This window comes from Aplidium turbinatum, chromosome 8 (genome assembly GCF_918807975.1).
Source record: "Aplidium turbinatum chromosome 8, kaAplTurb1.1, whole genome shotgun sequence".
Taxonomy (NCBI): domain Eukaryota; kingdom Metazoa; phylum Chordata; class Ascidiacea; order Aplousobranchia; family Polyclinidae; genus Aplidium; species Aplidium turbinatum.
In genome coordinates, this window is record NC_137479.1 from 19496408 (window position 1) to 19551646 (window position 55239).

General features: G+C 37.0%; 3 protein-coding genes across 4 annotated transcripts in view; 2 read left to right on the forward strand and 1 right to left on the reverse strand.

Moving 5' to 3' along the window:
* Positions 1-205: 205 nt before the first annotated feature.
* Positions 206-14694, reverse strand: LOC145775293 (bifunctional arginine demethylase and lysyl-hydroxylase JMJD6-A-like). Its single transcript, XM_082586557.1, has 7 exons — positions 14392-14694; positions 9894-10193; positions 9588-9759; positions 4720-4846; positions 4380-4536; positions 2958-3155; positions 206-764 (listed from the first exon to the last, which is right to left on the reverse strand). The coding sequence occupies exons 1-7, from the start codon at positions 14577-14579 to the stop codon at positions 710-712; spliced, it is 1197 nt and encodes a 398-aa protein (XP_082442683.1). The 5' UTR covers positions 14580-14694; the 3' UTR covers positions 206-709.
* A 4648-nt stretch (positions 14695-19342) lies between these two features.
* Positions 19343-27419, forward strand: LOC145775993 (uncharacterized). Of its 2 annotated transcripts, none has more exons than XM_082587402.1 (4): positions 19343-19655; positions 23136-23287; positions 25467-25627; positions 27246-27419. In XM_082587402.1, exons 1-4 carry the CDS (start codon positions 19405-19407, stop codon positions 27396-27398), a joined length of 717 nt encoding a protein of 238 aa, XP_082443528.1. In that variant the 5' UTR covers positions 19343-19404; the 3' UTR covers positions 27399-27419. The 2 variants fall into 2 exon arrangements, with proteins under 2 accessions (XP_082443528.1, XP_082443529.1); XM_082587403.1 differs by having other exon boundaries at positions 23136-23266.
* A 15549-nt stretch (positions 27420-42968) lies between these two features.
* The window catches only part of LOC145775159 (cAMP-dependent protein kinase type I-alpha regulatory subunit-like), a 14726-nt gene continuing 2455 nt past the window's right edge, over positions 42969-55239 (forward strand). Inside the window, exons 1-7 of the mRNA XM_082586392.1 lie at positions 42969-43108; positions 46275-46340; positions 46619-46801; positions 52435-52635; positions 53360-53579; positions 54245-54366; positions 54670-54751. Of these exons, the coding sequence (XP_082442518.1) occupies positions 43016-43108; positions 46275-46340; positions 46619-46801; positions 52435-52635; positions 53360-53579; positions 54245-54366; positions 54670-54751 (967 nt within the window). The 5' untranslated portion in view covers positions 42969-43015. The remainder of the gene's footprint in view (positions 43109-46274; positions 46341-46618; positions 46802-52434; positions 52636-53359; positions 53580-54244; positions 54367-54669; positions 54752-55239) is intronic.

The window sequence follows — 55239 nt, forward strand, 5'->3', positions numbered from 1 at the left end:
CCCCCTCGAAGGCGTTACGTAATATTTGAACGTTCCCTAACTGGTTTGATATCACAAGATAGGCTAATGATCACAATCTTAATTGAAAATCTACATCTCTTCTTAAAAATTCCTTACATTTTCAAAATGACGCTTTTGCCTGACCGATTCTTCTTTTTACATCATTGGTGCATTTTCCATCTCTTCCAGCATCTTTGACAGAGTTTTACTATAGGTTTGGGCTATTATTATTATTGATTGAAGTACGTTCAGAATGCGCAATTCAAGGTATTTTTTTTCAAAATTTTTGAGGGGAGGATTCCAATGCTTCGCCAACGAACTCACCAAAATGTGCAATAAAACTCATTTGCCCTCTCACGAAATTTTGTGCTGGCTACGCCCCTGTTTGTAACATACGCACTCACGGGAAAAACTATTACGGCCCCTAAGGTTTCAAAATTTCGAAGTGATATAGCCTGATGAGCCTCATAAGAAGTTCTTTTATTTTTGCATCTTCTTCTTATGTTGTATCAGGCTACATCACTGATCACTTCACTCAGGCATTACAATGTCAGCGATTTTAATACAGTAACGTAGCATGATGCTACACTTACGTTGTGATGTCAATCAAATTAAACATTGCTATCATGATGACAAACCCGGCAGAATGTACATTGTACAAGAAAGCAGTGTACAGTATAAAGAACAACAGTCCGGCAAATAAACGAAGTCAGCGGCATACGGTGTCCGTGGAATCTCCATTGCTCAATCTCGGACGCTTTTCGCTAAAAAAATAACATGGTGAAACACGGTAGGCTATGGCATATCAGATTAAGGTATTTCATATTTTCAAAAAACGTGGAGTCTCAGGTGGTGGGGTTTTGTTAACACCTAAAATTATAAAGACGTGAGACACGGTCCTTCACGTTCCGAGTCAGGGTTGGAAAAAATCATGATTTTTTTTAAAAAAATCAAAAAAATCGGATTTTTTTATATAAAAAAGCGTCGAGTCTACTTGGGGGAAGAAATCATTTTAGTAAGATAGCAGAATTATTTTTAACCTCTTGATTGATTGAAAGGCTTTGCTTTGCAAGTGTTTAATCATTTTTATTATCATATTGTAGGCTAGCCTGTCTACTGCACATATTTTTAAGTAGGTATGATATGTTGCTTTATACTAAATCATAATGTGCATATCAAGATTGAGGTACGTCTCAGACTGTCATCTCACTACACTAAGATCTTTCCTATTACGTTTGAGCACACATCACTTTGCTTTTTTGCTCAACTGATGCATAGCCTACAACCAGACTTTTTGCAAAGAAAGTTCAATTGTGTAATATAATTATGTTACCGACGTACCATACCAAAACAATAAAAGTTCAGATGACACAAAATTGCAGTTTATTTTGCATTGAGAAGTTTGTACATAAATACAAGCTCGCCAGCTTTTGCAGTGCCCAATCGATTTCGAACTTCTGATTGAACCAGACCAAAAGTGGAAAAAACTCGCTCAAAAACTATGTTTAGTGAACAACACTGTTTGTGAACTGCCAAGTAAACTAAGTTGCCTTTCAAAACATGCATAGCCTATAGCATTAAGTATTTAAATATAACTTTTGTATTACAGAGAAGCAGTGAAACGTTTGTTGATGTATTTATTTTTATTTTAGCAAATAAAAAATTGTTTGATTTTTTTAATTGATTTTTTTGATTTTTATTGGTTGATTTAAATCATGATTTAAATCAACCAACCCTGTTCCGAGTATCCTAATTTCTTACCGTAGACCTAAGTAACAAAACTGGTGCCAAGATGCGCAAAGAAAATGGCTTTCTATGACCGCTTACAAGAGTTGAAAACTTAGCCTACCTGTAGCGGAAAAAAGTTTAATTGAAAAAACAATATGATTGGATTATTATTATTTGGGATTTTTGACCAGGATATTGTTTTTCAGCAACTTGGAAAGACGGGATTACATGCACTTATTTTTCTACTTTTTTTGTTATTCGATCGATTCAACTCATTCAAATTTAATTTGTAATCATCTACAAAACACACAAAAAACTAGCGTACAAATATTAACAATTGCTTAAAAAAACCTTAATTACTATATCAACATACAGATCAACAATCACCATCAACAAAAAATACACGCAAACGAATATGACAGTTATTCAGGTGGGTGGGACTTTCGCTAATTTTCTTTTTTACAAGACCTTATAATTTTTCTTTTAGTGGAGCGATTGTTGTCTTCAATCCATTTCCACAGTGCAAGTGAAAATACGACATCTAAGTAGGATGGAAATACTCATCATCATCCAAATTCAATTTTGTCCCCACTTGTGGGGGTGGCCGATTCTTTACAGCGATTGCCTTCACTCCTATTCTCCAACTCATAAGTCAATTTTCGGAACTTCAGGGGCGGTGCCACATATCTTTATGACGCCATAACCAGCTAAAATTGTGGGTGACGAGCTTTTACTCAAAACCCAACCAAATGTGACCCACGCTTTTTGAAAATCAATAATGGTGAAGAAATAAAACAGCCTCCTAAGCACAGCAGAGGCAAAATAATTTGTTAAGCTACCAGGTCCAAAAATCACCAGAAACTAGTACGAATCTTTCACAAACCAAGTAAAATCAAAAGGAGACTGTTCTGGGCAATATGACTAGTTCTATCCAAAGTACCAGCCAGGTCATTGAACTTATATAGACCTTCAATTTAATAGGTTTATCATTAACGATTAATGATGAGTTGCTGACATTTTCGGGACGTAAGGATAATTTTCGGTTTAAAGCTTGTGCTTAACAGAAGTCCAACACCCTGGCTTCAGAGATTATTACATCAATGTGACAAAAATATATTTGATCACAGCAGAAACTGATCACCCTCGGCCCTCGGGTACATTTGGATCAGCTATTTCTTAGTAATTTATATCAATTTATGAACAAAGAGTATTTGCCATCAGTGACTTACCTCATATCATTGTAGTTTGTGGAACAGCGCTTTCGATTATTTTCAGAAACATAATCACCCTCATCCTCGGAAGAACTGGAAGAAGAGGAGTCGCTGGAAGAAGAACTGGAGTCACTGGAGGAGTCGGATGTGATCATGTCAGTAGTAGTCACGTTATCTGCTATGGCGGCCACCGATGGACGTTCTTTGCGTAAGATTCTGTAAAACATAAAATTATATTGCAATCAAATATATATAAGGGTCATTCCATGTCAACGGATCCTAAAAAAACACGTTTTGTCACCCAATCTTTTAGATTTTTCTCAAATTTAATGCACATAAACATTAAACAACTTATATTACTGATTCCAGAAAACTACTTTTTTTTTAAAATTGGTCAAGGTTTCATGAAGTTATGAACCATACAAAATGGGCTTTTTGCAGTCAACAAAGCAGAACCATTGCTATAAAAATTATCACCCAAACTCAATAGCAAATCATTTCTATAGTATAAGAGCAAAATGGTTAGAACGTCTGGTTAATCTAATAAAAAAAAAGAGATTTTCTTTAGTACTTCGTTAGTACTAAAGAAGATTAACTAAGGAGATTCATTTCTATAGTACTTCATTAAATATTATCAAATTTTGACAACACATTGCTTCATGTATCTATTTTTCACATATTCAAAACAAAAATCTAAGTGGTTACCCTGATTTTGGGCCAAGCAAAAACAATGGTCATCAAAATCGGCCATGCGTGACCAGAATTTAAAACGCGAATAGCCTGATGTGTATAGGTGATATTGACATAAGTGATACATCATCTGAAAGGCCTTGTAGAAGAGATTTGTGTCACAAAATATCTTCATGTTTTTTTGGGTTTGTTTTAATTCCAAGTTTGGATAATTTCAAAATGTAGTGGTATCCATCTTGAACTCTGAGCGTCGCGCGAAAAAAAAAGTCGAAACGGTGTGCACTGTCTGCAGTTTTGGACGCTCTTGGATTACACCCATTGAGCACTTTACTTGAGGCACCTTGCTATGCATTGCGCAAAGCTCACTGCTTGCAGTTTGAGCACTTTGGCAAGGTTGGCAGACGGCAGTAGTACCATTTTTTGGTGTTTATGTACCACAAATGGGAAAATGTCACATGGAGGATTGGAGGTATATACCTCCATGGCCATTCCAGTGCACTGAGGAGACCGGTATGTCGAAACGGTGTGCACTGTCTGGCACAGTTATACTGTATAGATATATATATATATAAAATTGTTAGAATTTAAATCTAAAATTGATGGATCAAAGAATTAATCCAAAGAAGCCTTTTCCATCTAAAGATAAATATTCCCACCCACAGCCAACTTGCTCAAATCTCATTTCTTAATATTTCCTCCAAAACTAATGAAACATTGCAGAAGTTTTGGAATTTTTGTAATATCACTTACCTGAGCCACTTATGGGAAAGTCGCGGGCGTCCTTTGACTGTTTTGACCCACACGTTTGGAAAGTTGGTGACTGAAGCAAAGTTCTGAGTGACAGCGATGGCGGTGTCAAGGTTGAGTACAAGATGCCACCAACCTCCCGGCACAAATACTGTCTCTCCTTTAGTGCATTGAAGTACAAAAAACATTAAAAACTAGTCGTTTTCTAATAACAACATGGTACATATTGTTATATGACAAAAATGAAACATTGCTGCAAAGAATAGCATACTGAATGATGGCAATAAAACCTCGCTGCAAGTTATTCTTTTTTGGTAGCTTTTGCAATAGGACTTCACTATACCTGGCCTTTGAAGAATTTCCAATGGCTTAAATTGCTGTGGCCACTCTGGCGTTTGTGTTCTTGGATAAATCGTGTTAAACCAAGTGATTGCTTCATCTTGCTGCAGGTTATCCTCGCCTTTTTTAACCTAAAGTTTAAAATTTCTGTGTAGATATAACCTACAAATAAGATAATACTTTTGATAACTTATATATAATAGGCATACGAAGCCGAACAACATTATCAAGTTTAACATATTCAAGTTTATTACATTTACAGAAACACAAAATTACGCAACAAATTAAATAGCGAACGTTTTCGACATCACAAGATGTCCTCTTCAGAAATAACATATACAAATTACAATTTAACTACAGAGTCATTCCATTATAATTCAACAAATTTTGAAGAAATTTTACACCACTATCTCTTAGATTTTCTTCATTTTTACATATTTGGTACATATTTTAGAATAATATTCATAACTGTTGGAATTTTTTTGATACCTTGTGTCGTTATCAAGTTATCGCAATTTACAATTTTACATTTTAGCCACTAGTGGCGCCATTGTGCATGGGAACATTTTGGGAAAATGCTCTAAAGTCACCATTTCTTGTCCAATTATGATGAACAAAGCGTCTATTCCCATGTTCTCATGGGTGAGGAATTCAATTATGCTATTAACATATCAAAAAAACAATTGCTTGATATGAAAATCCTCATGTTATTATTTTAAATTTCCTCAAACTTTAAGGCCCCCCCACTCCCCCATGATTGCATAAATTTTTTTCTGATTGGCTCCATTTTGTAAAGCGATTGTTTATTTACCAAGAAATGAAAAATCTTTCACTGAACTTTTCTCTAAGTGCTTTTATCACATTAACTGTTAGCATACCCAATTACCCATTGCAAGCTAATAATTATATTTAAGCTATTGTGAAGTTGGGGATAACAATTATGACTTCAGAGCCATTATGACTTCACAAAGACATAAAAATGATGTGGGTAACTTCAATTTAAAATAAACAATATCACACCAAATCAGAAAAATCAATTTATTTAAATTATGCGCATATTTCAAAATTGTGTGACAGGGGAAGAAAAAATAAAATTGTAACGCAGTTAAGTCTGAGTAGGTTCAAATGTTAGGGTAATGTCTCTACAGCAAATATTTAATCTTACTTTGTTTTTATCATTACAGACAAACTTTTTCTTAATTTCTGAAATCTCCACTTGCTTACAAGCAAATTTTCATTAAAAATTCACTTAGAATGGTACAGGGTGTAAATGACTTTCGTTTTATTCTATTCTTCTAATTTCAATGTATCTGAAGAGGTCATATATATATGAAACATTATAAAAAAAATTAGCTCTGTGTTTGATACATAGTTTAGAAATTCGGTATGCAAGTTTGGTAAGCCACACATGTCTGTCCGTTACCAAAAAATCTCAAAAAAGTTTTTTTTACAAACAACTATATGTTTTTTTAACTTCTAACATATATTGACTATCTCACATTTGGCAGCACATATCAACCATATACAATTATCTTTCCTCCAATTTAAATCACTAGACTTATGGAAGTTTGATATTGTGTCTGTCCGTTACCATATTTTTGATGAATTTGTGTAGATTGTAAATAGGGCTTTACACCAAGACTGTCAAAGATGACTGGGTATGTAGTCAGAAAGGGAAGGTTGGAACTACCCCTAGCGCATTAGACCCCCCTTATATAGACTGAAAAAACATTTTTGAAGTAAAAAAAAAATTATATGTAAATATTTTTTATTAAAAAAAATTCCCATTATAATTGTGATTCGTTATTGAAGATCATGTTTTGAGTCAGGGAAATATCAAAGATGTTTGTTCTAACAATTGTTGATTACTCGCTGCAAATGTCATTGCCAAGTTTTGATTGCAAGTGAAGAGAGAGTAACTGTCAAATGTTATTCCAAAGCCAACATATCAGGATCAATATGGATATGGCCAAAGGATGAGGACTTCCATGATTACCGTACCCTATAAGTGATGTTGTGCAGGCTATAGCCACTCCACACCTTATTCCTGCAGGAGAGAGAAATGTTTCCTTTTACATACCAGAACTTCATCACATTTGGGGATACTATGACTCAAATTGTGTGAACTAACTTGAAAAAGTCGTAAATTTCCATGAATTAAAGATAATTTCAAGAATTTATATCCAATAAATAAACTGCCTTTATCTTCCACTAGTGAAAAGTGACCGCTATGATGATGCAAATATTGATAAGAATATAAAAATACAGTAAGGAATGAAAGAACAAGGGTAGAAAAACACTTCAGCAGGCTGGAAAAAGCAGGGTAGCACCACTATTTCGAAATGCATGACAACAAATTCGGAAATGTATGCAATTTATGTATATAATTGTAACGGCAGCCTATGAATATTAAAACAATTTTTTTGTAAAAAAAACAAACTTTTTTTCAACCAAAATTTTCCGAAATTGCAAACCATAATTTTTCCTATTAGGAAATAAACACTTTTTCCATCACCTTGGTTCAGTCATGGCCATCTGGAGATGCGGCCTGATTTGTCACATTTTACAGATTTTGATTACAGCTACTGTTGGTGCTTGACTGACATTTTTTGAGATGTTCTTACTTTTTGTGGTTTCCTAATGACATAAAACTTTTTTGTTGCCTTGGGGAAGCAGTAGCAAATGAGAAAAAGTAAGTTGAAAAACGCAAAATCAGACTGTTATTGAAAATTAACAGTCTGACTAAAATCTTCAAAATCAAATTTTCTTTATTTTTCAACATGTTAAGATGTTAAAACCTATTGTGTTATCTGAGGAAAAGAATAAAGAAAGCGTAAAAATCTAATTTTTAGAAAAATTTATTTAAACGTTTGCCCAAAGTTAGAAAAACCTGAAAATTTATGCAAAATGTGACAAATCAGGCCGTATCTTTAGGTGGCCATGGTTCAGTGTAGCAAAAAACTTCAGAAATGAGATAGTGTCTGTCCGTTACTTTTTGTAATGTCTGTCCGTTACTTTATATCAAGGTTTTAAACTAATTGTTGCGCAAACACTACATTAGGGATTAGCAAAAAAAACTACTTTTAAGATGGGGGGTAGATCTCAAATTAAAAAAAACATTGATCTATTGGGTTTGGGAGCTAAATTTAGATAGAAAGTGCATGTGAAGGCTGACTAGTGGTTTTTCCCAATTCTATCTGTCTGTCCGTTACTTTATTTCAATAGTCCGTAAAATTGGTAATACTGAACCCAGACCCAATTTTTTTTCCTACACAAACCATCATACTTAGTAGTTTTAACACGCTGAATAATGCGGAGCTGGGGCTCTTGTGGTCTTCAAATTTAAAGATTTTCGCATCAACGTCTGTCCGTTACCAAATTTTATTTTTGAAATATCACCATATAGAGCTTTTGCCACACAAGTGTGGCTTCTTCAGTATAATCTTATTCGAATAGGAAGTATTGAAAATATTCAAATATAATTCTATTTGAATAAGATTGAAACGATTGAAAATATTCAAATATAATTCTATTTGAATAAGATTATACTGAAGAAGCCACACTTGTGTGGCAAAAGCTCTATATTTTAATAAATTGATTTTTCTGATTTGGTGTGATATTGCTTATTTTGAATTGAGGTTACCCACATCATTTTTATGTCTTTGTGAAGTCATAATGGCTCTGAAGTCATAATTGTTATCCCCAACTTCACAATTAGCTTAAATATAATTATTAGCTTGCAATGGGTATGCTAACAGTTAATGTGATAAAAGCACTTAGAGAAAAGTTCAGTGAAAGATTTTTCATTTCTTGGTAAATAAACAATCGCTTTACAAAATGGAGCCAATCAGAAAAAAATTTATGCAATCATGGGGGAGTGGGGGGGGGCCTTAAAGTTTGAGGAAATTTAAAATAATAACATGAGGATTTTCATATCAAGCAATTGTTTTTTTGATGTTTTAATAGCATAATTGAATTCCTCACCCATGAGAACATGGAAATAGACACTTTGTTCATCATAATTGGACAAGAAATGGTGACTTTAGAGCATTTTCCCAAAATATTCCCACACACAATGGCGCCACTAGTGGCAAAAATGTAAAATTTTAAATTGCGATAACTTGATAACGACACAAGGTATCAAAAAAATTCCAACAGTTATGAATATTATTCTAAAATATGTATTATACCAAATATGTAAAAATGAAGAAAATCTAATAGATGGCTGGTGTTCACCATTTGTTGAATTATAATGGAATGACTCTACAGTACGGTACATCTGAATATAATACAATGGTTCATTAAACCTATAAACAGGAAAAAACAAACTAAGGCATTTGGTGAAGGGCTGAAGGCAAAGGGAGAATACGTTGAAAAATAAGAGTACATTTTGTATATTTATACTTTTCTTTGTATTTTTCTTTATATGTGTAAATTTTTTCCTGTTTGGATGTAAATACTGTTATTTCAATAAATATTTATCTACACTTGGTTTGATCACTCTGTACATTGTACAACCACCACTCCACCAGATATGGTTAGTTTGCTCAAGAAAAGGAAAAAGCACATCAAATACATGACTATCCTTATCTGCACTACTCTTTTGCATCACCAGCAATCACACAAAACCTGATTGAATGTTACAATATCCACACTTGATACAGGATTCAAACTGCCTATACTGTTGCATCGGAACTTTTGACTGCAATGAAGATGAGAGGCTTGAGGCAGATTGCACAAGCAAAGGCTGGTGCCACTGTGGTGGAACTAACACAGATGGTAAATCACTGAGGGGTGCAACTGTTTAAAATGGAAAGTGTACGGTAGCTTTAAACTATATACAGCATGCTTGCAAAAAAAATAAAACCATACCTTTATGAGGTCTTTTGGCGTATTATTAGGAAAAAGACACCATCTTTTGTGACCCTTTACAAGAGCGTTCCATGCACTGGTGCCAAGTGGATCAATATGAATACCGGTCCCAGACATTGCTGGTCCCATGACAAACCATCTGTATGGTGGTCTTTTCTTTTCTCCGGCGTATCTGGTATAAAACAAATTATTAATAATGCCACAATTTATTCTTTACACTTGCAATTTAAAAATGGGCCTTCAAGTACAGAAATTAATTCAGTATGTTTCAAAATTATGTAATTAGCTAACCAAGTAACTACATGCCTGAACAGATCATCTTGAAAATATTTTGGTATTTCAAAATCTTCAAGAAGCTTTTTGCGCTTGTGATGTTCACCGTAATTGCTGTCGAAGATGTACAACGGGCTATCGTCTTTGTTGGTATTCATGTATTCAATGTAATACTTCATCTTCATTTTGACGGAGTATCCATCATTATCTTCTCCACATTTAAATTTCTGATTTCTGTATTTCTTTTTTAACCGCTCAGCTGTCCATTTATAATTTGCCATCCATTTGAGCTGAGAGTTGGCAATGACAACAGGCTTGGATGGTTTTTCATACCTGGATACAATTTGCACATAATGTTCAATATTTATAAATCTGTCAAGACGCTTACAATTTAGGAACTCAATCTGTAACCACGTTCAATAGCTTCAAACTATGCAAAAGTATTATCAATTCTTAGTATCCTGGAATTATACTGACTACTACATACCAATTCAATGCAGAAATGTTCTGTGGAAAAACAAGCACAATATCCAAATTGTTAAGATAGTGGCTGATGATTGCTGTAGAATTTTAATACAAATAGCATGGCATACAATATACTCTGTAAAAATGGTAGTGACAAAAATGGTTTCATTGAAATTGTGCATTCAACTTGTCAGGGTTTTAATGTGCATATAAATTTTTACTTAAAAGTGTTTGCATCACCTAGTGCTTAAAATAAAAAAGGCTTGGTTTACTAGGTAAAAGATGTAAACTAAAATAAAAAATAAATTTTACACTAACAGGAAAAAACATAACATTCTATGATGTACATAACTACATAGTTGATAAAAATGATTGCCTATTAAATGACAAACTTTTTGGGGAAAACAATTGCTTTTCTTGAAAAACTGTGACAAAAAGTTCAGACTAGCACATAAATCCATGTTTAAACTTTAAATTTATTGTCAGTTATTTCTTGATTAAACTCAAAGTTTTAAAATAAATCATAGCTTTACCTTAAAGCATTTGCCTTAAATCTGAAACCTAGCATTGTTGACTTAAATTTAAAAAAAACATTGCAAAATTATACAGTCCATGCTGCATTTTCTAACCTTGGTATTTTCTAACGAATGCAACCTAGTTTGTACCCTCAGTTCGTACCCTGAAAAGATCGAGAGAAAAAATTTAAAAAAAAGCCGAAGTTGCTGATCGCAGTTTAATAGCACAAAGCCAAAGTCACTGATCGGAGTTTCCGCGAACAACTTGAGGGTTAGGATTAGCGAAAACTGCGGAAAAATATTTGCGGAAACTGCGATCAGCGAGGGTTAGGGAGCATAGATTACTCGATGGTTGGAGTTAGGGTAAGCGGAAACTGCGGAAAAATGTTTGCGAAAACTGCGATCAGCGAGGGTTAGGGCATAGATTACTCTATGGTTAGAGTTAGGGTAAAGGTTAGTGGAAACTGCGAAAAAATGTTTGCGGAAACTGCGATCAGCGAGGGTTAGAGCATAGATTACTCTAAAAGGTAAGGGTTAGCGGAAACTACGGAAAAATGTTTGCGAAAACTGCGATCAGCGAGGGTTAGAGCATAGATTAGTTTATGGTTAGTGAAAAGTGCAGAAAAATGTTTGCGGAAACTGCGATCAGCGAGGGTTAGCGTTTTGTGCTATCTTTCTCTCAATCTTTTCAGGGGGAAAATTTGAAAATGTTTGCGAAAACTGCGATCAGCGAGGGTTAGAGCATAGATTACTCTAAAACAGTGGTTCTCAACCGGGGGTCCGCGGACCCCAAGGGGTCCGTGAAGCGATTTCCGGGGGTCCGCGAAAGTTTCCGAGTTTTCAACATGGCGGATAAATTAAGAAATTTAAAAATTGTTTGTGCTTTGTTTATGTATTAGCCTACAGTGATTCTTAAACTGTAAGTCGCAACGCACTGGTGCGTCGTTTAAAATTGCAAAGGACATTGCACAAAGGTTTGGTTTCTTAACTAAAATATCATATAAATTATCTAAAACCTTTTAATAAGGCTATGTTGGCTATATTCAACTAAATTCTTTTAAGAAAACAGATTGTTGATCAATGATTAATTTAGAAATACAAACGTTAGTCAGCAGTTTATCACCACTCACGGTTTTGCAATGACTGTGATTATAACGAATTAATATTGATTTCAAATGAAAAAAGGAAGAAATTCTTTGTAACAGTCGCAAGTATTCTATTAACTTTTGATAAAAGTTATAGAAAAACATCAAATGAGCATATAGCTTACCGATGTTTGATCCTGTGTGCCAACATATAACTCATAAGTCATACCATAATTTCGTCAATCTCATCAATCGTTAAGTGCGTTGCGAATTCAGCAAATTCTTTTAAGTGTGTTGCTTTGAAACTTATGTAACATATGATTCCATAAGGAAACGCGATATACCAAAATTTCAAATTGAAATTTTTAGGGGTCCGCGACCGCTTCGAAGACACCAAAAGGGGTCCACCAAGACAAAAAGGTTGAGAACCACTGCTCTAAAAGGTAAAGGTTAGCGGAAACTACGGAAAAATGTTTGCGAAAACTGCGATCAGCGAGGGTTAGAGCATAGATTAGTCTATGGTTAGTGAAAAGTGCAGAAAAATGTTTGCGGAAACTGCGATCAGCGAGGGTTAGCGTTTTGTGCTATCTTTCTCTCAATCTTTTCAGGGGGAAAATTTGAAAATGTTTGCGGAAACTGCGATCAGCGACTTCCGCTTTTTTTAATTTCTTCTCTCGATCTTTTCAGGGTACGAACTAAAGGTACGAACTGTTCAGGGTACGAACTAGGTTGCATCTCCCTTTTCTAACCATTCTTACCTACCATGCTTGCTTAACAAATGCTAACAATTTTCAAAATCAAATTTTTTTAGCTTATTTATTAGGGCATAACGAGGTAATTCCAGACAGAATTTCCGTTTTCGGATTACCATTGCTCACGTGTTACTTTTAAATCGACCCCAATGCAAATTTAAGACATTCACGCATATGTTAATAGTAGGCAGTGGCTATTTGACCGGCTCCGGTCTTTGAATCTGAAACACTATTTGACCGGTCATGACGTCACTGCATAAGCACTTTTTTCTTTTTCTCTTTCAAAGCAAAAGACGAGAAGCGCCAAGATAAGTTCTAAATTCAACACGTATTCTTCAACTCAGTCCGTGGCACGTAGGGTTCGTCTCCGGCTGCCAATCTAGAGGGGATGAGTTCGATACTATCCGGAAGCATTTTTTTTTTATCTAAATTTTGACCCGAAGCGCATTTATGTGGTCAATTTTTAATTTGAGTAGCCTACAGTCCAAGTTAGTTAATAGTTCTCAAGTATAGTTCTCAAGTTAGTTATATACAATACTTCTTTTAAAAGAAATGATAATGGTAAAACCATTTTTTAAAGAAGTATTGTATATAACTAACTTGAGAGAAAAATGTAGGGTCGTTCGGCAACACACGTTCACTTATGACGATCGGAAAATTACCGAGAGAAATTCTCAAATTCCAGCAAATTAAAAACACTCTAACATTATTACTCACATTTGAAAAAACATAAAAAATGGGCTGTAGGCTACTCAAATTAAAAATTGACCACAAAAATGCGCTTCGGGTCAAAATTTAGATAAAAAAAAATGAAAAAAAAGAATGCTTCCGGATAGTATCGAACTCATCCCCTCTAGATTGGCAGCCGGAGACGTATCGCACGCGCCACGGACTGAGTTGAAGAATACGTGTTGAAGTTAGAACTTATATTGGCGCTTCTCGTCTGTTGCTTTGAAAGAGAAAAAGAAAAAAGCGCTTATGTAGTGACGTCATGACCGGTCAAATAGTGTTTCAGATTCAAAGACCGGAGCCGGTCAAATAGCCACTGCCTTAATAGTATGCTACAGCAATTTTCTAAAATTATTTTAAGATGGCCACAAGATGAGGCCTACATTTCCAGTGCCTAACTGTCCGGAATTACCCCGTCTGTGGGGTAATTCCGGACATGCACACTTTTAATGCAAAAAAACAGAATTTCCTCGTAGCCTTACCGTTACAGGTAATTCCGGACAGCACAGGAAACTTTATTTTTTTCAGTATTTCACCACATTTGGCATTCGAAAGCTAAAATATATGCATATAAAAAAGGAACATTTTGCTCACTCTGAAAAAGATTGTGTTTGAATGTTTTTTTATGCTTGGACTGGGGAAGTCACTTTATGAACGCATTAATGTATTTTGTTTGCGTTGTGTTGTTTACTTACTTTGTTATTTTGTATTTACGAGTGCATTTATTCTTTATACTTCTGTTTTGAAATAAAATAAACTGATAATACGATTAGAACAGGAATTAGCCTACCCCAGGCTGTCCAGAATTACCTCATGTCCGGAATTACCCCATTATACCCTACTACGATTACCTGAATAAGTTTCACATGCTAAAGTTGTAGCCTAGTAACTAGCAACACCTATCATTATCAAATTAGACCAGTACCGTAGGTTTACTTTTTTAAGATAGGGTAGGTATTGTAAGATGCAACATCACACCACTTACTTTGAGATAAAGTCATCAACAGAAAGTGTTAAATAATCCACTCGTTCAACATTGTCTTTTACTGAACTGTGTGAAGTATCAAACCAATCTTGATACCTGTGTCTACACCAGCCCTCTTCCCCCTTCAGTTCAGGCCTGGCAGCCTTTTTTGCAAGTCTAATCCGCTTTCTAGATTTATGAGTTGACATATTTATTTGAGCTAAAAAACGGCCCTTATTTTACATAAATATACTCAGTCACGTGGCATTAATCGTTGACTATATTCTAAAGTTATATGCAGTCTATTCAGGGCGGCTTTACCGTCTCTTTATCTCGAAAGCTAACACACAGAGTCAAACACAACGAATCACAGGGTTGCCAGACTGAAATTTGAAAAAAAGGCCAAACTCAACAAGAAAAAAGGCCAAATTGAGGCCAAATAGGTAGAAAAAAGGCCAAAAATAAGCCAAACTTAAACAAGATAAAATAAGCACTGTAATCGGGGTTGTCAGACTGTGAAAAGGTCTTAATGTCAAAATAATACAAGAAAAATCCGGTGGAAAATTTTCTTAGGAGGTGTAGGCCTAGCGCCTGCGGTCTTTTTTCATGTTGTTGTGAAATTTGTGCTTGATAGGAATTTGAAACGCTGGCTGAAAATTAAGGCGTTTTCTAGGAATTTTTACCACTTATCAGGGTTTGATTTTACATACGTAGTTTTAGCCTACGTTGTTGTAGGTGTTGTGCATTTGACACATGCTGCCAGGCCCGCAGCCAGCCGGGGGCCAGGGGGGCCTCACCCCACTAAAAAAAATTTTGCTCCCTCTGGCAAAATCCCAACATTTTCGACCAACAGCCACAATTATAATGATTTTGCCCATTTAAATTTTTTCGGCAACAACGTTCCGACGTGGAAGTTCATTCATTTCTTTGTAATAGACTCCTACTCGCAAAAGAAGCAAGGTATTGTTCTCAAGATCATCCCCACTACACGCTAGTACCCGGGATGTTGCTTTAGCAGCTACAGCTAGGTATGGGCGGATGTTCAGACCACTCGACGTCCGCTACAAAGGCAATACCTTAGCAATAGCAAGGTATGAAAGGAATGGTCCAACAGGAAAGAGTCTTACTGTAGTGTCGAACAGACCTGAACACTTTTCATAAGAAGGTCAAATATGAAGGCAATCAATATTAAAATGTCGTCAGTGAATAAAGCTAAATTCATATCGTCATAATTGAATAATTTACGTTCATGTCGTCTAAATTCCTCAATCGTCGTAGGCTACTGCGTGATGTGCAGTCTGACCATGGGAAGAGCTCAACACTTTGCTCTCCTGGGCCGCATCGAAACAGGCTTTTGCCTAAGGATGGGTTTCTTTTATGTCCGGTTTTTTTTCTCCATCCTATTTTCATTATGATGACTGCTCATCCACATCAATATTGGTACTGGCAAATGCGAACCACAACACTTTTCATTAGGCTATTGTTCCCGACAATTTTCACCAAATCAAACGTCATATAAAAACCGTTCAAGTCTACTGAATATTACGTCATGGAAATTCCTAAAGCATGTGCCAAAATTGCACCATCGTTCATAAGACCTGTTTGGACCTGTTTGGGCCTGTTTAAACAGGAAATATTACATCAGCTTAAACACCTGTTGGAATGACTTCATAATTGTCTTTCATTTATTGCGTCACAGTTACTTTCTACGTGAATTTGAGATATTGATATCTATTCTGGTCATTCGTAAAATGATTGTTTGAAAGTTGGCCGCACATTTAACTGTTGGCTTAGTGCTTGCTAGCTGGACAAAAGTTCCGTCTTTTATCCAAGTAACCTGTTCTGTAGTGACAGTTTTCAGTGGTGTACGCGTTGCACCCCCTCGTTTTCGGTAGCCGTGGGCTAATTTTTACAGAAATACACTTTTTGAAAAAAAGTTCAAGTGTGTGTTTCTTCGGTCATTATATGCAGACGAAAGGATCCGGGAACTTTAAGTTACAATTTTCCCACGAAGAAATTATGGTTTACCGCTGTGACCAGCTATCATTTATTGCTGCATGTGTGCTTCTGTTTGTTTTTTGGGTTTTGTGGCCGTGCTAACTAGGCTATAGACATAGCCTACAGGCTACTATATGATTTACTATTCAGGTACGTTTTAAACCTTTCAAGGTTTTGCCACCATTTCCCGTTTATTAACGTCCTGGTAGACCTATATCGACTATTGTAGTTACTATACTTAGTTAGTATCTTTTTTGTCCCTGACACGTTAATGACTACAAATAAATGAATGAATGATATTGTATGTATCATGAACATTACTACAGTAATTATTAAAAAAAGTTTCTTTTGTAACAAGTCTATGATCAATAATATATTTGCTCATCACAAATTTATTTATAACAAGTAGGCTACACATTACAAGTACTGTATTTAACAAGTATATATAGAACATGTATTAAACAGTGGTGAATACGGTTTTCAACTGGTAAAGTTACGATATATGAGAAATATTGATTATTATGCATTTTGAAGATTAAATTTAAAAAAGGCCAAATTTAAGGCCAAATCTAGAAAAAGGCCAAACGTCCAATTTCTAAGGCCAAACGGCTTTAAAAAAAGCCAAATTCGAGAAATTTGGCCTTAAAAAGGCCAATCTGGTAACCCTGACGAATCACAAACGTGACGCATTTACAATTCCCAAAAATCAAAGAATTAATTCGGTGTTGCCAGATGCCGCAAGATGTATTTACCTACGGTCAACGAGTATAAGTTCCCCAAACACAATTTGATTCACCTGCACTTTTCCACGAATAATCAAATATTGAATAAAAATTAAAATATTCTCTAACTGAGCGTCGCGACGCCCTGGTGTATCGTTTGAAATTGTAAAAGGCGTCGCACAAGTGTTAGGCTTCTTGTTCTACCATCCCTAGCTTCTTGACTAAAAATTTTCATATAAGAGAGAATCTTTTTATAAAGCTATATAATATGTGCAACTTAATTCTCTTGGAACAGCAGATTACTGATCAATGCTTATTTCAAAAACATTCTATTAACACTCACAGTTTTGCCACATGGCTGAGACTAAAGACCAGAATATTAATTAGGCTAAAATGGGGAAAGGGCAGAAATTCTTTTGTTGTCTGAAGGTTGCAAATATTCTAGTAATTTAAAAAAAAAACTAATTGAAAAACATTAGCCAGTCTGCCCAGTAGCGTTGACAGGGGGATCCAGGGGTTAATTTGGACCCAGGCCCGGAATAATTTTAGGGGTCTGGGAGTTTGAACAAACTACCGCGTATTCTTTGGATGTTGTGCGTTTTTCTTAGAAGTGTTTTGATTTGAGGCCAGATGATCTCATCGGAACTGGGTCCGAAATATTCTCTCAACGGCCTTGTGTCTGCCAATATGCAGCTCATAACACAACTTCGTCAATGTCATTAATTGTCATAAGTGGGTGGCAACTCGCAACTTCAACAGATTTTTCCAAATGTGTTGCTTCGAAATTTCAAAAACATTTCTTGCCGTTTGGAGACGCTATAATAGGCTACTAAAGGTTTTCCAAATTGTTTTCCTTAGACCACTAGTGGTCCGTGTGTGACGACTATGGGCTACAAGTGGTCAAGAACGATGTGATAAAAAAAATAAAAAAATAATTTCAAATATATGCAGGTATTGTAGCCTACAGCATGCTAGCGACGTGCACTGTTAAAGATGATTAGCCTACTAGGCTACAGTGATTCAGTATAAGCTGTTGCAATCGTAGGTTAATTGTTTAAACTTTAAGATAAGGAGGCTATTTTTTTTTCATTCCACGTCCAATTCTAATAACAGCATTCGTATTCATTCATTCATTTGTCGGCTGCATTGTCGAGTGGTAAAAGCCCTGGAACGACGTTCGAAAGGGCGCCGGTTTGACACCGCGCAAGAGCATGCGGCTGTGTCTTTGATAAGACACTTAAAGACATGCCTGAAGGTGGTTACGAAGATTGGCTTTCTTGCCTTCCCGTCCACTTAATCTAAATCTTCATTCCCCGGGCGTAAGCCTGGATACGACAAACAAAATTAAACAGCATTTGTAAAGAAACTCCAGACATGAAAAACCAGAATAGGTTAATTATGTAGGCCTACCTATTTGACATGTTTAGGCTACATTTCAGCTCATAAGCCTATTGCTATTAAAACTAGTAGGCTAATAGGTTAATTAATGCCTCTCCTTCTGGTTACGCTACTGTTTTTTTCCACGGCCAACATGTGTGAGTCAGCGTTTTTGTAGCCTATTAGCCAAGGTGAAGACAAAATACGCTTTCAGACTTAACGTAGATTCTGACTTTGCCTACCACAAATAGCTCTGAGAATGGATACATTGTGTGATAAGAACATTATCCGTCCAACTGAAGACGCAGCCTAACCGTTTCAGTTTTGTTGATAAATGTTTTTTGTTTTTTTCTTTGAAAACCGAAGGTGAAACTCATATTCGAATGCTCCCTTCAGTGTTATTTTTCGTTTTGAACTGTGATCCTTCCACGCTATAGTTGGGGGTGGAAAGAATATCGCGACAAATGAATGGGTTCCACAAAAGAAGATTCACCATCATATAGGCCTATGGATGGTGGTCAGTGGCCCAAAACATTTTGGGAAACCCTCTGATTTATGCCACATTGTCGTTGGAACGCGTATTGCAACCGGACCAAAGTTTAAACTTAAGTTATTATTCTATTTCGGTCTTCAACACGTGATAACCTCAGCGTTTTATCTCTTCTATTTAATGTGCCTCTGCTGTGTTTGACATGTGTAGTTTTTCGCTGTGATGTTAAAAAAAAACGACTGAATTGAACTTAATTGTAGCCAATGCAACCACCTTAAAATGAAACTTTAAAAACTGTTTATTAGTTAAACATGCGTCACAATAAATAAATAAAATTGAATTATATTGGCTTAACTATTTTTTTTATAGGCCTGCGGTTGTAAAAATACACCAGCCATAAGAAATAAAAAACGCTGCCCCTGAAATTCAGGTGATAGGCATAGCACAATGCCAAGATATTGCAGATTAAAATCAACAATGTTTCCAACAAGCAATTTTGCTTTTGAAATTTACGAAAGTGGATGTGATTTGATCATTCCTTGGTTGGGAATCGATGCTGGGTCGGACGATAACAATGCTTGGCTTACCTTACTGCTGGACAGTGTAAAAGTGCTTTTTCATCCCAATTCTTACTGGTTTCAAATTGCAATTTTATTTATGACAACAGGAATAGCATTTTTGCTGGGAGTTTATGTAAGGTAAGAATATAAAACAAAGTAGATAGGGCCTAATAGACTATGGTAATAAAACACTTCGTCTAGGGACTAACTTTGTTACATAAAACATAAATGTTCTCACTCAAAACCTATGTAGCCTATAATAGGGTTACCATATTTGAAAAAGCAAAATTCCGGACAGTGCATGACTATTTACATGAGACCATATATATGCGCTACCGAAATGCTAAAGCTGCAAACGTTGTACGATACACATGCTAAAGCGCCAGCTACCGAAATGAAAAGTATTGTCTTCTGTCACGAGCAGAATCTCACACCAGGCAGGGTAAGCACTCTCTAAATATAGCTACGGACCGTCACTGAAAAAATCTCAACTTCAGAGTGAAAAATAATAATGAGAATTAGGTTGTGCCGAAAAAGTAAGAACAGCAATTACATGCTTAAAACAGATTAAAGACACGCTTGTAAGTCAAGTCACTACAAATTTACTCTTTTGACCATGCATATTTTTCTGAAGATCTAATTCTCTTCAATAGGGCCTTGTGTGATTTCAAAAATGAGAAAAATTCACTACAGCACATATGTTTGAAATTATTTTGAAGAGTCAATATGCCTTTCATAGTCGCAACGCTCAACTTGTTTCTTTCTTTAGTCCACTGACTTTGCATCAGTGAAAAGAGTCTCTCTACATTGGCATTGTGGGATGTAAAAGCAAAGAAAAACTGAACAATCCTTAAAATTTCTGAGTGGCATGTGATGTTCGTAGACTGATCGAAATATTTGCACCATTTCTTATGCGTTGGCAATTTAATAAATTCTTCGTCCTGTAGGTAACTTTCCACAAACTGCTTCAAGTTACAGATTTGGTCAAAGCACTTGCATCGTCCACATCAACCCCATTACCAATGAGATATTCCAGGCAAGGCTCTACATCCTTCCAACTTGGTATCTCGTTTAAGGTCATCTATTTGAAACAAGCAAACACTTCCATTGGTTTCATCCATTTGCACAGGTACTCCAAGCATCTCTCATAGAGGTTTGCAACTTCGGAAAGAAAATTGTTACATTCATCTTGTGATTCATCTTCATATCCCTCTTCTCTTTTTTCAACTAAAAGCCTTTTAACTTTCAAGGACATAAAGTTTTCACTCTTCCTTCCACAAGCACCTTATGAACCAGCTCCAAATTTTCTAGCACTTCTGCAACGGAATTGTTTTCTCTCTCAACTACTTGAATACGTCCATGAAACACGGACATTAGTGAGTGCATATGCCAAAGGTATAACTCGCTCATTTCATTCTCAAAGAACCGTTTAATAACTATTGGCGGATGTTTTTGAGACAAAAAGTAGGACTTCAGGGGTGAAAACGTTTCTAACAATCTTGAAATTCCAGGAAACAAGGAGAGCCAGCGAGTCTTGCTATGAGAGAGAAGTCTCTTGTATTCACAATTTACAAATTCACAGTATTCTTTCAGTTGTTGAGTTCTAATTTGTGTAAATAGAAAAATATTGATATTTTCAATATCGATGTTTATTCTTTCAGCCCCATGATGGATACAATTGTTCAAAACGTGTGCTGAACAGCCGACCCCAATCAATGAGGGGTTTAACATTTTCTTCAACTTTGCAAACACATTGTTTCCTTGCTCATTACGCCTAAGTCCTCCAAACATAGTATTGCAGTTGTCTTCTGTAAATGCCACACATTTTTTCAAAAGCATCCTTTTTTCTAAGGTGTCTATTACATAAGTGGCTATTGTGTCGGCAGTCTCGTTTGCCTTGTTTGTAAACTCAATCAATTTTGATTGCAATTCACCTTTCCTCCAGTCAAAATATTGAATAACTATGATATAGCAGAAATAGACTAAAAAATTTGTTCGAGTGAAATAATCACTGCAACGAACCGAATACCTGACGTAAAGTATGTTAAAAAAAAACAAATTATAAACCAAAAAATAAAAATAAATTTAAAAAAATAATAAACCAAAGCGAAAAAAATAAACCAAACGGCTGCAAAAAACAGATTTGGTTTTAAAAAGACTAAAATGGTAACACTGACTTCTAAGTGGTAAACATCATTGATAAGGAAAACGCTTTGTTACATCATAATTCCGTACAACCTTGTAGTTAAAAAAATGCACACGGTACGAAATAACAATGTTCTGGATTGGCAGTAGGGTTGCCAGATTGGGCGCTTTTACGCCCAATTGGGCTACTTTTGATTTCTCCAGGCGCCAAAAATTCGCGTTGGGCGCGCTTTTTTGGTTGGCGCCCAATTGGGCTACTTTTTTTACAAATATAATATAACTTTTTATGTAAAAATTGTATTATGTTTAGGATTTTTACCTAATTCATAGTTATTTCATTGAGGAGTAGCGTTTTTGGAGGCCTCGGTCAGGCAGGGTTACCAATTTGGTAAGTATAAAGATGCTAATTTTTAAAAATGTGCATGTTTAAGCTTTAATATCTGGCAATCCTGGCAACTTAAAGTGATCCAGATTTTCATGAAAATGCAGTGGACATCAGTTCAGCTTGTTTTTATTTCTGACGATCACAACGAAAAACAATATATTTCAAACATAGCAAGGTCTAGAAAAAGGTAGAAGCAACAAAACACGGACGCTATAACGTGCATGACGCCAAAGCAAGACAATCAGTTATGGCATGGTCGCAACACCTTAATAAAGTTTTTACAAATGTAGAAAGATGAGAAAAGAAAGGCTAGTGAATTTTTTTTAACAATTTATATGAGTAAAAAAAAAGATAGTTTCTATGGTAATCGACCAAGGTGGGTTATCAGAACTGTTGATGGTCTTGAGGGGAACACTCTTGATGCGTTAGCTCATCACAAAAAGCAATTAAACCATTTTTTGTGTTGCTTGGTGTGGAAGTTGGAACCGGTACTTGTTTGTAGCTATTTTAACAAACAAGTTGAGTGAATGCATGGTTGCCAATCTGTCTGAAAGATGTGAAGAACTGGAAAAACACTTATAATTTGGGACTGATGATCAAGCGTTCTTGAAGAATTTTGTATAATAGCCTGTTTTTTTGCTTGGGCTCCAATTTGGGCTCTATTTTAGAACCCCAAAAAAAAATTGGGCTACTTTTGGGCTACTTTTTGCATAAGCTTGGGCTCTTTTTTATATTAACCTCTGGCAACCCTAATTGGCAGTGTGCACAGTACGATTGCAGATGCAGTAAAATGAGCTGGCTGAGAAATTTTTCTAGGACACCCCTAATTTACAGGATTATTCCCGCAATTGTAATTCCCCCAAAACGCCCATCATAAAATTCCGGACATTTGAGCATTTTTTTAAACTCCTCCCGGACGCAAAATTTAACCCTAAATTCCGGACATGTCCGGAATTTTCCGGACGGTATGGCAACCCTAGCCTATAAGCTCCAAAACTTATGTACCCCACAAATATAGGCCACAGACATTGACTACCTTTAGCCTATACATTCTATTTAAAACTTATTCATCTATTTTCAACTTGAAGACGGCGTACAATCATTGGGATGCTACGACAAAAAGAAGAATGGATTGATAAAGAAAAAATGCTTCTCAACCAACTTTGGGAAGTTTTGGAAGACAAATTAGAAAACAAAACAAAGCTTCATAAATCTACAGGTTATTTGAGTCAACTAAAAAGTATTGTGACAAACCTAGCCTATTAGAAGTAGAACCCAAGTTAACTCGATTGGCCGACCTACTTCAAGGTCAGACCGGTGATTAAAATGCACCAGTCATCGTTGGTGATTCTTGGACTCTTGGCTGTGTTCAATTTGGTATCTGCAAACCATACAGTCATCAAAATAAGACCATAGCTTTAAGCTGCTGACCAAGCAAGCACATTAGACCTTTGTTTACGGTGTTGTATCAACGCAAAAAAGTGTGACGCAGTTTTCTAGGTTGTAAATACCTCCATTTCAATGTGATCCCCATAAGGATCCTTTCTTTAATGCGATGGCTAGAAGTCACATAACTGCAAATTTGATAGATTTTTTTGCATCAAGTTCACACTAAGTATTCGCAAGTTTAATGTCAACTTTTTTGCAAGTTTAAGTTCGATAATTTTGCATTGATGCCAAATTTGTGTGTAACTAAACATAAATTGTTCACGTCAATGCATGACGACTGACATTTTTCGAGTTTAAAGTTTAATTTTTTAGTTCGACAAAAAAACATCTCTTCAATTGACTGATTGAATTTTTATCCTCGGACTGGGAAAGCTTCTTGCAGAGCTTAATCCTGGCAGGTTTGCATACTTGCAGAGGCTTTGAATCACTGACGCAGGCCCGATCACCGAGATTGACAGAGTGAAGTTTACGATTATTGAAGTCTTGTTGCCGGAGAATTATTCCATTCATTAGATGCCGCTGAAAGGAGAGCAGTCCTTAACGGGCGTAGCTCAAGCGCACACACCGAAAGTCGAACCAGCGCCTCTTGATCTTGAAGCTTCTTCGTTCCAGTAACCCTAACCAACTGAGCTATCGGGGCGAATTTGAACACAAAAAGTAAAGAAAATTAGCCAGACTAGGATTTTTGTATAATTTATAAACAAGGCGTTTTATCGGCCTATTTGGAAATCGGAAGCAACTGAATACATAAAAATTAATTTAACGCTGAAATCAACTAAGAGCACTGTGGAAATCGTTTGAAATAAGAAATTTTATCAAGTTTTCCCATTTGCGTGTGCTTAATTTTTTAAATCTGAATAATTCGCCTATGCAGTGGAGAAACCATTATTAATAAATTATGACTACAGGCTTCTGAATCTGTCTGATTTTATTTATGGTTATGTTTACTCGTGCGGTTGCATCGGAAATAAAGAAGCAACGGCCATGGGTCAACTACTAGTACTAAGTGTGGTAGCTTACGTATTACACAAAAAAACATTAGCTGCTGCCAGATTTGTGGAGAGGATAACTTGGGCTCAGTAGGCTACCAATAAGATTTAAAAAAACATCAGTTGCTTCCAAGGCAGTTAAGAGGAAAATTTGAGCCCGGTAGGTTGCCAATAAGATTCTTAGACTCAAATCAAGACACTTCTAAGTAAAACGCACTGCATCTTAAGAATATGCGGTGGTTTCTTCAGATTACAAGGCCTCTTGAAAAGGTTATGGGCCCCTAAAATATTCCTGGGCCTGGATCCAAAAGTAGGCTACGTCCTGAACAGCCGTTTTAACGCTTATGGCTTCTGCTGGGCCACAAAAGGTAGTCTAGCCAGACTGATAAAAAGGATGCAAAAAACAACGTATAATTAATATTTATTTGCATCAGACAAAGCTGTCCATATCCAAAACAAAGAAATAATACACAAACTGCAAACATCAAACAACAACAACGAAAAACAATAAATAAAACACAAACTGCAAATGCACAAAATCTCACTAAATATGCTATTAACTGTTACAAGTTTACAGACAATGGTACGGTAGTGTTTCAAGTTAGAAGAACTGAAAGTATTCAGAACGATAAAAACAATCAGATGACATGGCAGCCATCAAAACTAAATAATAGCATAGGCGTACATAGAATTATTAAAATTTTATAAAAAATAAAATTTTATCAAAATTTTTGGGAGCAAGCTCCCCAGACCCCCGTAAACATAGCCTATTTGAGTTTTCAGACCCCAATTTCAGATTTTTCATATTTTTTACCATTTTTTGTTGGAACTATTTCACCTTTTCCACATAAGTTAGTATTTTTCTAGATCTGGTCATCGACACAAACAAAATGTTCAAATCAAAGCAGCTTTAAAAAATAAATAAATTTATGTAGATAAAAGATTAATTGTTACACGAATTCATTTTAAATATTATGACAGCTGAATGTGATCAAGAAAAATCAGAACAAGAAACCATGCAGTCACGACTACTGGGATTAGAACGTAACATTCAACTTCTTCAATCAGAACGGGATATGTTAGAAGAAAAACTGAAAGATTGCATTAGCACTTTTGCAACTTTACGAAAATCTTTATGCAAGGCAAGCAGAGGAAGATTAACCTCTTATATTATAGACTACAAGCATTTTTTTTAGCTAACTTATAATAGCTCTAAGTGGTAAATTAAGTTTTAATAAATCTAGCTTAACTGTAGGCCTACCCAGGCTAATTGTAGGGTAGGCTACAGTGTATGTTAGCTAAAGTTCAGATCCCTGGGCGTGTGCTTGAGCAACGCATTTCAGGACTGTTCTCTATTCAGGGACAATTAGTAGATGGAATAGTTCTCCGGGAACAACATTTCAATAACAGGAAATTTCACTCTGCCAATCCCGGCCCTAGGTTAAAATCATCTATAAGTAGGCTAATCTATGCAAAACTACTAGAAATAACCTATCAAGGCTTTGTAAGTGCGAGGATAAAGATTCACAAACCAACCAAATCAACCATTAACGTTTCCCCACAACTAAATTTTCATTCATTAACACTGAACTTTTCATAACTAAACATTTTGTCATTTATTGGTCGTGTAAGATTGTGACAACTAGCAGAATATAATTTAAAATGGTTACAGTTTGTTATCAAGAACATTAACAGACAGTTGCCGGTGGGGTTAATAGCCTACTGCGCTGTACTCTATGAAAAAGTGTGTGTATTTTCAATGAGGCACCAAAAATAATGGTACGTAATAAAAATTAATTTGAAGCTCACTTGCGCTCATATAGGCCCAACATTCAATGTTATTTTTCATTTCTGATGGCGCTAACACGTAGATACTGATAAATACACACAAATTTGGCACCAACAATGTAGGCTAAGTGAGTAAGCTAAGTGTAAGTCACTTGAAACCGACTAAACAAAGTAGCCCAGACAGCCACTTTATCTGGTCCAAATCTTTACCACATGGGGTAGTGGGGTACGGATCTGACCAGATCTTGGCCAGATAAAGTGGCTGTTTGGGAGACTCTTTCGTCCTACCGATAAAATATTCCCATATCCAAGCAAGACCAGTGGGTGTGTAGCGAGAAAGTGCAAAATGTTGAAAGGAAAAAAAACAAACAAACCAAACGTTTATTTCAATAAAAAAACAATGCCATGATTGGATCGAAGCATGAGCGTAATCCTGGAGACCATATTTAAGTTAGGAAAATCAAAAAGTTAGCCCAGCGAGAAACACAGCTTAGGCCTGTAAGGTATCTTGGTTCTGAGTGTAGGGTGCCTTATGCAAAAATTTGCTCATGGAACTAAAACTTTAAAATACAAAGAAAATACATCAGCTGAATAGGCTAATTTTTTTAAACAGACGGATATTTAGTTTGTGAAAAGTTTTAGAAGCATCAATAAGAAAAGCAGAATAAACTGGAGTATGATAATAAACATGATTCTATTTGAATAAGAGTAGCCTACTGATGAAGCCGCCTTTACGGCGGCGAAAGCTCTACCAATAAATTTTTGTAGTTACCAAACCTGGTTGAATTTTTATTGATTATTAAACTGGAGTAGCCTAGAATTATTTAGCCTACATATGACGCCACAAACTTGTTAAAAAAAAACTCCTGTCTGTAGACCACGTGATTAACTTTAAACCCAAACTGATTATTATCGATGGTAAGATACCGTATGTAGCCTATTTGCCGTTATTGCCTGGTTACTTTGTTTTAGAATGGAGGCAAAGGAGAGAGTGTGGAAGTCACAACGTGTATGGAAAAAATTAAAAGTTTACAAAGTCTTATGAAGAAATTGATTGAATCACATCAGCAAGACCACAGCGTCTTTGCAGCAATGTTAGATAAGCAATCATGTCAATGTGAATGATAATCATCATGAATACACAAGTCGGTGACAAATGTCTGATGTATTTGATCTGCTCCACGCTTAAATAGACGATGGTCATGCAATTTGCCAAACTGTAGCAGCTGGCCGGAACAGCTTTTGTTCATCCGTAGCCTAAAGTGACTCATTTTTGTTTATTATTTTAGGCAGCACCTCGACTAGAAAACCGCAAGGTTATTCCTTGCTGCCAGCCCTTTCTCATTATAAATGTGTTCTATTCAGGGATAGCTAAAGAAGGGGATACGAAGCAGGGGCGCCGGAACGATTTTTGACTGGGGGGCAAGATTACGAAAAAAAGGCACTTTTTTTACTAAAAGGCAAATTTTTTGTCAAGTTTTAAGATATAGCGATAATGCTAATCTATCAGCTCACTATGTATTGAGTAATGATAGCATACAAGTGTCCAGTATACAAAGAAGGGCATCATGCTATGTTATAATGATGTAACCTACTGTCAAGCCTTAAAGCAGCCTGCGGCCATGGCCGCTAAGTAGTGCTTAAATGACCGCCGGTGCTACCTCTTCAATCGGCCAAGTTTGGCTGCCGGTCTCTTCTAACCAATTATTTAATTTTGCAATAGAATGGTCGTGGATTAACTGTCGAAAATATGTAGTATCAAAGAATGACGCAAAACTAGGTCAGCGAGTCAGGGCCTCTGAGAGAAATCATGACTGGTCGGGAAACAATATGAAAAGTGGGCCCCAAAGAAATATTTTTCAGCAAAACTACAGGTAACGAATTTGTATCATGCGCGTTGCATCATGTGTCTACAGTGTCTTAAGCCGAACTTGGCTACTTTCCTCATCGTGAAATTGAATTCTTTTAAAGTTTCGATTTTAAACAACATATATATCTAAGTTATATGAAAAAACTTCTTTCAATATAAAAATCAACAAAAATCACTCGACTACACTTGCAGCAAAATTGCCATTGTTGCTCAAAATTTTTTCTTGAAAAAATTGCAGTGAAGTTTTATGATGTGCACATGCACATCTCATACATGATGCCTTTGGCCACGGCCGAAGCAATTCAAAGCAATTCTCTGGCCCCAAATAAAGACACTTCCAAGAAAAATGCACCATATCCAAAGAATGCTTGTGCAAACTCTCTGGTGTTTGGGCAGTGTGGGCGTGTTTGCTGATGAGTTCTTGTCTGTTTATTGTGTGGAATCCTGGAAGAGCCACTTTTGGGTCGGTGATAGTCTGCATCACTGCGTCTGCGTTGGTTCCAGTCATGTTGTGGATCGAAATTGTTATAAATGCTAATTTTAGTATAACCTGTCCTACAGTAGATAGAAGAAAAGTTGTAAACACACAATGCGGGCAATGAAAATAGCTTAACAAAGCATTCAATCCATTCCGAACCTTTTGCAATGCAAAGTTACGGATCACAGCATCAAATAATAAAGATTTTGCAAGGTCTAATTTGATGCACAAAATGCATAAACTGTTCACTCGATTTTGAGTCGTGATGGAGCGTAAACAATTCTTACAAATTTCAATGTGCTAAAACCACGTTTTCAACTCGCAACCGTTGGAGGTACTGGTTTACCTAACAAATTTTCAAAGCAACAAAAATATTTGGAAAAGTGTTTCGAAAGTTGCAATGAATGATTTCCTTGAGTAGATCCAACTCTAGCGCATTTACGCAATGACATCCATAAGCAGAAAATAGGCAAGAAGGTTTTACTTCCTTCAATCTTGCTTGGACACTTTTCTAGATATGTTGGATCCATTATCATATGCCAGGCAAACGCAGTTTTTCATGTCAAGGTACAGTTGGTCAAGCAAACATAATACACGCTTAGCCAAAGCAGCACTAGTTTTCAAGTTAGAACAAGATAAAACGTTCAGTGATATAGAGATCAGCAGGCTTAACAGCAACAGATTTCACGCGTTGAAGCAGTTTAACATAGCCGGACTCAATACAAGAATGATTTGTTCTTGATAAGAAACATCTAAAGTAGCATCTACAATGATCGAAAAATACTTGTAACTACGCATTTCATTCAAATATTTTTAAGTTGATAAATTTTGATTTTAGTAGTAAAAATGGGCCCCCCTCAAAAGTGACAAAACGAAAAACTCCTCGTTTTTCCTTTACAATGTTATGCTAGGGGGGAAAGTAGCCCGACTTCCCCCCCTCTCGGAGCCCCTGCAGCGAGTCATAATCGCCACTGTTGCATTGTGCGGGGATATTTGTTATTGATGGAATATATCCAGCTGCAATCACCAGCGCTGTAAGTCTTGTTTGTGATTCTCGACGTTTATCTTAACAAAGTCTTAATCCGAAGTGCTAATTTACATCGGCTGGCAATATTGTCGTTTTTATGTCGATTCGATGTTGTCGGACATTGAATCGTTGTTAAAAAGGAGAACTAGGTTAGTTGACATCCAAGGGGAAAACATTTTTTGATCATATTTTGCAAAAATTATGCTTCTTTTAGTAATGTCCTTCACATCATTGAAATACTTATTTTATTACCTTGCCGTCATCGTCAACACAATCATGTCGAGCGTTGTTTTTCGTTGCTAAAAAGAATTCTAGGGGAATGGCGAACTTCTTTAAAATCAGCCACATTGGAGACACTCGTGCGAGTGTCGTTAGATGGTCCCGCAGTACTGGATTACAATCCCGATAAAGCAGTTATTGCGCGGTGCGACGATTCTATTGTAGGACGTCGCCCAGGCCCAGACTTCAACAACGCTAAGTGATCATTTTAATATTGTTGCAAGTTTAATTCTATTTACTTGTGCTATCGTTATTTTTATTTTTTATTTTGGCCTCCAAGCACACAGATTTGGCCGCCGAGAAGGAGCTTCCGAAAAAAAACGAGTTTTAAGGCCTGTACTGTGTTGCAAAATTTTCTGCCGTAAATATTATTTTGAGGCAAAAATGAAAGATTATTATTAGGCTAAAAGCGAATAGCAGAACTTGTTATATTGCAAAATGTGCAGTTGCTTACATGACTTTAAAAGGGCACCATTGCCCCCCCCTGCCCCTCCATCTGCAGAAAATTTGAGGGCAGGGGGGCATCCGCCCCCCCTGCCCCCCCGCTTCCGGCGCCCCTGATACGAAGGCTCGCAGCGATTGCCTTATTTTCGCGACACTACCAGGGCGGTAGTTAATTGTAGGCCTAGCGCGCTAACATGCGGTTCTTTTTAAAATTGCATAAAATTTTGTTGTGCAGCTGGTACAGTTAGCTACAGAATTCAGTTAGCAGATGTTAGACTACGTAGGGCATATAAAGAACACTTGTTTGGAAAGACAGTTGAAAAGTTACGGTACCAGTAAGGTATTTTCTTAACAAAGCCTTAATGCAGTAGGCTAGATGTAAAGTTCAGTTCAGTTTGTTCTTATATCTGACCATCACAACGAAAAAGAAACGATACATGACAGACATAGCAGAGGTTCAGAAAAAGATAGAAGCGACAAAACGCGGACGTTATAACTTGCATGATACCAAAGCAGTAGCCTACAATCAGTTTAAAATATGGCACGGTCGCAATACCTTAAGCAAGTATCCTACGGAAAATTGAAATAACAAGCAACTATGAACATATAATGAACATCCAGGTTTGATGCTAATCGCGCAATGCAAGTTATGATAACAAGATTTATTAAACTACTATCGGTGCCAATTGTCATTTTACGACACCGGTAAACAAAAATTGCTTACGATAAACAGAAGCCCCTTTATTGTCAGACGTAATAAAAGCCTTCGTATCCCCCTTTTTAAATAACCCTAGTTTTATCATAGATATCTTATGTATAGATATGCAACTCAGTGGTGCGTAACGATGTTTGAAGGCTAACAGCGTAGCTATGGCTGTATGCATTGACTTCAAACTTGGCACAGCAAAACAACTTTATTTTTAATATATTTTTTTGGTTTTTGTTTAAATAAAACTTTCTTCGTTTTCAAGTTGACGTATGGATTGCTTGTGATGACGTCACATTCTCGTTCCGCATGGACTGCTTTATGGAGATTCTGGCGATTGAAAACAAATCACAGAGGGTACCTCGATTATAAAATACCCATTGTCTGGCATTGTAGGCTTTGTCGGGCATTGTCAGGCATTGTCGGCTTTTTGGGGGGTCGTGGAGCATTTTCAGGGGTTGTCGAACATTTTCAGGGGTTTCAGGTATTGTACAGTAGACTAACTACTTTCAGGCATTGTTGGGAATTTCTAAGCATTGTGTAGGATTTACAGGCATTGTCGATCATTATCAGTGGTTGACAGGCTTGTGAGGCATTGTCGAACATTTTCAGGCATTATCGAACATATTCAGGGATTGTCGAGCATTTTCAGGAGTTGTCAGGCATTGTAGAGTAGCTACTTTTAGGCATTGTTGGGAATTTCCAGGCATTGTCTAGGATTTCCAGGCATTGTCGATCAATATCAGTGTTTGACAGGTTTGGCAGTCATTATGGAACATTTTCAGGCATTGCCGAACATTTTCAGGGATTGTCGAGCATTTTCAGGGGTTGTCAGGCATTGTAGAGTAGCTACTTTCAGACATTTGTTGGGAATTTCCAGGCATTGTCTAGGATTTCCAGGTATTGTCGATCAATATCAGTGTTTGACAGGTTTGGTAGTCATTATGGAACATTTTCAGGGATTGTCGAGCATTTTCAGGGGTTGTCAGGCATTGTAGAGTAGCTACTTTCAGGCATTGTTGGGAATTTCCAGGCATTGTCTAGGATTTCCAGGCATTGTTGATCATTATTAGTGGTTGATGGGTTTGTCAGGCATTGTCGAACATTTTCAGGGGTTGTCTAGCATTTTCAGGGGTAGTCAGGCATTCTAGATTAAGCTACTTTCAGGCATTGTTGGGCATTTCCTAGCATGTCTAGGATTTCCAGGCATTGTCGATCATTATTGGTTTTTGACACGTTTGTAAGCAGGGGCGTATCTTCAATGGAAGCAAGGGAAGCATTGCTTCCCCTGTCAAAATTGAAAAAAGAAAAGCTGATATTTTTCAGTAAAACGATTTCGTAATTTCTTTACCTAAATGCGATTTAGAACGGTTTTTAACACATGCCCCCCCGTATGATTTTGAACTCGGTTTTAATTTTAAAAAAGTTGGAAGCCAACGGAAGCAAAGATTCGTATTGCATCCGTTGCTCTCGTTTTTGCAATAAGAAGAAACAAGTTTGAAAGAAAGGAAAAAAGCAGCGCAAAGTTTTCACAATTTACGTTTCTTTCAACTAATCGCTGGAAGCGATTTAAAAATTGCTTCCAGTCGCGGGGTTGCCAGATTAGCCAAATTCCGCGAATTAGTTTTTTTTTAAATAACTTTTCAAAATGCATAATAATCAATATTTCTCTAATATTGTAACCTTACCAGATGAAACCATATTCAACATTATTCAATACATGTTCTATACTTGTTTAATACTCGTAATGTGGCGGATCAAAACTCATCCGCTACTTTTATAGGCTAACTTGCTATTTTTTGGGCTACTTTCAGAATTATTTTTGCTGCAATTTAATAAAATCCACTACAAGTTATAAAATATATATGCAAATTTTATTATTTTTGATAGAAACAGGTAAATATATCCATTTGGCCTTTTTTGTCTAATATTTTCCTTGTTTTGGCCTTTTCTTTGTATTATTTTGGCTTTAAGACTTTTTCATAGTCTGGCAACTCTGCTCTGTTGGATGTTGTGCCAGTGAGCTATGTAATGAGAAAATCTAGGGCACTGTTATGGTTATAATATCGGCCTTGTAAGCAAAAGTTTGAGCCAAATGTTGGCTTTACACTGTTATCCTGGCTGGATAGACTTTGGAATAAGACAGGATATGTGAGGTCTAAGCTAGACTTGACTTTGTAGCTGAGTTTTTGGTGTTCTCTAAATATAGTCGCATTTTTGCCCTTTGCCCGTTCGTGTGTAAGAGCTACCTTTAATAAGTTAATAGCTGTTTATCTGCTAATAAATTTCATATAAAAATTACCCTAAAAGTGTTTCCATAAAGCAGTATAATTCATTATTTGAGTGTAATTTTGCAAAATTTTTCCGGGGGAGCATGCCCCCGGTCCCCCTAGAAAACACGTGCCTTCGGCACGCTCTATTCCCCCACGAGTTTTATTGCTTCCCTTGCTCAACCAATCAGGATACGCCACTGTTTGTAAGGCATTGTCGAACATTTTCATGCATTTTTATTCCCAGCTCTGCATGCGCAGCAGAATGATCCCTTTCTATTTTGCGTAGGTTGTAAACGTATTTACGATATACACAAACACAGCAGCGTTTAAATGACCTGGCTATCATTAGTATCGACAATGCCTGACAAACCTGTCAAAACCTGGTAATGATCGACAACCCAAGAAAACGTTCGACAATGCCTAACAAACCTATCTACCACTGAATATGTTCGACAATGCCTGGAAATCCTAGACAATGCCTGAAGATGTCCGACAATCAGTGGCGTAGCTAGGGGGGGAAGGAGGGGCGGACCGCCCCGGGCGGCACGTCTGGGGGCGGCACTTTCAGACTACGATATTTGATTTTGATTATAATTTGATAAAAAACGCCGGATTTAACTGATGGGGGGCCCGGGGCACTTTTAGATCAGGGGCCCCCGTGAAAAAAAATTCGCCAATGGCGCAAAACACTCCCTCGACGTCTACAGTAGCATCAATCCAGCACTGCACAGCATTTTGCAGAAACCACCAAAACTAAAAGACAAAAATAACACAAAATTACATTTTTTTCCCTTTAAAAGTCGGGGGTCCGGGGTACCTGCACCCTCTGCCCCCCCCTAAATCCTAGACAATGCCTTGAAATTACCGACAATGCCTGAAAGTAGCTACTCTACAATGCCTGACAACCTCTGAAAATGCCTGACAACTCCTGAAAATGTTCGACAATCCCTGAAAATGTTCGACAATGCCTGAAAATGTTCCATAATGACTACCAAACCTGTCAACCACTGATATTGATCAACAATGCCTGGAAATCCTTGACAATGCCTGGAAATTCCCAACAATGCTTGAAAGTAGCTACTCTACAATGCCTGACAACTCCTGAAAATCCTCGACAACCCCTGAAAATGTTCGGTAATGCCTGAAAATGTTCTATAATGCCTAACAAACCCGTCAACCACTGATAATGATCGACAATGCCTGGAAATCCTAGACAATGCCTAAAAGTAGCTATTCTACAATGCCTGACAACCCCTGAAAATGCTTGAAAATTTCCGACAATGCCTAACAACAAGCCTGTCAACCATTGATAAGTAGGTAAAGACCTTTTTTGGAGCTGTAGTTCCAGGACAAGCTGAAGTTTTATTCAATTAATCTACTGAGTGTTACCAAAATGAAAGTTACTGCTGGCTACCGAAAGCTGTGCTATAGCATTTGGTTGCCTAGTTATGGTGTGTACCAAACATTAAAATTGTCTTGGTTTGGCGGTTGGATCCGTGATGCTAATGAAGCTGTCTCAGCAGGGGGGAGGATGCCCCCTACCCTCAAATTTTCTCTGGATGGGGGGCAATGGTGCCCTTTTAAGGTCATGTAAGCTACGGTACTGCACATTTTGCAATATAGGCTAACAACTTCTGCTATTCGCTTTTAGCTAAATTATAGGGCCTATAGCCTACAGTAGGCCCACACAAATTATCCCGTGGACACATTTTATACTTTGCAGCAGATTGTGATGCTATGAATGTGAAATTTACCTTTCGTTTCTTGTTCAAGTTATTGCAATTATTCATCTGTCTCACATTTCGACTTTCATGGCTAATAGCGGGAAAACGAACGAGTTGCCCAGCATTATCGCTACCGTATATCTCACCCTAAAATCGTTCCGGCGCCCCTCTATCTCAGGTTTGTAAACTGCCTACAACAAGCTTTAATGAGTCACTGGAAATAAGCTTAAATGATAGTTCCACCGATCATGAAACAGAAGTTGCATAACCTACGTGAAGAAAGATTATTGTCTTGATTTTTCATAGTAGGCTATTCTGTGAAAACTTGAAATATACGCCAAACAAAATATTCCAAAGGAGCTCAAAAGCCGCCACTCGCCAAGCCCAAACCGTACAATAATAGCCTACCATAGATACGCTAGCCAAGCTGGCAACCTTGATTGTTGATTGTGTCCATAAAGTCAGTCGAGCGTGACGATAATTCCACGATTGCTGAGTTGCATATCTATATGTAAGATATCTATGGTTTTATTGTGTAATTAATTACTCGATTTGTTTCGTGCTGGAAAGGCAAACAAAACACCTCCTTCTCTCTCTATAAAGTCCAAATATTGTTGTCATAAACCTCTTTCCAACAATTGTCAGGGCAAGAAAAGTTTAAAAAAATCACACCTTCTAATAGGCTGTAAAACTACGTTTCGCTGAGGTCCAAAGTTAAAACTTAAATCCAGTCTCATTGTCTCACAACAATCACTCAAGTTTCAAATCATCATCTCAACCAACGCTTCAAGACAACTTTCTACTTTCACTTTACTACGCTGAAGAGATCGGAAGATCGAAACACTGGCCTTTGTCCGTAGTTACTTTTCGTAATGTCTTTTTAGACATTCTTTTTGAGTCAATAATACTTTTAAAGAAATAAAAAAGAGTCAAAAGGCATGTAAATTTCACTCTGTGTGGAGCTACATGTACTTGAGAGGTTAACTGTTATTTTTTTTTTTTTTTTTTTTTTTATTCACTTGTTGATTTATTCATATCAGTTTGTATCCTCTGGGGATCCTTCTCTTGTATCATGGGGCAATCCTATAGATGTTTGCTGGTACACCCCTTCATTTTCTAAGAAAAGTTTACCTGTAATCTTACAATAACTAGAAATTGTTGACGTTGTTCCATTAATTAAAGTCACTTCTAATCTAACCTCGAGTAATATGGACCCTTTTGAGTCTGATACAAACTACAAACAAATAAATATAGGATAACTTGAATTTTAAAAATGTGTTTATATCAGTTTGTTACATAGGAATGTAAGAATGTGGCCTACCTCTAGATACACAGTTAAGCTATTGTAGTGTTAACTTTACAAAAGGTTAAAACAATTTCTTTTTTGTTGTCAAATGAATTCTTTGCTGTACTTTCGCCTTAGTTGTGTGATGTTCTAGGCGTTACCGTGAAGGCTAGGCCATCCAAACAGCGCTTCCACTTTGGTGGTAATTACCACAATTGTGGAATTTTCATCATGTTTGTGGTAAAAATGTGGTAATGAAAAATTTATGGAAATTTTATGTGGAAATGTTGCCAAAATGTAGAAAATATAAATTTTGAAAATTTAACATAACATACTAGGCCTATCAATAAATAAGAACATTTAAACTGTTGTCTTCAGAAATCGAACAAATATGCAAAAAACTACTTATAATAGCATGTTCCGCTGTTTTCGGTTTGATTTTGGAATGCGTCCTCACTTTGCACGTAGGGTGACCATGCGATCATATTCATAGTCAAGACGTCTTTCAGATTCTAGCTGCAGTGTCAAGTACCGTACTTTGCTTACTTATTTCGGACGTTTTGATAACTGTTAATAACCGGTAGTGTTAATCAACTGAGTAGTTGTTTTAGACTTATTTTACACTATATACAGTAGTGTAAATATAGCCAAATAATAGCGTTGCCAGATAGCCTAAGGAATTTTGTCCTAACTTGAGAAAAGGGAGCTGGTATACAAGTCCCCCCCACCCCCCTTGGTACCGTAACTCATGAGTCATGACAAAGAAGAATTGACCAAAACATGTGGATTGAAGTGTGTGACTTCAGTAAAGCAAAGGTAAAGTAGTTTCAACCTATATGTTTGGTAGAACCCTGTCTTTGTCATGAGTTACCAAGAAGGGGAGGAGAGGGACTTGTATACCAGCTCCGAGAAAAGTTTAAAGCTGTTGAAAACAAAAACTTGCATTTTGGAATGTTTTTTTAGTTCTGGGTAAAGATCATAACCCTAACCTTATTCTTAAGTCTAACCCTTCTTAACTTTAATCCTAACAACACCTGATTGTAATCATGGCAACAAGTGGGTAAAAATAGCTTCTTTGTTATTGTAAAAGTAAGTCGAAATACGGTTAAAATCGGGAAGAAAATCACAGTAAAAAATGTGGTAATCTGATGACAAATGTGGTAATATAAGTGGTACTGTAATCTAGCTTTGAAAAACTGGAAGCACTGCATCCAAATCAAATACGGTGGTACTACAAAATAATGCTATGAAAGCATCACTCTTCAACTTTTTGTTATTGCGGAACTTTTGATTTACTTTCGTGTTTGTCAGGCAACCCCCAGTCCCCACTCACAAAAATTTAAATTAAAACAATGTCCTTCACGTTTAACTATTGACCTGCCAACTACGGTCTCCGCAAAATACGCTTATGCGAACGACCTGGCAATTCTCCACTCCACAATGTCGTGGGAAAATCTAGAAGACACCTTGAGCCAGGACATGAAAACTCTCTCAGCCTATCTCCAGAACTGGCGACTGAAACTCAGCGAAACCAAAACTGTGGTAGCAGCTTTCCACCTCCACAATCCGAAAGCTGATTGTGAGCTACACGTCCAGAACAACGAAAAATCTCTGTCCTTCTGCCCCGAACCAAAATATCTTGGGGTAACACTGGACAGATCGCTCATATACCGCCACCATTTGGTGTCACTGCGCAAGAAACTCACATCCCGCGCTGCGCTACTCAAGCGCCTGGCAGGCTCTAGCTGGGGGGCGAGGGCTGACACTTTGCGTATAGCAGCCTTAGCCCTTGTCTACTCTTCAGCAGAGTACTGTGCACCTGTTTGGTGCCACAGTGCTCTCTGCCATAAACAGCGCCCTGCGCACAGTGACCGGATGCCTGCGTCCCACACCATTGGACAATCTCCCCATTCTCGCTGGCATCCAACCTACTGAACTTCGTCGCGAAGGGCACTGGAGCCTAACCATCTTCTCCACCACAAGATCTCTGCTCTCCCAAACGAGTTCCTTTGTCGACTGAAATCAAGACACTCATTCGTGCCAGCTGCTCAACTTCTTATCAACGAAGCTGATGTACAAGACATCTCTGCGGCTAATTGGGCGGACCATAAATGGAGTTCTGAAATCTGAATGGAAGTCAAACGCCACCAGACTCCATTCGTTCATCCCCGATGCCGACACACGCCCCATTGGCCTAACACTACCTAGACAGGCATGGGTGCGCCTCAACCGTCTTCGTACGGGCGTCAGGCTTTTCCGCTCAACCATGCACCAATGGGGAATGGCCTCTTCCTCCTCCTGTAAATGTGGTGCCGAGGAACCGACCGCAGACCACATTATCAATGACTGTTCCATCTTGAAGTCACCTAACGGAGTGGAAGGTTTGCGTGTCATGGATGATGAAACCAAAGACTGGCTGCTCTCTAGTAGCCTTCCAGTGTAGTCCTGGAACATCGTGGATCTGGGGTGGTAAAAGGATAGACCCTTGGCCCCAGAGGCTCACACGACGACGAACTATTAACGTTCTTATTAATATCTGAATAACAATGAACAGGTGACATAACTAATATATATTATTATTTCTATTTGAATAAAGACCTTTTGATGATTCTCCTTTAGGTGAAACAGGATGTCAAGGGTTTAGATAGTAATAACTATAATTTTATATAATTGTGTGATGACTGTTAAAAATTTGAATTCTATAGACTTTAAGTCTGATTAATTCTAATAATTATTATTATTTATTTGCATCAAACAAAACTGCCCATATCCAAAACAAAACCATGAAAAAATACACAAACTGCAAATGCACAAAGGTCACAGCGAGCCACTTTGGATGTCATCAGTTTAAAATCTCACTAAATAGGCTATCTACCGTTACAAGTTTACATACAATGGTAGTGTTACAAGTTAGAAGAATTGAAAGTATTCAGAACGATAAAAACAATCAGGTGACGTCAGGTCTGATATAAAACGATTTGAGGAGTGAATGCAACGGATGATAAACAAAAACATGTTTTTCCTAAATTTGTTTTTATTTATTTGCCCATATTCGAATTACAAAAGAACTATCAACGTTTCTTTTTCGGTTATTGACTACACTCAACCTCTTCGTGTTTGGATGCATTTTGGAATTAAAACAGCAATCACAAAATGTACTAATTATAATTTTAATACGCTATACACACAATACCACCAAGTTATTACACGCTTAAGAATATAAAAATATCTTTTCAATAAAGAAGAGAGTGTACAGTAATTGTTTAAGTTAACAAATATGACTTTTAGAGGTCTTTGAAAAAAAATGGTCTCAAATTCATAGGCTACATAGACTACAGTACCTAATTATTATAACTTTTTGAGAGAAGTAGTTTTAGGATAGGCTATTACAGACACATAATTGACAACAACTTAATTGGGTTGAATGACATTATTCAATAACAATACAATAAACTAACCAAGCAACATACAGATTGACCGCAAATGCTTTAAAAAAACTCTTCCTCATCAGGAAATATAGAACATATATAAATAGGCTAGCCTGTATAGTAGGGTGGCTCTTAAAATTGAGTTTTTGAATTTTGCTTGGAACACCCTTTCAAATGGTGAGGTTGTCAGAAAAAATAACTCCTGCAAATTGTTTTTTAATTTGAAGTTGATTTAGGGGAGGCCCTCCCCCCCTGAAGTTCTGTGCCCTCCCTCGAAATACCAAATCTGTGTATCTCGAAAACCACTTGAGCTGTAGATACGGTTTTTGTGTTAAAAGATGCAGAAAACATGGTTTTCTATATGCTTTCTGAACATTGAATGCATCTATCTCGAGTAGAAAAGCAGTTATTTAGAAAAAACGCATTTGCTTAATTCTTGATTTTACAACCTTTTTTGTGACCACAAAACCGTCTACAAAATTTCGTTTTTTTTTCTTAATTTTTGCACCTTAGAGGAAACACTGATAACGATATTCATTTCAAAATGTGATTCTGGTCAGTAGCCTACTGCAAGAAGCGATATTATCGATAATATTTTACATATTGCCTTGCGTATCGTGACAGGATGTCTGCGACCTACACCATCGGACAATTTACCTGTCCTTGCAGGCAACCAACCAGCTGAGTTTTATCGCGAAAAAGCCACCCTGTCTCTTTCTCACCGCACTACGAACCCCAACCACTTGCTCCACTCAAGTCTCTATGAGTTTGTGAGCAAGCAATCGAGCATCCTCGGCAACTGAAATCGAGACACCCATTTGTATGTGACGCACAACTCCTGATGAAAACCGCTGAAGACCAATCCATCAGCGCGGCTACATGGGACGACCACAAATGGAGCTCAGAGTGGAAGAAGAACTCCTCAAGACTCTAAAGTTTTATCTCCAACACCAGCCCCCATCCAACCGGAATGCTTAATTTTCCAAGGAAGGCCTGGGTGCGGCTCAACCGCCTGCGTACTGAGCCACTAGAGTCAGACTATTCCGCTCCAACATGCACAAATGGGGATGGCTCCATCCGCAATCTGTGAGTGTGGCAAAGAGGAACAGACCACACCATCTTTAACTGCACCAAAGGGTGTGCGACTGTGCGTGGTCTGCTTGAACTGATGACGAATCAATGCAATTGCTGCTCGACACCTGCTCAAGCATCTAAACTGCATCGCCACTGCCCAAGGGTGGTAAAAGGCAAAGCCCCTCGACCCCTGGAGTGACAAAGAAGGTTTAAACGAAGAAGAAGAATCTACAATATTGTTCTTGTTGGAATTTGGAAACATTTCCTGTGGTCAGTAACAACTTGCAAAAGAAACTGAAGTTGGTACTCATCTTCAGTTTTGTTAAAATCCTGGATTAGACTTAGAGCAACTCCTCGCTCTGCTCTGTCATTAACTGCTGAAAGTCCCTTCACTATGTGTAAAGCTTGAATAAATGCACCATCTTCAGTCCAATGAGCAGGATCCTTTGAAAGTATAATTATTGCTTCATCTTCACCCAACAGCTGAAGAAACCATTTTGAATTAGAGGTGCAATATTGTTCTAGACTCTTATTGCTAAGAAACACATCTACTTTGATGCTTGGTCTCCTTGGTGGACGTTCTGCTGTTTCATCTAACATGGTTGCCACCATTAGCTTTTTACTTTCCATAGACAATCAAGAGTCAAACAAGGCTAGTCCAACCATTTCTTCGGACAGATACCACAAATGCAGACCAAGCTTTTTGCATAAATCGCTTGCGCCATCCAACAAGTGCGATGCATATAGCATAGCACCTGAAGCTTGAAAGCGGATTCCACGTTCAGGAGTTTCTCCAAGGAATATGACAAAAAAACGAGCATTTTAGCTATGTATGAATGCATAAAAGTTTAGGAATACTTATTTCGTTTATTGCTTTACCAGTTTTACAGGTTAGTTTATGAACTTTGTTTATTGAATAGCTTCGGCCACAATACTTGTTTAGCACTGTTTTGTGCTAAAATACCAAAAACAGTTTTTTTCTAAATAACTGCCTATCTACTCAAGATAGACGCAATCACTGTTCAGAAAGCAGATAGGAAATCATGCTTTCTGCATCTTTTGACACAAAAACCGTATCTCTAGCTCAAGCAGTGTTTGAGATATGCAGATTTGGTATTTTGGAGGAGGGCGCAAAACTTTAGGGGGAGAGGGCCACCTCTAAATCAAATTCAAAATTTTTTTACAGGAGTTATTTTTTCTGACAACCTCATCTTTTAACTGGTGAATTTTTTTGCAGGAGTTATTTTTTCTGATAACCTCACCTTTTCTGACAACCTCACCTAACAAAATTCAATATTTTTTCATTTTTTGCCAAGTAAGAGCCACCCTACTGTATAGTGTATGTATATTATAATATATAATCTACTTAATACGTCTAAGCATGTGACTGTGTCTGTAAATAATATATATTGATTAACTAGGCTATGAGTTCTCTTCTCACACCTCAATATATTTAATGTTAAATTATTTATTCAACATTTAAAAGTTTATTAATTTAATCTTAAACTTACAATTATTTAGTATTATTCACAGTTTGAGCAAGAAACAATTTAAGTTTGAGACCTAATCCTAGACCCCCCTTGTAGGCTGCTGTATGGCTTGTATAGTATAGTTTTATATGTTTGTGGCAAAATGCAGGAACTGGATTCATTGCTCATTAAATAACTCTTAAATTACCGTATGTAGCAAAAATGTGCTTTTAGTTTTCTTTCAATGTCTTCTTTATGATTAAGTACCGCCACGGAATATATATCTTTACCATCCACCATACTTTTTAACTTTTTTGTTTAGAAACTGAAGTCCTCTTGTTGATATCAGATTTAAACAAAGTTTTAGCATTGCGTATGTTTGGTTGCAGGCTATAGTAGCCTATAATCAGTGAAGCTTGAACGAAAGTGTATAATTTAGCCAAAACACATTTACAGTTCATTATAAAAACGTCATGATAGGGTGGATTTAATACTGAACTGAAGTAGTTATTTTTGCTGAAATTGTGGGATGTACCATAGTCATTAGTCAAGGCACTTATTACAGTGTTAATCATTTATATATAATGCTTTCATTTTGTGCATGCTCATCATTAGTTTTTACGTTTGGTTTTAGGTTGCGCTTATTTCACCTTTCAATAATTAATTCCAAAAATAATCACTGAGAATGTCTGTTGAAGAAGAGCAAGGTATAAAGGAATGTGAAGCATATGTGCAAAAGCACAAAATTCAACAAACACTAAAAGAATGCATTGTGCAGGTATACTCTGTTATAGTAATATATACAGGCCTCGAAACAACTTTTTTTTTCCGGCGGCCAAACGTGTCCGACCGAAGCATGCTGTTCGGCGGCCAATCACAAGCACATGGCGGCCATCAGAACTTCGACACGCATCAACATACAGTCTTTGAAATTAGCACATTTTTATTTCGGCAGAAATGTTGCCGAGGCCAAACGACAAAAGTTGAAATTGCTGTGAACGTATTATGAAACAATTCTACCAAAACATGTAAAACGAGAAGCGAAAAATATACTAGAGTAGTCTATCACGACCGCACTGTTTGATTTATTGTGATGTAATAATACCAAAAGTAGTGATAAAGCGAGCAACAAGATGCGCACGTCGCACGCTGTTACAGTAATTCACGTTAAATAACTCACGGGGGGAAAAGTAAGTTAATTTTGGGTTGATGCAACATTCGAGTCAGCACAAATCGATTTAATTTTCCCGGCCGGTTATATTGCGTAACAACAATCCCCAATAAGAAATTTATGTTTGTTTTACATCAATTCGACATCTAGCAACGTTGAATTATCATAAAATAACGTTAATTGTTCAACCAGGCACTGGTAACAAATTAATAGCTCCCTGCGAGAAGATTGCCTCGATTTACGTATACACTATACACTAACATAATTTTACTGCGAACAACACAAAGTCTGTTTGATATAGAACTAGCTGTCAGAATCGGAATCATCAGATGCTGTATCGGAGGATGAGGTTGCCGCGTCATCACTGGAATCAGACACATCAAGAGGCTCATCGCTTGGCTGTAAATCTACACCGTCTTCGCCGTTCGCAATAACGCGTCGACGTTTTGCGGCTTTCGGGCTTTGATACCTATCAACACGCCTCTTTCTTTTTCGTAGAGCTCCATCAGGGTGTTGACTGAGGAACAAATCCATGGCTGTGCCATAACGACTGGGAGGAATGTCTAACCCTAACCTTACAAGCGCTCGTGTGGCCTCAGCATTATTATTGCCGACGCTAATGCGCCATTCATGCATCTGCGTTGGCAATTGCCGACGCTAATTTCGAAGACTGAATATATCGCATCAATAAAATGTATTGTGATGTCACTTGCATCCTGCTTATGTCAGATATCAGCTGCTTGGTCAATCAATAATGTTAACAATTCAAGCATAGACAGGGTGTATTGTGATTTATCGGGTGCTTTGACTGCTTTCTAATCCTTTGTGATTATAAGTGGCAAAGTACTTTATTCACAAGGCCGCTTGCGTAAAATTTTCTCGGAACTTTATGGCGGACAAATACGGCCGACGGAAGGGCGAGACCCGGCGGACAAAATGTCGGTTTTTGTAGATTAATTGCGGCCACGGCCGCGATGGCCGCCTTCAGTTTCGAGGCCTGATATATATAATATATACAAGCCTCTAAGCTCCTTTATTTTTTTGGCGACCAAGGTGGATGTAGAGCTAGTCTTTGAGGTTTTACAGGTTGAATACTTTTGCTTAAACTTTTTGGGAAACCTTTGTCAGCAATATTTCTCGTCTGCGTGTGAGAGGTTTTCCCTGTTTGTGAAAACTGGTTGCAAGTACGAGTTAAGAGAAAAAGTTTCACGTCCAAATGCAAGTGGAGAAAAAAGTTTACAATACGAACGCGAGTGGAGAAAATCAATCAACTAAAAATTAAATGAGGTTGTTCAGGCATTTAGTTAACTAACATGATACCTTCTACTGGTGCAAACCCTAGTGCAAACTAAGCTGAGCTATCGCTAGGTGATATTATCATCTTACAGATGTGATAGTTCAGCTTAGTTTGCACCAGTGGTTGGACTTAGTTTGCACCAAGAAATGTTGGCTTGTGAAAGCCAGCGACCAAAGATGGCCTACTGACATGGTAATTTCGGAGGCCATGGCCACCGGGAGCTTAGAGGCCTGTATATATAATTTATTTACTTGCAATATTAAACAATATAATGACTTTAATAAAACAATGACAATTCTGTTGCTAGATTGCTGGCTTGATTTGTATAACTTATTTATTTAAGTGCATTTTTTTAACAACAAAGACTAGTGAAAGCATTATAATATATAGTAAGAATTTTCATTGCAAATACTGATTACCAGGGCAACCAATTTTTTGACCTAAAAACTTGAAATTTTGACTTTAAAATTTACAAATTTTGACCAATAACTTTCTGCGTTTGCAACTCAAATGCGAAATACAAAGCACAATAGAAATCAAAACGTTAGGTAAGGATATCTTCTTTTTCTAATGAAATAAAAGAAAAATGTGGAAGACTCAGCGACACCACAGCTAACAAACAGGTAATAAAAGTCACTCGAAAAACTGCAAAAGATAAATATGAAGTGTCTTTAAATATCCCGAAATTACTGAGAGGGTTCTGCAGTATTATACTTCAACATCAAATAATGTTTCACATTATCACCTTTGAAGTTCTTGTCTTCTGTCATTCACCTTTAGGTGTTGAGGTAAACTCAGAAGCGTAATCAAGCAGTGTACTACGAACTTTAGAAGAACTTGATTGTTCAACCTTAGGCATAATTATAGGGGTTATAGGCAAATTGTTTGTACACAGTTGTTCGTAAAACAATTGTTCGTTAACGGTTGTTGGTGAAATGAAATCCGTAAAACAATTCTTTGTAAAGCATTTCTTCGTATACATCAATTCTCAATTGCATGCACGAAGAAATGCGTTGGAAAGAATTGTTTTACAAAGAATTAATTTTACGAAAAATTATTTACGAAGAACTGTTTACGAACAATTGTTTTACGAAGAACTGTTTACGAAGAAAACGTCGGACACCCCTACTTACAGTAATATTCAATCGTCAGGAGTGGGCGAGACAAGATTATTACCTCAGAAATTGCAACAAATGGGTTATTACATCAGAATAGCAACAGAAATTGCAACAAAAAATCAGCATCTGTGTAGCTTTAATAAAATATCAAAATAGAGAAGAAAAACTACGTTAAAAGAAAATTTTGACCTAACCATGAAATTTGACTTTTTTTTACTTAATAACTTTGAAACCTCTCTTCGTGTCAGCCTGAAATTTAGTTTATGGACGTTTTATAAACTTTGAACAAGGCAGAAAATCTTTGACTTTATTGACATTTGGTTGCCCTACTGATTACTTTTATTGCCTTTTTACGCAGCTGTGTATACACAAGCCTGACAAACCAATGAAATATCTTCGAGAACATTTTGAAACTTTGGAAAAGGTATGAAACACAACTTACTTAGGCTTTGTGTCTTTACTAGATTTTTAAACTTCCATTTTGTGGCATGATATGACTTCAAATTAATAAAAGTATTTTCCACCTTGGCAGTGAATGTCTTAAAGAGTAATTTTTTCACTGTAGTGGCAATGGTCAGAATAATTTCAAAACCATAAACATCACGGAACTGCAATGAAATGGCATTGTACGTATTGGCCAATAGATTATGGGGTTTATTTTTTTGCGTGTGATTGTGTATGGTTTGTTTTTACTTTTTTTAGGATGAAGCAGCTGCTGAAGCTCTTGCCCTCTCATTTCAAACTCCAGAAAAATCTACCAAAGAAGAAACTGAAGAAGATGAACCTTCCATTACTCCTCCAACTAACAGACAAGTGACAAGAAGACGAGGAGCTGTCAGTGCAGAAGTCTATACTGATGATGATGTAAAGAATTATGTCAAAAAGGTGATACTGTTCTCTGGATCTGGAGTCATTAGTTACGGAAAAACATTTTCTATTTATGTTTACATAAACACAAACACTTTTACCTTTAATGAAAGTAAAACAAAGAACTGCTAATGTTTGCTGGTGTATTATATTTACCTATTGGTCACAGCGGTAAACCATAATCTCTTCGTGGGAAAATTGTAACGTAAGATTCCCAAATCCGTTCGTCTGCATGCAATGACCCAAAAATAAACACACTTTCGAAACGTCTATTCAAACAGTGTATTCCAGTAAAATTAGCCCGAGGCTATCGAAAATAGGTGTAACGCCTACACCTCTAAAAAAAACTGTCACTACAATACAGATTAATTGGATAAAAGACGGAACCTTTGTCCAGCTAGCAAGCACTAAGCCAACAGTTAAAAGTGCGGCCAACTTTCAAACAATCATTTTACGAATGACCAGAATAGATATCAATATCTCAAATTCACGTAGAAAGTAACTGTGACGCAATAAATGAAAGACAATTATGAAGTCATTCCAACAGGTGTTCAAGCTGATGTAATATTTCCTGTTTAAACAGGCCCAAACAGGTCTTATGAACGATGGTGCAATTTTGGCACATGCTTTAGGAATTTCCATGACGTAATATTCAGTAGACTTGAACGGTTTTATATGACGTTTGATTTGTACAGAGATTGGCCGTAACACCTATATAATGATTGCTAATGGTAAGGTGATCACTGATCAGATAAAATTGAATGATAAACAAAACGCAACATATATACTCGAAACCGAGGCATTCATACATCCCTGAATAGTAATACAACTGACCCTGACCCCCAAAGCCAAAGTTTCTGCTAACCCCTGGTTGCAAATGACGCATCTAAATTATCGTTTTGGTATATTATCTATGGTGTACATACAGCCAGTCATAAAAGTGCAAGCAATTTACTCAATATCTTTAACCGACAAATGCCATATATATGCTGTGAAGAAACATGACTATCAAGAATGCATTACACTACTGACACACCCGTGTATTCACCTGTCGCCAGGACCTCCAAGAGGGTCTGCTACTATTCAGTGAGTCCGATTCGGTGAGTTCCTAACCTCTAACCCCTAACCGTAAAACGGCAACGATAATTAGGCTACGGTACCCGATAATTTAAACAAAAAATTGAAAAAATCCCCCGTTAAGGGATCAGACTCACCGAATCGGACTCACCGAAACGGGCCATTCTGCCTCCAAGAGCCCTGCCGGGCCCCGGTGCAGATGTTGCTGGTGGGCCCCCCAGTGCGACATGTCACGTGATATCTCACAAATCACAAGCAAAATTTGCGGTGTCGCGCGTTAATCCACAAGGCCAATGCATACATGGTGTTCCGCACAGTGTTTTTATTTTAAAACCAGACCTATTTAAAAATAATACAAGAATACATTAGGTTAAAGTATTAACTCTCCACTATTTCACAAAGAATGCAGTATTGTAGTGGTGTTTATGACTTTAAATTCACAGATACACACTAGTTATATGATACACAAAGATAAAAGGCTGTGGCTATAGTTACACTATGTAGTGTAAATATAGCCTCAATGGCGTTGCCAGATAAGGAATTCTGCTTTAATTTGAGGAAAAGTTTATAGCTGTTGAAAACAAAAACTTGTATTTTGGAAAAAAAATTTAGTCATGGGCAAAGATCAAAACCCTAACCTTATTCCTAACTCTAACCCTTACCTTACCCAGGCTTCCTAACTTTCATCCTAACTCTGGCAACACCTGATTGTAACCATGGCAAAAAGTGGGTAAAAATAGCCACTTTGAAGATAAAAATGGCAACACTATCCGGCATGGCTGACATACAAGTAGCTTTGCATATGTGTGCATACAGCTTTACATTAACATACCGTGCAATATCATTTCTGACCTTAAAATCAGCAGAGACTAGGAGACCAAACTTGAATGAATGCATTGCTATTGTTCATGACATTAAGAAATACCAACTTTATTTCAGGATCAATAGACAGCTTCTTATTTTTACTCCTTTAGTTTTCTTTGCTTGTTTGAGTGAAACTGCATTCACGCATGATTGAGGGTCACATTCTCTTCATTTCTACAGCAAGTGGTCAGGAGAAACCAAAGTTGAATATATTTCTATTTTTCAACGAGACTTATTTTTTCACTCGAGACCTTTACAAATACCCTGCATAACGACAGAATGGCTGTTTTGAGTCAATATTGACATTGTTCCTGAAATTCAAGAGTAAGATTGGATTGGCCTGGCTGGAGAAGACTGCTAAAAATAAATAGTGAAAACAAACGAAAAGGAAAACTTCAACGAAACAAATATTTGTAAACAAAACTTCAACGAAACAAATATATACTAAGCATATTTTTGAAAATCAACACCTTTCTGCAGTGCTGGAAAAAGTAAGTTGCATTGCAATTAGGACACTTCTGATTCTGTCTATAGTTGAAAGAAACTGTACTTCAACAGCAGTAAAGATCTATGATTTTTACTCAAAAAATCACACTTCCACTAATCTTTTAACTTTTTTTCGAATTTTGTTGGACTGTTATGACATTTGGCTCTGCTACAAGGACAAAATTATTTTCCAGCACTGCCTCCACGAAACTTGCTTGCATTCCAATATAGCAAAATCATTCAACAAGTCCTAAAAACTCAAAAATACCGTAACTGTCTCAGGCTATATTAGAGAAGTTCCATGATTTCAGTACATGTAATTAGTATCATATTCAAAACAAAAAACACTTGAGCATTTTTGTACTGAAAAAGTGACAGTAACGACTTCTTGCTAAGCAATTTTAACAATATTTCAATACTTTTTACTATTTTCTGAACTCTTAAAATATCACACTAAACAAGATTATACCTATACAACTAAAATTGTACCAGTTCAACATGATTACACATAATTGTCACTGCTTGCTTGTGTCATAAATTGACAAGATGTCAGAAAAATGCATAGAATACATTCTGTGTAATGATTGTAACCTGATCAATCAATTGCTTATTAAAACATACCGTACACACCCAAATATTCACATTAAAACACCCAGACTAACACTGAAATTAAAACACTAACACTGAAATTAAAACATTGAAATAAATTGAAATAGGCTATTCATTCACACTGCAATATGTGTTTTCTGTAGTTTTTTAAAAAAGAATGCCCATGATGGGACCAATCGAAATACGAAACTAACATAAAAAATAATATTCATGCAAAATCGACCTTAGCACGCAAATTTAAACATTTTGTCAGGCCCCCCTGAAAGTAAAAAATTGAAAATTCTGTAGTCATAAAAAAGAGCATACCCATGAGGGGGCCCAATCAAAATACGAAACTAATATAATGTATCATCATTTAAATAATATTTTGGTTGGAGCATAGATTTTCCAGCCGGATGCCCTTCCTGACGCTAACCACAGTTATTGGCGGTGGGCCTAGCCTTTACTTAAAAAAGTATTTCCTGCAAGGCAGCAGGATTTCTAACAAGTTTTAGCCAACCAGTCGAGGTTGTTGCCCATGAGGTGGGACGTGGACCCACTTGTTAGTTTGGTGTGTGATCAAGACCAGTGTTCCCCGAGACCCATGGTGTAACAATCCATGGCGACTGCCCAGGGTTCAAAGGTGCTACTTGTACCACACACGCTACTTGTACAACTTGTACCATATACTGTAAAAAACAATATATTATGCAAAATCGACCTGAGCACGCAAATTTTAACATTTTGTCGGGCCCTTTGAACTAAAAAAATTGAAAATTCTGTAGTTTTGAAAAAAGCCATACCCATGAGGGGCCCAATCGAAATATGAAACTACCGGTACCGGTAATATAAAAAATATATACAATATATTATGCAAAATCGACCTGAGCATGCAAATTTAAACATTTCGTCGGGCCCTTTGAACTAAAAAAATTGAAAATTCTGTAGTTTTAAAAAAAGGGGATACCCATGAGGGGCACAATCGAAATATGAAACTACCGGTAATATAAAAAACAATATTTTATGAGAAATCGACCTGAGCACGCAAATTTAAACATTTTTTCGGGCCCTCTGAACTAAAAAAACTGAAAATTCTGTAGTTTTGAAAAAGGGCATACCCATGAGGGGGGCCCAATTAAAATATGAAACCACAACCAGTAATATAAAAAACAATTTATGCAAAATCAACCTGAGCAATGAGCATGCAAATTTAAACATTTTGTCGGGCCCTGTGAACTCAAAAGATTGAAAATTCTGTAGTTTTGAAAAAGGGCATACCCATGAGGGGGCCCAATCGAAACACAATTTAATTAATATTTAAAAAAAACAATATTTTATGCAAAATCGACCTGAGCATGCAAATTTAAACATTTTGTCGGGCCCCATGAACTCAAAAAATTGAAAATTTTGTAGTTTTGAAAACGGACATAGGTTACCCATCAGGGGGCCCAACCGAAATACAAAACTAACATAAAAAACAATATTTTATGCAAAATCGACCTGAGCATGCAAATTTAAACATTTTGTCGGGCCCCCTGAACTCAAACATTGAAAATTCTGTAGTTTTAAAAAAGGGCATTCCCATGAGGGGGCCCAATCAACATACGGAACTAATATTAAAACAATATTTTATGCAAAATCGTTGAAATCAACTTTAACGCGTGAATTTAGACATTTTGTCGGGCCCCCTTAAACTCACCGGGCCCCGGTGCAATGCACCGGTTGTCCCCCCCTCTTGTGAGCCCTGCGGCCCGGGCTGTCGCCATACCACATACCAGTGATAGTAAATGCTTTCCAGCTTTAATGGCATACATTGAAAGGAACTAATTAACACTGCTTTATTATATTTTATTTACTAAAAGTGATCCACGTAAAAGCAAGCTTTTTACTATTTTGTAAGAAATAATAGCAGCGCAGGGCATAGTACGCCAACGTAAACAGCTTATACATTTTGCTAGGATTAAAAAACACATTGGTATAAACACGACTGTCATTGTACGTTTGCAACCAGCACGTCCAGCAGTATGCTGCAATGTATGCATGCTTGTTTATCTTTATTTTTAGCTTTCAAAACATATGACTCAATCTCACGGTGAACTTAAATTTAGTTGCATAATTTTTGTGCTTGTACAACTGTACATAAATGTTTGAAGAACTAGTACACGTAGTTAGTTACACTATTACTGCTATTCAACAAACTTTCTTGTTTGACCTGAAATAGGTAAAAATCAATTAATAGCCGTTATTATTGCTGCTTTCGCGCTATTTGTGTAATAAATCTGTGGCAAGATAGTTAACATTCTTTATTAACATGAGACGCTCTTATGATGTAAACTAAGCTACTGAACTATCACAAGGTGTTCCAGGGGATAATCTGCATCTATTCCGATCTTTTACACCAGGGCGTAGTTGATGAAGTAAAGGCGGCCGAGAAAAAGGAACTGGCTATCCTACTCTCGTTAGAGCCGAAGGCTTAGTGTAGTGAGAACTTTATCTTCTCATCCCTCGATGCTTGGGTTCAAGTATGTGACTTACCTTTACCTTATACCAGAAGAGCGTCTATGTTATTGAACTAAATGCCTGGCAAACAGTCTCATTCAGTCCTTGATTTGCTTTTGCGTGTATATTTTCTGCAGGTGATTACAAAGGATTATAAGACGATGGCGGCTTTGTCCAAAGCTATTGAAAGGAACGTTCTCTTTTCTCATTTGGATGAAAACGAGCGTTCAGATATCTTTGACGCCATGTTCCCTGTCCAGCATATAGCCGGAGAGTTCATCATCAAGCAAGGAGATGATGGAGATAACTTTTACATCATTGATCAAGGAGATGTTGATGTTAGTGCAAAAGTGTCACATAACATGTAGTAACTGTTTCAATTTTGCATTAAAAATGAACAGAGAAGCAGTTTTGTTGCACCATGAACAGAAGACTGACAACAAAGTCATTGAATTGAACATGGACTTTGATACAGTGGAAGTCCACGGGTTGTGGTAATGAAAAAACTTTACACAAAATTATTGCAAAAGCCACCAAAACATGTTCATCGTATTATATATTATAATAGCATAGTATTATATACTACATTGCACAATGCGCATTCCCAGCCAGAAAATCTGTTCGTTTTTATATTGTCTTTTTTACAGCGTTTGCAGGCGTTGAATCAGTGTTAAAAAATCGTTTTTCTGACTGGCTGGTTACCCATCTTTGCTTATCCTGTTATGTAACACACACGGTCATGTTTTCACTGTTAGCTTGCTCGTTCATATGTTTTGACAAAAATACGCTTACATTTCCCTTTTAATGTTGTGGTAATGTGTAATGACAAGGATTTAGATTAGAAGCAAAGACCGTAAAAAAACTGCAATGGGTTTGAGAATAGAATTATCAGTCGCATCATGCTTGACATTTAGTCTGGCGAGATGACTTTACTTTTAAAGCTGCCAACCGAGCTCTTTTCATCGGGACTAAAAATCCTCTTCATTAGCATACAAAGTAGTGCTGTGTTACTATTTCGTCATAAATGTGCGGATGATATTATTAATAAAATGATTATCGCAGATCTATGTCGACAACAATTATATCAGCACTTTGGGTGAGGGTGCTAGCTTTGGAGAACTTGCTTTGATTTACGGAACACCTCGAGCTGCCGATGTCCGTGCTAAGTCGGATTTGAAGTTGTGGGCTATTGATAGAGACAGTTATCGCCGTATCCTGATGGGAAGTACATTGAAAAAACGTAAAATGTACGACGAGTTCCTCAGTAAAGTGTCCATACTTGGTGAGTGCTTTGGCATGGTGCTGTCAGTTTTTATTATTGCTTTTTTCACTGCTCATAAGTAGAAAGTTAAACAATAAAATTTGCTGGTGTTTATTTCAATATTTATTGAGAAATTTGAGTTCCTTTCCTGGACTAACCTTGAGGGCGTCTTCAATCGCAATCAACTTCCAGGTTATTGAAAGAGTCCTCGTTGTTGTCCGAACACAAATCGTTCAGCCCTCAGTGAGGCTTATCCCTCGACACCGAGAGCAGGGTGTTCAGCGGTTGCGAATGAAGTCAGTGGAGTACGTTAGTACACTAAACCCTGCTGATTTCAAACTCGAAGTACACGTACAGTTGCACATATATAACCGTCGAGCAGTCATGAACGGCGAAATACAGGAACTGATTTTTACTGGTTAAGTGCTAACAGTTTAATCATGAACTTTATTAAAAGAGTTGCCGTCGTCAACGAAAGCTTATTGTATTATTTGTCATGACTTGTTCGATCTTAGTTATTTTATATTTTCATGTCGTTGAGTGTTAACGGAACGAAAGTTTCGTTTTATATTTCTTAAGATTGCAAATTTTCTCTCACCATCACAAAAAACTAAACTTTAAACAAGGATCTTTTTATCAGTGGAGAAATCTCATGCGTCATTAAGTTAGCTTACTGTACCTTGCAGAATCCCTCGACAAGTGGGAACGGCTGACAGTAGCTGACGCACTGGAACCGGCTTCATTTGAAAATGGCCAGGAGGTGGTTGTGCAAGGACAACCTGGAAACGATTTCTTCATCATTGTCGAGGTTGGTTGAAAACAGTGTTTTTTTTCGTAAATAAACTTTTTGGACATTGTTTAATGTCTAAGACAAAAACCAAACATGATGAAACCGATAGAAAAAAAAAACGATCTAAATCTAAGAAACATATTTTCAGCATAAACGGTTCATTCAATAACAGGATGAAGAATTGAAAAGATCCACAGCATAACGGTTACGTTTTGTAATTGCTGCTTTATTCAACGAAACATTTGAAACTGTGAAACCTTTTCCGTTTTAAATGAACACATTTTTCTCCGATTAGAAGATTCATCTTTTTTTGTATCTCAGGGAACTGCTGCAGTCCTGCAACGAAGAGGCGACAATGAGGAGTACACACAGGTTGGGACGCTCGGAACGTCCGATTATTTCGGTTTGTTGTTTTTTTTTTGAAATGGATATTGTTTTAAACTTCCTAATGTTTCGTTGTGATCAATGAATGAATCGACCGCACATCAGTATAGTCGTTGCACGGATTGGTGTGTAAAACTTCCTGGATGAACGCACAATTTACTTATTTTAGGCATAAACTGTTTTTTTTTTTAATTTCTAAACTCAGTTTCGTAAATATACTCGACATGTTCAATTGTTCAGCCATTTGTTTGGTCTGAGTTGCTTTGCTATTTTTCTATACATTTGTGTGAGCGACAAAGACAACAATTTACGATACATAACCGTCGATAACATTGTTCAGTTGTTCAATAAAAAAATCATGAAAACGCGTTGACAGCTTAACTTTAATTGTACTGTGTAAAAGCAAAGAATCTATCTTGGCCGCCCTGTCAATCGTTTCCTGGTAGCGGCAATGAAATATACGTTTGTATCCGCTCACAGTGGACTCCACGTTTGTGCTGTTGACTT

What these genes read in the sequence shown, in the direction of transcription:
- LOC145775293 (XM_082586557.1), bottom strand. Translation starts at nt 14,579, where the DNA reads ATGTCAACTCATAAATCTAGAAAGCGGATTAGACTTGCAAAAAAGGCT. An exon ending in GGAAATTCTTCAAAGGCCAG is followed by an intron (nt 4,537 to 4,719) that starts GTATAGTGAAGT and finishes AATGCACTAAAG; the next exon opens with GAGAGACAGTATTTGTGCCG. An exon ending in CTTTCCCATAAGTGGCTCAG is followed by an intron (nt 3,156 to 4,379) that starts GTAAGTGATATT and finishes TATGTTTTACAG; the next exon opens with AATCTTACGCAAAGAACGTC.
- LOC145775993 (XM_082587402.1), top strand. Translation starts at nt 19,405, where the DNA reads ATGCCAAGATATTGCAGATTAAAATCAACAATGTTTCCAACAAGCAAT. An exon ending in TTGCTGGGAGTTTATGTAAG is followed by an intron (nt 19,656 to 23,135) that starts GTAAGAATATAA and finishes TTCAACTTGAAG; the next exon opens with ACGGCGTACAATCATTGGGA. An exon ending in TACGAAAATCTTTATGCAAG is followed by an intron (nt 25,628 to 27,245) that starts GCAAGCAGAGGA and finishes ACTTTGTTTTAG; the next exon opens with AATGGAGGCAAAGGAGAGAG.